Raw genomic sequence first — 71,723 nt, forward strand, 5'->3', positions numbered from 1 at the left:
CAGATGCAGAAAAGGAAGGGAAAAGGAGGAGTTTTCCCCCACTGTGATCCAGATTTAATTAGTCAAGCAGACAGGAAGAGAAGCAGTTAAAGGCAAGAGAAAAAAATACTGACAGAAATAAAGACAGTATAAGAGAAGTGCTAAAATAGACCTTCATTTATGCATTTGTAAGAGTAAGTAGGTGTTTAGTGGACTGTAATTGCTGAAGAATAAAAAGCTGGCCAAATGTTGTGCCAGGTTTGACTTTAGTGATTGTTTGGCCAGCTGTTCTTGCTTAATCATCTGCAGGCTTAGGCAATGTGAAACTGGAAATTTTGTTCAGCCAGACATGTCTTAATGGTTGATCTCAGTGGATCTGAACCCACAAAAGTTTTATGTCCTGTGACAAATCTGAGTTTAAATAACTCCAAAATGAAACTTGGCTGCCAAGTTGTACCTGACTGTGCATCAGAACTATAGAAGTTAAGAAAATTGTCAAGCTTTAGTCAACATCACTTGAATCCTTCTTGAAACATACCCAGTTATTTCCCATCTATGTGTTGGATGAAGACACTTCCCTGGTTGCAGGGCTCACTTCAAATTCCCCTCATGGATTTACAAGGAATCTGCCCCCTCTGTCCTACAAAATCCTGTATCACTCACAGGCAGCACTGCATCTGGGCTATACAGTACATCCTATGTAATATTTGCAGCAGTTTTTACATGCTGAAGGCAGAATTCTTGCTTTCTGAAAGGCTCCCTCTGCAAGTCCAATCCCTGCTGACTTCAGCAGTAGTGGAGTCATCATGAAGAAGTTTTCTGCTCTCAGATACACCCCTTTATATGCAAGGTGATAATGAGAATCAGTGGTTTTGTGGCTTCAACAGTGGGGAATTTAATCAGCAGAAAACCTCAGTAAAGTTATAAAGGGTAAGAGAAGTTTGGTTCACAGACAGCATGCTCGTTTCAGGCATTTTAGACAGATTTCTCCACAGTGTTTAAAAATTCTAGGTTTGGCTTTCTTTTCTGGGGAATCTTTCAGATCCCAAGGAGTCCTGATTTCATTAGTAATAACAGTAATTACTGGCAATAGCTGTAATTTGGTAATGACACAAAATAATGGCCATTTTTCACCGTTAAGTAACACAGGTCTGAAGTGTTTGTGTGCATCTGACCCACCCAGTGTACTGCAAACCTGCCACATAATCTTTCTAAAGCTAAAGCATTCTGTAGATTTACCTTTTACCACAGAAATTACAAAAAAATATAGGCTGGTTCCTTCTGGATTGAGCTCCAGTAATTAAGAAATGACTGATTTATGCAGATTTTGGAGTTTCCCATGAGGTGCTCATACACAGAGGTTTTCTCAGAAATAAATTATGTGCTTACATGTGTTACGGATTTCTTTTTCTCTTCACTCCTCATCACTTTGCCTTAGGTTCAGTAACCTAAAGCAGTGAATGACAGACAGATGAGACCTATGGAACTACAATGTTTTGGAAAAAATTCAGGGAGAAATGGATTCATCTCACCGTAGAGATGGGCCCCAAGCTTGCAGCTGCTGACCCTCACGAAGACAACTTGAACTTCTGAAAAGTGCCCAATTTTTATATGTTTTCAATCAACAGGTAAGCTTTTGGGACCTAAAGATTTTTCCATTTGATATTTATTTTCATTTCTGACGTTATATTGTAATGTCTGTGATTTTGTAAAAAATACACCATTTATATTTATATTCATGGATTAGACACTAATGCCAAGCATTGAAAGAACAACAACAAAGAAGTGGTTTACCCCCAAAAGTTTAGAAACAGAGTGAACATAATAACTACTTTTAATGATTCAAGAATGAACAAATGTAACATCCTCATAGTAAACATCCTTTGTTTTCTATCAGTCATAATAATTAGTTATTTTGTGAATTTAACTTCTTGAGCAAACACAGTGATAGGAATTTTTCAGGATACTTGTCCCATGTTTCATTTTAGGAGATATATGACACATTTTAACATCCTGAATCAGCACAAAGGTTCCTATCAGCTTCAGTGGGGCTTAAAGATGACTTTCAATCTTCTATGTTTCTGCAGTGATATGATAACCAGAGACTGTTTAAAAATATTAATCTGAAGTCTGAAACAATTGAATTATACTCTTTTTCTTTTTAATTAATTCTGCTACCACTTCCCTTCCTAAGTCTTATGAATTCTCCAGGTGATGATGAATACCTTAGAATTGAAATATTTGTCTTGAACTTCTGAAACATTACCAGTGTTTCTTCATAGATTATTTTTTTCTCCAACTGTGCAGCCTGGGAATGCCTCAAATTTTATAGGTAATTCTTTTCTCTGATACAAACCTGTAAAAATGCATAGGTAGGGATTTGTCTAATGAACATTTTGGGCTGTATCTGTGGTTTTTCATTGACTGATCATTGCATATAGCCATGTAACACTAAAAAATTACATTAAATATTTTTAAGAACCCTTTATATGGAAGAAAAGCCATCAGCAGCCAATGAAACTCCATGGCCCTGAGTACTTCCACAATTACAAGATCTAAGAATTGGACAGACAACATTATTTCAGAGTAGCCTAAAATCTGTTCCTCGCTAATTACCCCTGTAACTCGTAGCTGGTTTAAAAGTCAAAGCAAGTTTTGCACAGCAGGCAGCTGCAAGTTGGGTCCAGCTTAAAAAATAAAAAAAAATCAATCTGATGTGTTTTTGCTTCATAAATCCCCATCAGCTGATATGCACTGGAAAATCAGAACACTGCAAGCAGATAACTGCAGCAAGACAAACTGTGTTTAATTTCTAACCAGCATTGTTTATTAGCTCTGCTGGTAACACTTGAGTGATTCCAAACATAATAGAAACCTGTGAGAAAACTCCCTTTTGCTGCAGCAGGACAGTAGCAAAGTCAGAGAAGCTGAAGGATCCTGTGAGCAACTAGACAGTGGAAGGGGGCTGGAACAAGAGGGTCTTTAATGTCCTTCCAAGCCAAATCACTCTGTTATCCTAAGATCCATAGGCTAAGACAACACAGCTGACAAGATATATGCAATTCCAGGACAAAAAATGAAAAGGTGAGAAGAGGTGTAAGTGGTAACTGTTTCCCCAGATGGTCAAGCAGAGCAAACACTCTGTCCCCACTTCTGTCCCCTGTGTTTGTGTCCCCCCCAGTTTAGTGGACCTGGGAACTGCAGTGCAGACTGAGATCGTTATCTGACAGTCTTTGCAACTCCTTGTTTCATGGCTGGCTTGATTAACACAACTTGTGAGGCTGTTTCTGTAAGGAAGGACTGTTAATGAAAACAAAGATTATTCGTGTGCACACCTGGCAACAATGTCGTTGGGGGCACAAGTGAGAGGAAGCACAAATATTTGACAACAGATGACAAACCAGCTGAGTGTCCTCAAATGTAGGTGACTTGTCCTTTATCAACACCGCCAGTTTAGGATGGAGATTTCACCATGAAGCTTTGTTTCCTGGAAGAGTCACCTTTTTTAAAACCCAGAATATAAGTAGTTGACTAACCTTTGTCCTGAAAATTAGTGCAATCAGGCGTACAAGGGAGGTAGATCTTATTTAAGTAACACTAACACTTTGAAAGCTCTCTCCAATGCCAGTCACACACCTGTGTTTCCTGGGCTTCAGTCATACTCCTTGCAACACATCTAGCACTGGTGTATTTATCTGCAGCTGAGGTTAAGATGGAAGCTTATGCCTCTGTTCTTCCACAAACATGGACAATAAAAGTTTAATTCAGAGTTCAGAGCTTCCATTTTATGCATAGTGCATGTATTAAGGAGATAGGTTTAATAAAGCCTCTCTGGCATTAATTCTCCAGCAATAATCATGTAGTAAAGTGAATTGGATCCCCACTGCAATCCTGATGGTTGTTTTGTAACTATGTGCAGTATTAATAGCTATGAACACTTTCCTGAAGGACATGCCTTCAAAGGCCCCATGAAAGCAGATAATGAAATACATTTAAATGTGAATTAGTTTGCTGCATTTCATGACTTAAGGCTGAAACTCTCTTACACTAAAGATGTTCAGGATCCAGTCTCTCCATGCAGAGGAAGTTAAACGAACTCTGTGCAAAAGCAGGCTGAGGCAATGCAAGGATTAGGGTGGTTCAGAGCCTGTCACTGGGAGGAAGGGAGGATGGATTGGAGGAAACACAGGAGTAAACTGATGCCATGATTATTTTGCTGCCTCTCTCCCATCACAGCCATTTGAGGTTGTAACTACAACCTCTGCCCATCTGTTGAGCTGGACCCAGCTCTGGGAATGGACAGTGAACTATTGACACAGTTAGGCTATAATATCACATATTGGGAGGAATCTGACCAAGTGACACAGGATTGACATGCTGGGTTATCTGCATTACTAATGAGGAGTAGGGGTTAAAAAGGCACGGATGTCTGAACGGGCGGACAGCCTATTATAGGAATACATCATGTAGAATGTGTTCAAACGTTGTTAATCCTTTGTGCAAAGATAAAGTAAATGGTCTGAGCTCAGTGCCAGCACTGAGGAGCCCTGGTGTGTAATCGCCCAGTGCACGGCAATGTAAGTCTTTATGAGCACCTGAGATCACCTGTGCGCGGGGTGCTCCCTCCCCCCAGCCCCACTTAATTTTTATTTCTCCATCTTTTCGGAGCGCAGGGCTTCAGTAGGAGTCCGTGATGACCAGCGGAACGCCTGCCCAGCCCGCGATCGGAGCTGTGCCATCCCCGGGAGGGCTGAAACCCGGCTGTGCCGTGGCAGGCGATGGGGACGGATGGGCGATGGGCTAATGGCTCTCCAGCTAAGGACGGGGGAGCGCTGCGCTAAATGGGGCAGGGAAGAGCGCTCCCTACGCCCCACCGAGCTGCTTCCCAGCGTTAGGCGGGGACGGACCCGCAGCGCCCCCGCCGAGGGCACCGCGAAGCCGCCCCGAGGGGCGGCCGGGACGGCGCGGCTGCAGCTCCGGCTCCGGTTCCAGCTCCAGCTCCGGGCTCGGCAGCGCCGCGGGGGCGGGGAAGGGGAGGAGGGGAGGGGAAATCCCCAGGATCCCCGGCCCCCGCCAGGGGGGACACCGCGTTAGTCGGCGGGACCCTCCCCCGGCGCTCGGCAGCGCCGCGCCCCGCAGCCCGCCCCGCACAGCGCGGCAGCCGAGCCATGGCGGGGCCGGGGCTGCGCCCGGCGGGGCTCGGGCTCTGCCGCCGGCTCTGCGCGGCCCCGCGGGGCCCCGGGCGGGCGGCGTGAGGCGGCACAGCTGCCCCGGTGCCCCCCTCGCCGGGCGGGGGATGAGAGGCGGCGCTGCGGGGGCTGCGGGAGCGCGCCGGGACCCACCATGCGGGAGCTGGCGATCGAGATCGGCATACGGGTGCTGCTCTTCGGCGTCTTCGTGTGAGTACCCGCGGGAACTTCGCTCCGGTGCCGCGCGGTGCCCCGGCTCCCTCCTCGCACCGGTGCCGGGGCGGGATGTGGGGCTCGCCGTCCCGTATCCCTTGCATCCCGTATCCCTTGCATCCCGTATCCCTTGCATCCCGTATCCCTTGCATCCCGTATCCCTTGCATCCCGCGTCTCGCATCCCTTGCACCCCGCATCCCCTGCCTCCCTTCCCGGGGGGCTCTGATGCTCGGGCGGACCCCGCGGGGGATGCCCGAGCGAGGCGCCGCTGCCGCCGTTCCCCTCCCTGCGGAGGTGCGGGGGCTTTGGGATCTCGCAGCCGGGAGCCCTCTCCGCCCCTCGGGGTTTTGCCGAAGACCTGCGGGAAATTCCTTCTCGGGTAAACTACTGTTTGTGAGAGAAGCGTGCAAAAAGCTACCAACCGAAAAAAAAAAACCCAAAACACCGCGACCCCCAAACGTGCTGCTGGTTTGGTCCGGGCGGCTCTGGTTTGTGCTGTGAGGTCTCAGCCGGCTCGGCGGTCAATGCGCCTCATCAGCGGGCTGGGAACCCTGTGCCGGGGAGCTGCAGCCCCGGTGCCGGAGCTGAGCACGGAGCTCGGGCTGAGCGGGAGATGGAACGTGGCTGAGTGGGTCTGGGAAGCTCATCCGCTCGCTGGTGTGTGGGGAGCAAAGTCAGGGAAATGTGGTTGCTGAATGATGTGCAGCTATCGCTGCAGGAGCACTCTTTGCCTTTTTTGGGAGAAAGCAGTTAGGTGTTATTTTGCTCGGTGTGCTTAAGACAGGCTTCCCCCTTGCTTTTCAGAGCGGTGCCCGTTTCTTTCTTTCAGGCAGGTTGTGTTCTGCATGCGTTTGAACAAAGAAAAGTTCCACTCTGTGTAAGTTTGCGTGTCCATTGCTTAATGTTTAAAGACGAGTGTTCTCGGTCTTTGTGGTCTCTCGGAAGTATCGCGGAAATCAGTTTTTGCTGTTTGCTTGTTTGTTTTCTTAACGCTGGGGGCTGTTGGTCACAGCTGCAGGCGGTATATCTGCTATGCTGTGCTACTGACTTACAGCTGGTGAATATGAACGCTTTGATGAGAGTCCTTTCTGAACATCTCATGGTTAATTAAGAACTTGCCCAATTTACTGGTGCTTGATTTGTTTTTTTTTTCCTCAGTGCTCATCTCTCTGGACTATTGATGCTAATCTTTAGATTTGCAACTTGTTAAGTGTAATCATCTTCATTTTAGGGAAAACTTTGATACCTTCAAAAACCTGTAAGGTACCTTTGATATCTGTCAGTTTTGGTGCATTTTACTTTGAGAGTAGACCTGACCTCCTTTCTGGAATACTTGGACTTACAGGGTGAGCCAAGACCTCGGAATCTGATGCTACATCAGAACCTTTCTCTTCATTATGATTGTGTTCATCACCTGCTCCATCATAATCGCCTATTACTCTGATACGTAAATCATGCCCCATTCTAAGTAGTCATTTCTTGGTTATACTTGTCTTCTGTCTTTATTTCCTCTCTAAAAGATCCTGTACTTTTCACTGGCCTTTATGCTGTGGTTCTAATATCCATTGAGTGGTAGCTCATGGAAAAGCTTTTGGTAGAGTCACCAATAATGGCAAATGCCTATGGAAGAACCTCCAACATTTTCATGTAGCTCAGCTCCTGCCTCCTTGGAATGCTGGAATGATTCTGATATTTCCTTAGGCCATTCAGAGCATTCATTAAAACTACTGAGCACTATAGTATTCTAAATTCAGGTTGGTGTTTAGGTTCGTGAAGAACTGCACTTTATCTGCTTGTAATGGTTCCAAGAATATAATCTCTAGTAGACCAAAAGAACAGATTTATAATTCAGATAATCTTAACACCCAAGTAATCTTTTGCTATTGAAATAGTATTCAATAGTTCTCTCAGCTTTCTTAAGTGGCAATTACTCATGTTTTGTAACTGTTATGTTACAGAGGTTTAAAAACTGTGTTTCCCGTGGTTTTATACAGAGCCAGAGCAAGGATTTTTATGGAGCATTGAGTTCAGTGAAATATCTTTTCAAGAATGAACTTTTACTGGTGAATTTGGAAGCGCTGGGACTGGAATCCAGGCAGCAGCAATCTGAGCTCTACTGCAGAAGAGATTTCTAGGAATGAGAAGGCTGCACATTTTCCCCCTCTCTCGGAAAGGAATGCCATTAACAGAAATGAGTTGAGGCTGGGTCTGAGCTCATCCCTGTTGTGAGTGCCAGCTGGGACACAGATATTTGTGCACGAGGAACCAGACAGAAGAGAATTAGCTCATTCTGATAAGGTGTTGATGACTTTGGTCATTACCAACCTTCGTGGTGTTAGAAGGCTGACCTTGAAGGTAAATGGTTCCACATCTATTGGACAGTCGTGAACCATCTGTGCCTCCCAGATGTCTTTTAGCTTCAGCCTAACAGTTCCTATAACTCATGAGTAGGATACTGGCGTATTTTGTACCATAGAATGCGAAAGGAAAGGGTGCATATTCCGTGTTGTAGCCTTGCTGGGTAATAAATGTCATTTCATAAAAATGGAGGTGTGGAAGCTTCTGTTGATGATTGCTGAAACTGAATGTATTGCCAGTTGGGGTGTGTTTTACAGCAACAACCACCATGTTTCCTGTACTCAAGACTGGTATTTTTTTCCCTCCCAGTTGCCATAATTACCAACTTCAGTCATTCCACCAAAGGCAGAAACCTGTACTTATCGTTTAAGATACATTCCATCGTGCAAATGGACGGCCTTAGAAGCCCTACACCCTTTTGATGGCTGTGTATTGATTTGGCTGAATTCCACAGACATTTAGGGAGGATAATGATAACAACTGACTCGGTTCTAGACGTTGTGTTCCTGGCACTTGCTAAGTGTTCACTAAAGACAAGATTAGGTATTGAAATTTAGCAACTCAAGCTTCTGTGCATTTAGAGATCTGTGCTGAAGGGCATTTTAGCCCCCAGGATTTACTGGTGTTGAAGGAGGGATTAGTTAGGAGAGATTAATTAGAAGAACTACAGCTGCCTAAAAATTGAGAAGCAGGAGTTAAACAAACTCCAAACCCCAAACAACAAACACCCCAAACCCAAACACAAGTGGTTGCAGTCAAAAACATGCTTAAGGCACACTTACTTGACTGGGAAGGTGAATAGCTATTCGTTGAGTACCTTCAGCAAAATAACTCTCAAGCTACATGTTATGAAGTGCAAGGAGGACAGTGGGATTTCTCTTCTGCCCCACAGTTTTCCCCAGTTCCTTAACATTAAAAAAATAATTTTAAGCTTTCAAAATATGTAGCTTTGCGCCTTTTGACTGGGCTGAAGTGATTCGATGGAAGGTAGATGGGCTGCTACCTCCTAGGTGAAGAAAATTCTCATCCCATACTTTGGCCATTACATTGTTATTCCGTTATGGAGTTTGAAATATTTTTCAATTAAACCTTGACTTCAGTCGATTCTCACTTCATGTTTTTGTTTAGATTTTTGTTTGTTAAGAAACATATGTGAGTGCAGAACTGATTTTTTTTTAAAGTGAAATTTTTCATGTAAAGTTTCAGAAGTAGAAATGGTCTATTGTTTAATATAACAACGATGAGGATGTACTCTGTTTACAGAAAATATCCAATGCTAATTTGAAGAATGATTGAATTAGAGTCTTGCATCTCTGTTTTCATAATTTTTGTACTTATTCCTATGACTTGGAGCATCTTAAGATGCCTGATTAATGCTAAAACATGTTAAATGTGGCCAGTCTTTCATCTGATCCACATGCCCAGTGGCATTTGTCACTTAGAGGATGACTGAGGAAAGCAAATTGTTTTGACTGCCTTGGGTTGTTGGGTTTTTTTTAAGATAAACCAGTCGTAAAAGGATTTGTGAGCGAGTCTGATATTTTTACACAGGAGTGATGCCCTTAAAACAATGTTTTTCATCTGTCCTGAAAAGAATTCAATGAGTGGTGGCTCAGAGTGAGCCTGAGGGGTGTCTTTGTTTCTTAGCAAAGTACCTAAAAGAGAACATCGTGTATCTCTTACAAGGAAAACTTTGTGCATCTGTTTCAGAAGTTTTAGCAGGCCACACCATCGTCTCTCGGTAGGAAGCTGGAATCTGGGTGTGCTGTAGTGTATTTAACCCAGTGACTCGTCAACAGCACATTGCTGATGTTTTGAGAGCTAATTGATTAAAAGAGAGTGTTTCAGGGATTGCTTGGTCAAACCTCGAGCTCTTCAGTGCGTGTGATGTGATTAAAATATGAATGTCATTTGGAGTAATTGGATATCTTCCCTGCAGCACAGTCTCATTAGCAGCCCCCCTTGGGAATAAATGTTTATCTGCAGGCAGACACATACATACATTGCACACGTGTGAGTTTGCAGCATTGACCAGTGCTGACATCTTTTGTGTGTGTGCCATTTTCAGATTCTGGTGTAAGTAAACAAAAGCTGTTTCTCTGCATGTTGTGTTTCTCACAAGTTTCCAACATTGAGATATGAATCAGGTCATGAATATGCATGAGGTAGTTTAGCATGGAAGGTTCTTTCAGGTAGATCTCTTTGTCGTGGGGTGGTGATCTGGATATTGTGCATGTGTTGCCTTTGTAAATGACACCGAGTATTGGCTTGTTAACAAAGAAAGAAAATCATTTACCTGAGGAAATTCTACAGTGCTGCAGTTTTGCTTTGCTCTTCTCACAGATTGTGCTTGCCTTTTCTCTGTCATATCGACTGGATTTTTGGAGGTTAGACTGAGCTGAGAATCATGGGGAGCTGGAGATCTGTAGGGAACACACACAAATAGATTGAGAAGAAATCACCAATCTGAGACATTAAGATTTATTTCTTCACTCTGACTCAAACACAAATCAGTTGGACTAAGAATTGAAAGCCCCTTTTAAACCTGGGCTCTGTACCTGAAGGTTTCAAATGAAGTAGGTGTTTTGCCACCTGAGCTTCTTGGTATTTTTGTGTCCTACCTTCTCAATTTGAATTTCTGATAATTCTGACTTTGTTTGGAACCTGAGTTTTGACTTCTGATCCAAACAGTTTTGGACTTCATTTCTGTGTACCCTAATTTCTCACCAAGAAAGAGAGAGCAATACTTCTTTTACTCACCCTTCCTTTATTTAATTGATAAATTCTGTGTTGTGAGGAAGCGAACCCTCTTGAAAAACTCAGGAGCCCTTTCAGTGTTAGCTTCACAGCTGGTAATGATAATAAGAAATGAGAATGTTAAGATGTTTGCTAACCTGTTTAAAAATAGGTGCATTGTTGTAAACCATCATTTACAGGTTAAAATGAGGGAAAGATTCAGTTTTGTGGCACGGATTGAAGGCTAGTTCAGGGACTAGGGCTAACAAAGAGTTAAGGGAAAGACCTGCTATGAAAAAGACAGCCTCTTTGGTGCTGAGGATCTGAGAACACCTATCAAAGGTTGCATGTTGAGCTCCAGTGGCAAGCGACAGACTTGTTCCAGTGCTCAGCAGAGTCTGTGGCACCTTTGAAGTGATGGCAGAGTCAGAATGACACGGAGCTTCTGCAACTCCCCGAATGCAGCTGATACATCACAAAGCAACCTGGATTTTAACTTTGCTCAGCACTGTGCCCTTGACAGGTTACTGTCAAAGCAAGAGGCCCTAAATATTTATTATACCTGGTGTAATACATGAAGCACAGGACAGAACAACCCTGTGCCTGTCCTAAGGTGTGAGGAGGGTTTGCTGGCAGGACTTGGGACCCTCACTGGAGCAGTTCATGAAGAACTGCAGCCCAGGGGAGGGATTCCTGAAGGACTGGGAGAGGGACCCCACGCTGGAGCAGGGGAAGAGTGTGAGGAGTCCTCCCCTGAGGGGGAAGGAACTGCTGAGGCCACAGTGTGATGATCAGATCACAGCCCTCGTTCCCCACCTGCCTGGGCCACCGGAGAGGAGGAGGGACAGAAAATCAGAGTAAAGGTGTTCTGAGATTTAGGTTTTATTTTCTCATTCTCCTACTGTGGTTAGACTGGTTTCCCCCACTCAAGTCTCTTTGGCCTGTGGTGGTAACTGTGGAGTGATCTCCATCTGTTCTTATCTCCACCCAAGAGCCTGTCAATGTGTTTTCTCTCCCCCATCCAGCTGAGGAGGGGAGGGATGAAGTGGCTCTGGTGGGTACTTGGCATCCACTCAGGGTCAACCTGGTGTTCAGCTTTGTTGAAGCTTCTGTTTCCATCCTTTTGGTATTGTATTTATCGAAACTAGGGGGGATTTTACTGACTTTGATAACAGTTATTCGGATGAAAGCGAGCCTGTCTTTTTGTGCAGACTTTGGTCAGTGCAGAAGATGATAAACTGTTTTTACAGACTGTTGTATCAATACTTCTAGATTGTGGAACAAATTTATTTCATTTGTCTTCCCCGAGTCCCGGGGAGGGAGGGCAGGGAAGCTGGAAGGGGATTTAATGGCAGGAATTCTAATTGTCCTGCTAATAGGATGGGATCTCCTGGCCAGTTGATCTCCATGGCTAAACTCACAGCTGAACACATGCTCAAAAAGGATGTTATTGTAAATGCCAAAGCACCTGCTGTAGATTTTTTGAGGAGTAAATGGTGACTTTGTGTCTCTTCTTGTTGAATCCTATTTACTCCCAGACTTTGACATTTGTATTTATTTGCTTCTAGCCTGATTGAGGGTGTTTTATAGTGAGAAGGCTACTGAGACTGATGAGGTTCTCATAGGGGAAATTTTTCTTTAATTAATTGATTTTTATACTTTGACCTAAGCACAGTCAAGATATGACACAACTGTGTTACTGATGGGAAAGACTTTTAATGAAAAGTACGATCTTACTGCTGAGAATGCACTCATCTGGCACAGTAAATCAGGATCTTTATGGTCTCCCAATCTGTCACTGACTTTGAAAAGTGAGTGCTTGGAAATAGCTGGCAGAATTATCGATGCTAAAAGTGGATTAAGGATTATATTTAGCGTGTCTTGTAACTTTTTTTTTGCATAGTAAGGACCGTGCTGACACCGAGCAGGGGAGGCTTGAGTGCCACATCCATACGGGCAAGGATTAATGGACAAAGTCTGACAGCTGAAGGCACTGCTCATGTCCCCAGTTAAAGTATTGCTTGTGACCCACCAATGAACAGCAGAGGCTTATGCTTAAATGGCTAAGGAAAGCTCCCCTGGTTTCTGAATCAGAATAGCTGCTTTGCAGAAGATCCAATTACATTGTCTGCTTAAAAGAGACCTTAAGTTGTCATCAGATGTGGCACTTCAACCGAGCTTTTGTGGGTTTTAAGGCACTTTGCATCCACCTTTTCCCCTTGCCTTTTAAGTGGTGAATTTGTCATCACTGGACCACAAGAAACTCTGTGACTGATTGAGATGATTCTGTAAAAAAAAAAAAAAAAAATTAGGGTTGTTTCTCTGTTGCAAATCAGATTGCCACCATCCCTGGGTGTTGTATTTGTTTGTTTCTCGGAATTACAAAACAATTTTACCATCCAAATGGCTAAATATTTTCCTTGTTAAAATAACACTGAATTCTAATTAGAAGTGCATATAGATAAAGTGCATAAGTGGAAACTGTTTTATTGTAGGGCAGAGTAAGAGGGTTGACAACTGGTGTTTTCACAGTAAGTGGATGATTAAGATTAATTATGTAGGTGAATTCCAGAGAGCTGGGGAGGAGTGAGGGAGATGGTGAGAGTGGTATAGAAAACATGTTTTTCTGAGTAAATGTAGAAATAATTGAGCTGATTAATCTAGAAATCTGAGGAGACATGGCAGTAATTTTCACATGTAAGCAGCTCCACAAAGATGTGTGAAGAAGGCAAGCTGCTCCTCGTGTCCTTTGGGAATTGCACAGAAAGAAAAGATTTTTATAATAGTAACAAGGGAAACTTCGGGTTCTGAATGTGGGGAAATACCAACTAAATTGTAAGGACTTGAGTGCTGTGATGGATTGCCTGAGGCACAGGTAGAGTCCTCCACCAATGGAAATTGGAATCAGCAAGTTTCCAGTGTGCAGGGAAGAGTTTAAAGATGTTATAGCAAAATGTCTTGCAAGAGGTTTTTGACTCACCTTGTTGGGCAGAAGAGGAAAGAGCAGCACCAGTTGGAGGTTACTTGGAGAGGATTTCAGCAAACTCTGAGCAGAAGCTGAGTGATGCCTTCTGGAGGGCAGAGCCGTGCCAGAGTCTGTGTGCTAAATATTCTGCCTTGATGAGCCTTGGAGGGGGGAAATGAGACCCTGGGTTAGGTGAAATGTTCTGCTCTGCAGTCTGGCAGCTCAGCGTTTCACCCTGTTCCGAGTGCAGAGTTTTAGTGCTGCTTTAGGTGGTGTAAGGGAGGTGTAAATGAAGGATTCGTGGCCCCCTGCCAGGTGTTGTGAGAGCCTTGCAAGTGGCAAACACCAGAGGAGAGCATCATTTGATATAAAGTGTTATATTGTCATTAGCTGCCAATTGTCACTAATGGGAGAGCAGAGCTAATGGCCTGTCTGTACTCTCACAGCCTGCAGAGAGAGCATTAACAATTGCCTTCATCTGCTGTCCAAGGTGCTTTCCAGGACTGTAACTATTGCTGTTGGACTTCAATGAATGTTACAAAAGTGCAAAAAGGGATGTTCTTATTCCCCATTATTGTAACTTACTAATTTTTTAAAAATAATTACTAATACTCTGCAACATTTAGTACTCACACAAGTTTTTTGGGGGCTGAGTGATTTTAATATAGTTGGATTTGATTGTGAATATCATTAAGCAGGTAGTGGGTGTTTTTTCCCCAAGAGAAAAAGGAAGTCATTGCCTACAGCAACTGTGAAGGAAAAACTGGAACAAACTCGTAAATTTGTATTACATTTACTAAATAACTTGGCAAAAAAAAAAAAAAAGGTGTCTTGTAATTAATACCAAAGTGTTTCATTTTAAAATGCATTTTTTATTGAAGCAAGTTGAATGGATGCCCAAACAAAATACTTCATTTCAGTTTGGGTTAGGATAATATGCTTATGTTTGAACAAAAACAAATGTTTTAATTTCACCCAGAGAAACTCTTGCTGGAGCCTTCTAGACTGGGCCACAATATTTCTCCTCTCTCCTGCTTCCTTATCAGCTCCTGAGTTTTTAGTCCAAAAAAAAAATGGTCTGAGAATGTGTTTTGAGGTAAAGTACAGTTGCCAGCTTTGACACTTCTGAGAGCTACATCAGAGTCCACATACCGAGGATTTCCTTTCCTTCTGCTTTCTCCTGCCCAAACACACATTAAAATGGCTTTTGTGAAATATTTCGTAGAGTATATATTTAATAAAAACAGGGCATCGAGGCAACAATTAATACCCTAAATCATGGTTTTTATTAACTAAAACGAGAGATAATGCAATGAAAGCAGGGACCAAGAGCCTTCACGTTGTTGGTATCTGTTATTTTGTGACACTCTCTCTGTCACAGCACTGCAGCTGCACTGGACTGCCTGATGTGTTGCACATTGGCACAGTAAGCAGCAGCTCTGACCTGTTTGCCTTGAGCTTGAAGTGCCCCGCTGCTCCCTGTGAGCAGGGATCACGAGGACAGGGCTGCCTTTTCACCTCAGGAGCAGCCAAATGCCAAAACAAAGATGTTTTGGCTCCAGAAGGGTTTATTTTGTATTCTGCCCACCAGAAAGCAAAGATCACTCTCAATATTAGGTCACAGAAAGTTTTAAAAACTAAAACCAAGCCAAAAAATGTGACTTGGAGTCATTTTGCAGTGATTTTTTTTAGCCACCCTTATTTCCTGCACCTCTATTCAAAGCTGCAGTGCAGCAGGACCAGCTATCCCTTCTTTCTTCCTTTCACTGTGCTCATTTCCAAATATTCCACTTCTTTCAGGAGTATAAGATGGTGAAAAGGTGTATCTAAACTAGTTCAGTAGGTTACTGCCTGGAAAGCCATTTTTATTCCCACTGAATGTGAGTTTGCCACCTCAGAGTGGCAATAAGGATGCTCAGTGGTATTTAGTGCCCCTTGCTTTCAAAGTGCTCAGCCCCTAAGCAAGGAGAACATGTGGATTGGAAGTGCAGGGATTCTGATAGTCCTTTCCCTTTCCTTTTAGCTTTAAGTATTGTCACAGGAAGGAAATTGTTTACTTAGAGCGAGTTCAAATGCCAGGGATTGAGAAAACAGTAGAAATGTAATTTAAGTACTAAGAAAACCAACATTAGGTTCTAAAATTCCAGGCTGTTCTTTCTTTTTTGGCTTTTCAAAAAGATTGTTCGTTCACTATTTCATACCAGGTATTCTGAGGACATATATATCTCATTTATGTGTTATTTCATAAGCTGCAGGGCTCCTGGTGTGAATCTGTATTGTTTTTAGTTCCAGATCTGAGCTTTTAGCTGAGCCAGGGCTCCTCAGCTGTTGCCTCCTTGCTGATTCTTTTAACTCATATTGTTTCTTGAATTCAGAAGGAACAAGAAGGAAGATTAAAATCTGAGCAGCAGTTTTGGGTCAGGTTTTAACCCGTTTCTGTTCATGTATGGATTCAGTGTGGGTACCTGTGGCATGAGTCACATGTGCTGTAGCAAATTTATGGATAGCAATTCAGAGACCCTGACTGGCCCAGGCTCCATCCTCTGGTTAAACACATCCTGTGTGAAAAACCTACCTTGCATCATGGTTGGTTCTGTTGGAGCAGTAATAGCAGAGGTCACCCTGACTGGGGTGAGAGCAAAGAGAGTGGCCATCCATCTTTGGGGAACTCATTCCCTGATATTTATCTGTAAAATCAGTGGGGATGTGAGGCAAATCTGGGAAACCTGCTAGTAAAGCTGAAGAAAAGTGCTAGAAACTCCTTTCTGAGCACACCTGGGAAATAGGACTGCTGTGGTGATCTCTACATTTGTAAAACTGCATCAGAATTTATTTTCAATGCCTTCTTCATCAAAATGATTTCTCATATATCTGAAGGGCTAATGTGGGCATATGTGCTAATTAAATGTCACACTGCAATTGGCAGCTAATTTAAAATATTCAGATATATTTTCCATCAAGTCACAGTGACTCATCTGAAGCCAAACCTGCCCTCAAGAACCAGTTATCTACTTACCAGTGACCTTAATTAAAAAAAACCCAAAACCACTGTTCTTCCTCTTTGTCTTTATCAGCCCCAGGATTTAATTCCATTGATGTTTGGCTCCTCTCTAGATAAAAGTGCACCCCCTGAATTAAAAGTGTGGGGAAAGCTGTGTACTTTCAGATCAGAGTATCAAATGTTACCAGGAAGTGGTATGAAGACTTTGTTTCTGGCTTCTCAAAAGTACAGGAATTAAAGAAGATCTGTCAGCTTGCTGTGTTCCCACAGGTGTGTTGGGCACTGAATAGGGACTGAACGAAAAATCCCTCCTGCAGCCTCTTCCTTAGCCCTGCTGTCTGCCAGGACTCCTCCCAGCCTTTGTAAATACTTGTACCTGCAGACAGAAGGTTGCTGCAAATTCTCATCATCAGATCTCATTTCTGTGGCAATGCAAAACACTCCTGAATTATCTGTGTTGGGTGTTCCTGCTGAATATGAACGACTCTGTCTCCTGGAGGACGCTCATGCCCAATAAAGCTCTATATTGGCACTGCACATTGTTAATCAGAAGCAGTAGGTGCATGCACTGCACGGCATTGTACTGGGAAACAGAAGTTTTTAGCTGTTAAGAAGGTAGAGATAATTTATTGATACAGCTGCTTCCGTGTCAGTGTGAGTGTACAATATTTAATTGATTTTACTGCAGCTCAAAAGGATGTTTGCAATAACACATTTCCATAAAAGCCTGTGAAGAATAAAACTAATAAAACCTTACTTTCTGTTCTGATGAACGCGCTTCTTCTGCATTCAGTATCTATGGCAGTATAAATTCCAATATACTTTTAAAATAACTTTTTTCTTTGATTTCTGTGGAGAAGTTAAAGCTCTTCCTTTCCTAACTGAATGCTTGCCAGCAGAGTATACTTGGCATCTGCAATTACCAGTCTAGTTAATGAGCAAACTGCAGCGTTAGGAGCCTTGCTTTGATACTGGTACTGACACTTCTTGCTGGAATATTTTTTTTTTTTTGTGAAACAGTGGCAGAAAACATCAAATCTCTTGATACTCAGTGTTGTGCCTTAACCACAGGGAAAGTTTCTTTTTCTATCCAACTAAAGTTTATGTTATTGAAGTTATATTTTTAATTCCTAGCAGCTTCTTCCTTGATGAAACTGCATTCTTCATTAATAATTGAGTCTTGGCGTGTTTATGCACCCCTTTTCGTGGCTGGGGAGCTGTGGATTTCCCAGATTACTTTAAATGTCTCAGATCTCTTTCCTTAAGGTAACCTCTGAGCTGACACCAAGCTGTCTCGTCGTGCTAATGTGCACAGACAGCAGCATTTCAGAACCTGAACTCCTCCAGCTCCGTGGGGAGCAGGATGATAAACCACAGGCATTGTTTCTTATCTCACCTCATCACTGTCCTCTGCTTCAGTTCTGTTAGTTCTGCATTCCAGCCACACACCGTTTCAAGCTTTTCATATTTTGTCTGTCTTTGCAGGAGTTGGTAAAATAAACACCAAGAAGTTTGGTTTGTTTTTTTTCTTTTCCTTTAATGTTACCTATAGGGAATAAACAAGGTTTTCTTACGATGTAGAAATAAGTTATTCTCTCCAGGTGTATCAGATAACGTGACATGAAGGCATTTCCCTCTATAAGCATGTTTCAGAATGGGTAAGCTGAAGTCTTGGGTTCAAATGTGAGCACAGAGGATGTGGATAAGCAGTGTTCAATGTGCAGAGCTGATGTAAACTGGGCTGTGTTAACCCTGTATCACTTGTGGGAAAGCCCTAAAGCAAATTCTGTCTTTCAGGATATAATTTTCTTATCTTCTCATCTGCTTTATGGCTCTGTGGTGTGAGAACCCCTCACTGAGTTGTGTGTTGTGTAAATGCACTGTAAATAGGCCAGCCTATACAGAGCCCTGCTACCAACCTCAGCACCCCTGGCACTGCTCACAGCCACGCAGTGTTGGTGTCAGAGCAACCCACTGCACGATTTACCGTGGCAGGTACACCCCAGAAGCTTTTACTGCTGGATTTGAGACCTGGTTTGGGGAATACTCAAGGAAATGCCCATGTAAGAAAGTGCAAAACAGCGTTCCAGTAGCACAGTCACAGCTGAGCAGTGTCACCCAGAGTTCTGCAGTCAGGGAATGCTGGTCAGAGCCCAACTCTTTGTTCCACAAGCCCTCAGAGGTGCTTTACAAGAGAGGTCCATCACCAGCTGCTCTATCTTCATTACATGCTCCAATAAGGACTTGCATGTAAAGGCACTGGAGGATCAGACCTGCTTATCAATAGCTGGAGCTTGGAGAAGAGGAGAGGTGATCACTGGGTATCACAATCACAAGTTCATGTTTCTTTCTTCTTGTCATCCCATATGCACTGTTCTGTCCTCTCAGTCACTGTCACTCGTTATTTGGGAAAAGCTTTGTCTGCAAGAGACAAAATAAGAGGCAAAACCCCCAGTTCCCACTCTCCCCCTGCCAACCATCTGAGGGTTGTGCTGCTGAGGGCCAGGCAGTGGCATCTGAAACTAAGGGGAGGTGCTAAACAATACCCCAAACATACCCTGCTGCTGCTTCAGAGGGATGAAAACCATCGTGGAAGCTCAGGGCAAAAACCCTGTCAAGATATTTATGCAATGTTTGATTCATTCACTACCAGGGAAGGGTTTCATAAAAATCCCCCAAAACATCATAAGTCTCCATATTATCACAAAACTTCTGTTCACTTTTACCTGGGTCTGGCTGTGGATGTGGTGCTTGAATGAAATGATCCTAAAGGGCTACATGCTGTTAAATGGAAATGAAGCTAATGAACCTTGGAAGTGTGAGCAGGAATGTTGGGATGTCCGAAGCAAACGCAGGGACTTGGGCACCTGTTGCTCAGGGGTGTTTTTAATGGAATTAGGGCTCCTTTTTCCCTTGGGTTCCTTTGAAAGTCGCAGTTAAAGGCTCTTGAAGTGCATGGAAGTCCTTTTATGCCTGAAAAATCATGTCATCAGGCTGAAGTGTTCAAAGTCTTACTTGTTAGGCTGTTAAAAATGTTGACAAATATTTAAATCTGAAGAAAATCTCAGGCCAAAAACCCAAGACTAAATGTTTATGTACTAATACAAAGTAAGGGGTTTTTTTTAAGGTAGTGCTGGCTTAGGAGTAGTGATAAACTGTACTTTTGGTTGGGATGAAGGGACATAAATCACCAAGTGTCAGGCAGCTTAGAAACCAGTATGTCCCCATGACTGTTTAACAGAGCACAAGGGAATTGCCTTCAAGCTGCTGAAATCTCATATCCAGTCACCCATTGGTGATGCTTTAAAAAAGAATTGTTCTCTTATGAGTCTTGGCATAAAAATTTAATTAGCAGTTGAGCTCTTTCAGAAGATTAAAAAAAAAAAAAAGTGATGTCTTTTTATACAGCCACTTTCTTTTAACTGTTTACTTTCTCTTTCTGTGTTGTTCACACAGAGATCTGCAGCCTTCTGCATCTATTTTTTTTTTCTCCTTCAGTAGTGATTTTGAAATTATTTTTCCAGTTTCAGGAATTTGTTCATTTTTCATTTGTTTCAGCGTATTTGAACACTGTTCTTGGAAGACATTCAGAACAAAAGTCAAAGAAATAAATGAATACATAATCAGATCTCCATATGTAGTGGATACAAAACTGCTGCTGTTAAATAATAATAATGATTATGTCATTGATAGATTTGTTGAAATTACTAATTCTTTACATGAGTACAGATGAGTATATATTAATCAGAAAATCAGTCCTCAACTGAAATCAGATATTATTTATATTATTTATTATAGTTTCATCTCATTAACAAGTCTGTTATTTTGCTCTCAAAGGCATTAAATCTTCTGACAGTGCATCATGCCCAGGCCTGTGACCCTACTCAGCAAGTGAACCCTTTCAAGCAGCAGTTAATTGCTTCTCTATATTGCCATCAATATCTTTAAAGACTGAAACCAAAGATAAGATACTTTAGGACTCAGTTTAAATTTAGAACCAAAGTTGCTTGCATGGTCTAGGATTTGACCTTTATTTTTCTGGTTGAAGAGAGAAGTGTAAAATGAACTTTTCATCCATGAAGTGGTTTATTTCCTGGAACTGTCCTTTAGAACTGTCTTACACTTTCATGTCTTGCACAAACCATTGTTTTTTAAACTTGAAACATTCAAGTTTTAAACTTAAAAAATTCAGGTTTTCTTTTTGAGAAACACTGAAACAAAGTGTTTTGACACTTCTGAAGCTCACCCTGCACCTTCTTTGGAGAGCAGGGTCAGACTCTGGATTTGAAGAAGCTGAGTATAATAGCAAATACTCTCCTTGCAATACCAGACTCCTTAAGCTTCCAGAATAATCTTGTTGTCCATGTAGGTCACTGAAGGAAAAACAACTATTATTACAAGTGACAAGACTCTGCTTGACTTGTTTGGTCCTCAGATTTTGTTGTTTTCCTTTAGGAAAGGAAAGGAGGAAGGGGCCGGTTGGGGCTCTTTTGGTACACTCTGTCTGGTGGGAGTCTGACTGTCCTCAGGTAAAGGGGGTCAGAAAATCACAGAAAATGTTGAGTTAGACCTCTCAAGATGATCTAGTTCCAACCCCCATGGGCAGTGGTGTGGCTGGGAGACTGGAGCTGGTGCAGAGATCTTAGAGTACAGCAGGAAAAAAAGAGCAGCAGGTCAGCCCTCAGAAGGGATGAAAAGAAGGATTTCCCAGTACCCAGAGGAGTGGGTAAGACTTGCTGTTTTTTAGGAAATAGCTGACCTAGCTGGATTTGAGGACTCATCTTCACTGGGGAGAGTTGCATATATAAGTATGGTTTAATTTTACTCCGCTTTTAAAAACTGCTTTGAGCTTTTTCTCTTTGCAAAGCCAGTTGATGTGCCTGATACCGGTATAAAACCTGGTACAGGAGAGGTTTTTAAAGCCCTTGGGCTTCAGAAAATTTATACTAAGAATAGCTTTGGGCTGCTGCACTTCTGTGTTCTGGCTGGGCTTATTATCCTGCAGAAAAGTGGTCCCTGTGTCTGCTTTCACCAGCCTTTCTCTGAGTCCCAATAAACCAGACCTGAAGTGACCAATGCAAAGCCAAGGCCAAACCTCCCAGCAAGTCTGATGGGGCTGAAAACTTAAAGAAAAACTTAAAGAATAGTGAAAGAACCAGGAAAAGGAGTGTGGTTTAAAAGAAGTGAGACAAATTATGTAGCCATAAAAGGCTTTTGAGTCTTCTTAGCAGAGTCAAAGATCACAATTCCTGCTTTCCCTTTCAGTGCATGATGAAAGGTGCCCACACAAATAATTTACTTTCTATAGAGCAGTCTCAACATTTTATTTTCATGCTCTTCGTTTCAAAATAATAAAATTATAAAACCATGAGGGGTTTTGGCTTGTTTGGATGGGGTTTTTTGTGTGCTTTGTAAGAGAGCTAAAAGACATAATAATGAAATCAAAACGAGTCCGTTTTGGTGGAATGAGACTTTTCTGGTATAGCTAGATTCTTCTTAAACCTGACAGCCCATCCTGTTTTAGGAGTAAGTCTCTTTGGGAGATATGTTTTAAAGTTATCTGTTCTCTCCATCAGTAGAAGGAATTGTCTGGGCTGCTTCTTTCTCCCTGCTTTGTGATCCTGCAAATAAGACAGTCATGCTTCAGAGTCTGAATCTTGGCATTTGAAAGACATTTTGGATTTGATATCTGGTATAAAATTTCTTCGGGGTAAAAGACCTGCTACGTGATTTATCTAATCCCACAATATTATTTGCACACTTTTCCTGCAAAAAAACAAAAAAGCAACAAAGAAGGCAATTTATTCTCCACAGTAGTGTTTATGGAACTTTTATAAAGGTGTGGAATGTAGACTTTTAAAAACCATTTTCTGAAGGGTGTGTTTGTGAAGGTTGTATTACTAAAAATCCATGAGGTAGGATAGCAATGTAATAATAAGGACAATTCTACCTATTTAACTTTGGGGAAAGTTTTAAATCAGCAGAACTCTTTTTGTGGGGGGGTGTCATAATTTCCAAGCGTGAAAAACTCGTATCTTTCCTTGTTGTTTTCAGTTTTACAGAATTTTTGGATCCATTCCAGCGGGTGATCCAGCCAGAAGAGATCTGGCTGTATAAAAATCCCTTGGTGCAGTCAGACAACATCCCTACACGTCTCATGTTTGTAAGTACCGAAGGCTCGTTGGTCGTTTGGTGGCTGTAAGCTAAGTACACTTTCCTTTGTTAAGCACTAGGAAATCTTTTGGAAGTGGAGGATGTTCCTTTATCTCTAAAGACAAAGGTTTTCCCAACCAGGGATGTCCAAAATGACAAAATGTGGCGAATCACGGGGAGTTTGTAAAAAGCGGCATTAGCAGGTGGCTGAATTTATAAATGTTGATTTTTCAGTAGATTTAAGGTAGTTTTAGCTTAGAGGAGTGCTAGAGAAATGAGTGGAGAGGCTCTTTCAATTAGCTGGTTGGGTGACCTGACAAAACCTCGCCATGCTTTTATTAGGTTAAGTGCTTAAATTCTGCAATCCAGTTTGGTTTAGGCGTGTTAGACACTGAGATACTTGACTCCAAAGAGTCTTTTTTCCTTCCCAAAGGCAAAAACTTTGTGGAGATTTTTCAGGAATGGGCATGGCAGGTGGCATCAAATCCTGGTTCCCTCACCATTTCCTTGAGTCTTCAGTGAAGCCAAGATTTTACTTTTCAGACTGGAATAAATGCAAATCAGCTATATAATTTCTCTCTCTCTCTCTCTCTTTTTTTTTTTTAAGGCTTAGGCCTTCAGTTATGAAAAAAATTTAATTAATTAAGGAATAACTCGAAGGTTCTTCCTGTTTATGAGGTGCCCAATATCCCAGCCTTCTAAGGCAGAGGCTGAAGGCCTGGTTTTAAATTTGCCAACATGTTGTTTGTACTGAATTAAGAAGCAGCTCTATTATGGACTTTTTCAGCCTGCATGAATGAAAATATATGGTTTTCATGAAGTGGAAGATAGCTGTGTAAAAAAAAAACAACAAACAAATGAAAAACAAACAAGCAAAACCAACCCCCAAACCAAACATTTAATTGTTGTGCTAGGAAAGGCTGAATTGAATTCTGCTGTTTTTCCTTGTGCTGAGCATTACTTTGCCACGTGATTTCTCTGATCCAATAGTGAATCATTGTACAGGGTTTGCTGCAAATGGTGGAACTATTTTTCAAACCAGTTGTGATAATCATTAGTCCATCCTCTTGTTCTCCAGGCAGTAGCCACCAGCAAGCACAATTTTGGGATATAACTGTAATACATTTCCCTGTTGAGCACTTCCCATAGCCAGCTTTTATAAACTTCATGGTGGGTGGAACTTCCAGGCAGCTCTGTCAGTAACTTTTGCATGGTCTGTGTTCTGTTCTCAGGCTTCAAACATGTCAGTACCTCAGTGAACAGCTTCTGAAATTAAGAAATGGAGATAATTTCTAGATTATTTTTTTTCTAATTTATGTAATTAAAAAGAAGAAAAATCAAAAGCATTGATCACAAGCTTTCATTATCTAGAGAATTTCTTGCCACTAGTGGTGTCCTCAGATATTGAAATGTATGGCTGTGGCTCACCAGAAAGCAATGGCTGGGAACTGCAGGATTAATTTATATGGTGAGAGATTTGAACTGAGGAGAAATGCTGGGAATACTCCAAACCCAAATCCAGATGAGACAACGCTGATTTCTGCCTGGGGTAGCCAGGGATGGATAGACCTGAGCCTCGTGCTGTCTAGCAGTGGATATCCCTTGTCTTGGAAAGTGGAAGGCACTGCCAGCTTCCCTCGAATGCCTGGAAGGGTGTGGGAGTCCCTGTAACTCCAGCATATCTCTGACTTGCCAGGATTTATAATGGATGAGAGAGATTTTTTTTGCCCATGTTTCACAAAAGCCAGGCAATGTTGGAACATTTCACTGCTGGAAAAGAACACGCTGCTGAAATGCAGCTGAGGAGAGCGTTGCTCATTAGGATGTTGCCAAATCTGTGGTAGGGATGAGCCATTCAGAATCTTTCTGCAAAATAAATAAATAAAAAGGAGGCTTTAGCAAGCCAGGATTTCTTGGTATGTGCATTTTGCTGCAGAATAAAAAGCACCTTCCAGGCACTGCTTTTGTGTAAGGACCAGTAATGTGCTGCAAACATGAATAGGGTTCATTTCTCTCGAAAATTCACGTCTGTGAAATATGAGGAAATCTGCAGCTTTACCAGATGCCTGAAGATTGACTGGGAAGTGGTTTGGAACAAGCTGCCACTTGAATGCTGTTCTTTGCTGATATTTGCTGCTGCTCCTGCATGTTCAGAAGATTTCTAACTCCATTAAACCACCACTCTCAGCCTGTCAGCCTTGGCTGTATTTCTACATGTTTTTCAACAGATATCTTTCAGCAGATACCTTTCTCCTTTTCTTTCCTGATGGCAATCCTTACTTTTTAGAACGAAATTAGTAATTCCAGGTTTTGCTTTCACTTTTTTTTTTATATTTCACTCTCTGTCTCTGAAAGCAGAAATTAAATTAATTAAATTGCTGAGGATAGAGAGAAGTGAATGTTTCTGGAGCAGTAACACAGCATTGGCCTCTGAACCTGAATCTCACACACACCGTAGGCAGAAGGGAATTTTAAGTAGAAATGGTGCATCTTTTTGCACAAAACTTGGTGCCTGCCTTTCTAAATGTAGATAAGGGGAACAGACTCCAGGCTGTGTTTTAATCTGTGTGGCTCACAGGGTTAGATAATATTTTGCTGATATAGGTGAGGGGCAGCTGGTGCAAGATGCACAGCCAAAATAGCAAATGTAGTGCCCTCTCATGTTGTTTCCTACTCAGATATTCTAGAAGTCCTCATAAAATGAGGGCTGGGATTAATCTGTGTTATGAAGATTGAGTCACACCTCTTTTGTCATATCTGTCCTCTCTGTTTTTTATTTCAGTGGGGGCTCTTTAAGAACTAAGGCAGTGTTCAGCCTCAATAAAAATAACAGAATCTTAATAAGCCCTGGCACCCCATGTGCCATTTACAGCTTAATTTTGACCTTGTTTTAAAAAACAAACCAACCAGTAAACTTGAAAACAGTCATTCCCATCTTCTTTAAGAGAATAAATGCTTTTGAAAGACTTGGATTTGTTTTTGAACAGGTGTGGTTGTGAAGAGGTTTGTAGGGTCAAGAAAGGAATCAGTCAATTTAGGCTGGAGCCAGCAAGAAGCACAAATACAAGTTGCCTTTAACCTCTGCAGCTGAAAGTCTGAGCCAGAAGGGACGATGGAAGGACCAGTTGGGAACAAAATCCTAGTTCCCATGGCAAGCTGGTAATGGAAAACTCCCTGGTACTGAGCTTGGGACAAACTGCTATGTCTCTGGAGAAAGACAGTAAATACCTGCTCTGGGAGGCCAGACTGCAGCATGCAGACACTGCACCAAGATGACTTTTGGCTCACATTTACAGTGAATCATCACAGTCCAGGCTGCTCTGTGATAATAGAGGTGCTGTTCCTGGAAACCAGGATGCACTGATGCCATCTCAGGTTCCTTGTAGGAGGAATCCTGTCCTACAGCACTGACAATAAAAGAATAAGGTTCTGCTTAACCAGTGACTGTGCTCGTAGGTGCTCAGGTGTTGTTTTTCTGCTTTTGAACAAAGTCAAGCAGTTTGCTCCACATCCAGCACTTGTGAACAAAAGAATCACAAAGACACGACCTTCCTGATGCATTCAAGAAAAAGAAAACAAAAAGTAAGATAAAGAGCACTTTAAAATGCTAGGAAGTTGGTGCTGAAGTCTGGTATGTTGAGTTGGGTCTGGTTGAGCACACAGCCTGCATGGGCTGCCTCCCAAAGCAGTGCTCAGGCTGGAAAAAGTGTACCAGGTCTGTGTATGAATTTTGTGGGCCTTATAGAGTGTTACTTTCTCATTTGAGCAGCTGACATTTTTAACCCAGCTCTAGGCAATTACAAGTCAATTATAACCCCCGGCTATATTAGAATTTTAATGTGTTCGTTGCTCTTGTGGTTGCAAAGACAAATCATCCCATTTTACTGAAGGTCAGGAGCTGGATAAAGATCACTCGGCCTCCCCAGTTTAAAAGTGGAGCTAACTGAAGCTAATTATTAATCAGCTGGGCTGACAGGGCATTGATGCTCTCACACGTGGTGTTTGTTATCTCTTACAGGCAATTTCGTTCCTCACCCCACTCGCAGTCATCTTTGTGGTGAAAATAATCCGTCGAACAGACAAGACTGAAATTAAAGAGGCTTTCTTAGGTAATGTATGTCACACTTCAAAGATGGCAAATGTGGGATAGCTCTTGGAGATTGATGCCAACTGTGGTCCAAGCCTTGAAGAAAACCTGTCTCTGTTCCAGCCCATTACAGCAGTTTTCTGAGCAGTTATAGTTACAAGCCAGCTCACAAAAGCCGTTGGTTTTGGGTATGTTTGTAGATGTACAAATTCTGTGCCTTAATTCCACAATCCAAATTCTGTGCCTTAATTCCACGATACAGCTAGCAAGGGCTGGAGTTTGATCAGCAAAGACAAGTCCATCTGAGAGACTGTTCAGATGCATATTTTTCTGTCACACCCCATCTATTACTTACCTCTTATTTATACTTGCAGCTCTTGTAAATTAAGGGTTTGCCTGGAAAGTCCTGTGGGAGTCAGCTGTTTAATGTAGGAAATTGCTCCTCTCATTGTTTTCTCTGAGCTTCCCAGTGAATTTACTGTTACCCATTGCAAAATCCGTGATCTTGGCTCAGCGTTTCTAATTAACAGCTGATGTCTCATCTTAAACTACCCATGGAATTAGGTATGTTCTTTATCCTGGACTGTGAACTGCAGTGTTTTGGGTGAGGTCTAATTACAGCTGTGGGCAGAAAATTTGAGCACTGAACAGGTAAGCAGTGGGGAGGGTAAGTGTTAAGCTGTTCCAGCTAATTCTGCCTCTGCCTATCTCTTGAAATCTTGCAGTGATACATGCCCAGATCCTTTTTACATAGATATTGCCAGAGACCAGTGTTGACTAAAGCACTTCCACTGCCTGAAGATACTTTGAAGCACTAAGAGCTGCCAATGTTTTTGTTGGCATTACGTTTGAAATATGCATAATTCCGAAATTCTGTTTTTACTGGCCAATTTACACTTTAATTTATTGGCCCTTACATAGTAAACCCAAAGCAACACTCAGCCTTGCCTTAGCTAGATAGGATGTAAATGGCATTATGTATCTGCCTGTGAAAATAATCTTTCTACGTAAGGCTGCCTTCCCTTAGCTCCTTCTTTCTCCAGCTGCTCTAGCACAAGTGTGAAATGATCCTAGCTTTGTTTTGGCTGCTGCCAGTCATTTGCAGTAAGTTCTGAAGTGTCTCACAGTGATATTTCACTGACAAGTCCCTTCAGTAGAAAAAACCATTCATTAAATGCATACAGTCACAGTTCTGAGCTTCACTTTCCCTTGTGTAATAAGAATGAAGGGACCTTAGGGTGATTTCTCCATCACTTATTCTCACCTTTTTGTTCTGAAAACCACTTTTTTTTTTCCTGCTGTTTTGCCTTCTGTTCTGATACCCTCTATAATGCCTAGGAGAAAACTCCCCAGCTTCCCCAGTATTCCTCTTGCTACACAGACTCTGAGGAAACACCAGCCTTGATGTTGTGTTCAGTTTATGCCATAAGTGTGGAACTTCTCATGGCTGATTTCTGTTCAAGTGCACTCCACATGAATATGAGTCCTTAATTAATATTAATGTGCCTGGTGGTGGCACATAATGTTCATAATGAGTGATCAGGAAGTTCCCCCCAAAGGAATTTCTCTGGGTGTGACACGTAGAAGAAAGGAAAAAGTTAAAAGCATGTGAAAATTCTTTGCCCCTCATGCAACCATTAATACAAAGAGGGGGGTTCAGTGCACCCAGGGGGAGGAGGAGTTAAATTCCTGCATGTAGATGCCCTTCAGCCTTCCCCTGGAAGTGCCTGAATCTCTTACTGGCTGGATTATACAAGTTTCAGTGGGCAATAGGAATATTTCCTGAAGGGAACAAAATGAGAACAAATGGAATTTATCACCTTGACAGTCACACTGTCATCTGATCCCTCGATTGTCATTGTAAGGAGTATGCAGCAGTGAAAGTGTGGTTCTGTCAGGTGTACAATGAACAATCAAGACAAAGCTCAACAAAAAGAGTAAATTATACTGCTTGTCTTCCAAAATACGTTTTAAAAAGGGGAATTTAGTGCTGTGACCTTGCTGGTCATATGCATTTGGCTTCGTGGAAAATTTCCCCATGCAATTACCATCTAAAACTGAGACAAAACAACTGAGGGGGGCAAAAAAGAGCATGGAATTGAGTGGTCACTGTGAACAGAGGCTGAAAGAGGAAGACTTTTTTTGACAAGACGAGTGTCTCTAGGATTGTGTTGTTCTTTTATTTTTGCTGGCAGCTATTGCTATAATCTGAGAAAACCCTTATTTTTCCTTTGATGAAGGACCTACCTTTTTTTTTTTTTTAACTTTAAAAATAGATCCTATAACACACATTTTTATGATTTATAGCATCCTCAGGCAAAGGTTTTCTGGGTGAGTGCTGCTGAAGTGCAGCATCTGGGGCAGCAGCCCAACGAGGACATAGCTCATGGAGCTGTCAGAATCAACAGTTATATTACTGTAAATGTTCTCCTGGAAATCAGAGATTTACCTGATAACTTCTTTCTAATGGGAGATAAAATTCAGTGGCTCTTGTTTTGTAACAGAGAGCTACGGTGTGGACTGCAGAATTAAACCAGTTTTAACCCAAAAGGAGTCTTTATGTTAGATCCAAGTGCCCCTGGAATCAAGGCAGAGATCTCCACAGGCTTGAGATGAGGTTCTTCACAAAGTCTAGGGACTTGGCATGCAACTACAAATTAAAAAAGATGATTCAGTCCTACCTAGTAGGTAGGTCCCTGTTTATTACTCCCAATTTTATTAGAAAAATTGGTTAACCCTGGGAGCAAAATGTAAGGGGAAAACATTGAGGTTTTTATTCCAAACATCCACATCCTTTTGCAAGGAAAATAAAAAAGCCATCCAACTGTAGTTTTAGCCATAAGGCAATTCTTTAGCTTGAAATTGGACTGTAGTAAATCTAGTAAATTACAAAACTAGAAAATTTCTAACCCACAGTGCTTCATTCTCTGATTTTTTCCCATTTGATGATTTATGCCTGTGCAAATGGCATGACAGGAAAGCTGGCTTTGTTTAGGGAAATAAGATTTCTCAAGAGGAAAAGCAGAACAAAGTAAGTCATGATTATTGTGATGCTTTGGGGTCTGTTTTTAGTCTGGGTAGTCAGGAAAACAGAAGGCTGCAAAGATCATCCAGTTTTCAGTCCAGTAAAGGTTTCACTCTGGGAATGAAATGCTGTAATGCTGCAATTTACTGCTTGGTATTTAGGTTGTTATTGTTCTGTTTGTTCATTCTGTTTTGTAGCTGTTTCCCTGGCTCTAGCTCTGAATGGTGTCTGCACAAACACAATTAAATTAATAGTGGGAAGGTAAGTCTTGTCATGTTCTAAATGATAGCTTTAAATATTAAGATAAATGGAGACAGATTGACAGCTGCAATACATCTCAGTAAATAGATGGCTGCTGTTGCAAAGCTCGTGGAGACAGAACAGGCCCCGGAGAAGTTGTTTTTGCCTGGTGCAGGTGTTGGACAACTTCATTATGTGGCATCCCACTGGGGCAGGAATCTCTGCCCTTGTGCTTTGTTATTTGTTGGAGGAGCTGGCAGATCCAGACAAGTGAGGGGTCTGAGAGGAGCGGTGTGAGCTGAAATGGCTTCGTTAAATTGGCAGCACAGACGGGAAGAGTCGCAGCGTGGGGGAGTTCAGTGCCCCTGGTCTGATTAAGTGGGAAACTCTGTATAACCCAGTGCCTGCATTCTGTGAGCAGCACATTACTGAGTGCTGTGTTTCCAGGAGACACCCACACCCATGGCAGAGCAAACCTTGGACTTAGGCAATAAATGAACTCCTAGGCAGGGCAATTTTTTTTTTAAGCATAAATTTGAAGGAAGGGTTCAGAAAAATATAGCAAACAAAACTCCCTGAAAAGTATTTTATTTAGGTATTTTTTGGCTGTTTATCAAAACTTTGAATAATTTCAGCTGAAAAATACATATTTTACTTCAATTTATAGCCTATTTAATAGAGCCCAATGCTGCTTTGGTTGTTGACCTCTTTTGCAGCATTGAGGGAGCAGTATTTGGTTTCTGATGAACCCTCAGAACCTTTGGTACTGATGCCCTTTCAGTAATGGTATTTGGTACTTTTATTATAAGAATGTTTTTGAAATAATTCAGAATTTTGCCTGCACTCCAAGCCAGCTGGAGGCTCTCTCATCTTGTCTCTGAACCTGTGATCCTTCCCCTTGCTTCTCTGGGGGCTTCATTAGCTCAGGGTCAGGATGACACCAGCCAAGCCAGCTCAGGGCTGGGTCACAAGAAACTCAGAGGTCTGTTTAATGCACTTAGACAGTCAGCACCAAGGCTGGCATTAGAATTTGGTGGTTGTTTTGGTGCCAGCCTTGTAGCCTAAGTTGTATCCTGGGTGTATTGGCAAGACTTGGGAAAATTTGTGGGTCATGACCTTGCCTTGCTCTGTCACTGAGGTGCAAGAATAACCCTGTATGTGTGCTTTTAGAGACAGTTCCCACTCTCATGCTGTGCTGGAAGCTTCCCTGCCTGCAAAAAATGTGGCCTTGCATTGACAGGCACGGTTTAGAGGTGGATTTGGCAGGGTTAGCTCTGCTGTTGGAGTCTTAAGGGTCTTTTCCAACCCAAATGACTCCGTGACTTCTGTTGCTCTGTTAAAGCTGAAGGGAATGAGCTCTGTGTGTGTAATGAACAGTAAATGTAATAATCACTTTGAGGTTTATCTGGTACTACAGCTTTTATATTTTTAATATCCATGGTGTTTTTTGTAGACCGCGTCCCGATTTCTTTTACCGCTGCTTTCCAGATGGAGTAATGAACTCTGAAATGCACTGCACAGGTGATCCAGATCTGGTGTCTGAAGGCAGAAAAAGCTTTCCCAGTATCCACTCTTCCTGTAAGTTCATTTAAATACAGTGCCTCTATTTATTTTGTTATATTCCACTGGAGTATGAAGTAGGACAGTACAGTCACTTGTCAATTCTTTTGGCTTTGAGGTGGTTTTTCATCAGTAAAATAACTTGATTACTGTGAGCTTGTTTGGGTTCTTTGGCCGGGATTGTTTGTTGCCTTCTGGGGTTCTGTTGCTGAGAACTGCCAGTTGAGTACCAGTACCTATGGAATTTGTTTTTCTGATCTTTTTTCAAAGTAGTAACTTCAAATTGCCTAATTGTGCAGAACTGTGTTAGAAACAAGTTGGGTAATGAGATGAAGGAAATTGTTGTGAGTTAATCTTGCCTCCTTTTTCTTGTTTGAGTGCTAGAAATGGATAAGAGAGTAATAAATGTTTGTGTATTAGCTCTATAGTTCTAAACCACAATCCAACTTAGCTGTCTCAAATTTTGTTTGTCAGCTTTGATTACATTAAAGAGACAATATCAGTTACTGTTTAAAACAAACAGTGTTTTTCTGTTTGTAGTCTGCCTTCAATATAATACCTAAGTCTCTGACAAGCCTTAAAATCCACATGTATTTGAGTCTCATAATGGAGAAGGAAACCTTTAATTTATCTTTAATTTGACAGTCTCACAATGCTAACCCCTGCTCCTTCCGTGCAGCAAAATTATTTAGATAACCAGGATTGTCAGTATTATCAAGAATAGCTTAGATTTGTGATCATATGTTTAATTTCTTCCTATTTCCTCATCCCCACTGGATTAAAGGTTGAAAAGCAAAAAAAAATATGATGGAAAGCATACAATTATACTACCTTCCTGGACCTATGAGGCAATGAGGGTGTTTGGGATATAATAGTTCATGTTTGTAAATTTTTCCATAATTCTGCATTTTCTTATCTCAGTTTTAAAAAGCTGTCCTTCCTGTCTTCTTAACATGTAGGTACTTGTAAACTTTCCCATCAGAAACTCACTCCAGAATTTTTCCATGGCTCCTTTCTCCTCCCTTCAGCATAAGATTGCTACTCCATAAAGTGAAGGAGTTTGGTTCTTCAGATTTGTCACCTTTTCTCTGTGTGTGGTGGAATTCACGAAACAGCATCAACAAATATTTTTTGTTTGTTTGTTTCTGTTACTGTTTGAGTGATTTTTATTTTATTTTTCTTTTCCTATTTTCATGAGTGCAGGAATGTAATGGGGAGGATGAGAGTTGACATAAACTGTAATCCCTCTCTTGGAATGATGGTTACAAGTAGCCCACTACAGTTTGGCATTTCCTGCTTGAACACAGGAGGAAAATAAATCCCAAGTAAAAGCTGCCGGGGCAGCTCCTAAAGCGAGGTCAGAAGCTTCAGTCAAGGGCCATTTTCATCTCCCCATGCCAAGGAGTGCACAAAATACAAATGAGAAAAGTGTGTGGAGCACTCCTGTTTTGGTGCCAGCTGCAGTTCCCTAAGCTTTTAACTGGGATGATTTTGGCTTAGGTTATGAACCCAGATCATCTTTCCACGTTGGTGACACCAGGTTTTGGGTGCAGAGCTCTAGCTCAGAGGAGCAAAGACCTGATCTGTCTCATTTTAACTGAAACTTTGACCTGCATTTCACCTGCATAAATGGGGACAGACCACCAACAGCAAGCAAAAATGTTCTGCTAAAGTACTGTGTGTTTATGTTATAGTCTAGTGAATGAGTCTTGACTTATTGCCAAAACCAGGACATTGTCATGGTTAGATCAAACCTTAAATAGTTGTTTATGTTCACGTGTTTCTAGCACAGTAAGGAGACAAAAAATTAAAAGAACTAGACACCACCTTGTGAACAGAGGAAGGGTGTATCCAGAGACCTGTTTCATACCTCAGCTCAGCGAGGGAGAGACCATTCTGATGTAAATATAGATTTGCCAGGGCTGCAAACGCCACAGTGTTGTTTTCTGATCTGCTTACCATGTAAACAGTCTCTGAGTGGCTTCTCTCCTGAAGTTTTTTTAGAAAAAATGTAGCAACTCAGCAATACAGGCTTGGTTCAAATATTGTTCAGTAAAATGGGCTGTTTAGGTTAAAAGAAAAACCAAACTCCTAGACAGGCAGATGTCTTCTATCTGCCATATCTGTAGTAATGAAGTCCTTGTACAAGCAACTGTGGGTAAATAATAGTAGCACAACATTTTTATTTAGAAACACCGAAAATCCCGTGTGAATGAAATGCCAAATTCTTGACCCTGTTTGCTGTCTTAGGGGAAGTGATTCATTTATCATGATAAGACACCCTTTAGGCTCTTATTCCTCTCAAAACATTCGCACACAGATCGCAATTGCCAGTCTTGGCTTCGGCTTTATTTAGTGACTATTTTTAAATGTGTTAATTTCTGAGTTGGTCAGGACTATTTTAAGCTGTATTTTTGCAGTGAAGGGATTGCTGCCTTAGATTAGAGGAAGCTGCATGAAGCTGGTTTTGGTACCTTTGTACTGAAGATAAAACACTGGCTTGGTGAGAGTTTAGTTTACCCTAGACTAGTTTGTATCAGCTTATGGTTTGATTGGCAGAACTGTAGATGGAGATGCCTCTGGAAACCCTGCATTTCCAGCTGCTGCTCCAAGCAGGGTCAGTGGGAAGAGGTTCCTGAGGGCAATGTCCAGCTGAGTTTTGAATGGAATTTAATATGGAGATTCCACAGCCTGTCTCACAGGGAAACCTGGTCCAGTTGTTTCTTGTGTTTAAATGCCATTTCCTGTGGTTCAGTGTTTGTCTCCTCTCCTTTTACTGGCTGCCACTGGGAGGAGTTGGGATGTTCTTCCCCCAGTAAAGGACTTTGCAGTTCCCTGGGTTGAATTTCAGGAGATTCCTGCTGGCTGTTGATCCCAGACAGAAAGATCCCAGTTGATACGAGTGGATTTCACATCAAATGACTGGGAACCAAACTCGATTAAAGTTAATCACTTGAAAAACACAGTGGCTGCAGAGGTAATTGAACTTACAATTTCCTGTTGGGATTGGATAGATTTATGGGGGAAAAAAATCAACTAAAAATTAGCATTTTCTGTATAAAAGTGCTAGCAGCGAAATAAATAAAATACTTGTGATTTTATTTTTGTAGCTGCAATTTAGTCACTTAAATTATTTGAAAAGTTTGCTTTTCACTAAATTGTGCCATTGATTTTAATTTTTTTAAGAGAAATCTTTATTGATTCTAGAGGGTTCTTTTTACATGGAAAAAAGTAGAGTTTTGAAGAAATTATTTTGTGGTAACATCTCAATTTTGTTTGTACAGTTCCAGAGTGAATGTTAACACAGAGCTACACAAGAGCTCTTATTTCTTATGTGGGTGTTTCTTCTTTGTATTATTGGCTCAAAGAGGTTTGTAGGGATCACTGTTTAATATAGCTGAAAAAAAAATCAGAGAATTTAATCAGAAATCTGAAATGAAGAATGTAATCAGTGTGGGGGCAATAACAGTGATGTGTTATGTCATATGTTTTTTAATTACCTCCTTGATGAATTAAGGTGTCCTGATCCGTTTCAGAAAATAATGACCTTTTAAAAGCAAAGAAGAAAATTATTTTCTCTGCCTTTTGAGTATAGTTTAGCCTTATCTCACAGTCCTCACAGACAAGATGGTAAATAGTATCTAAAAACCCAACTATTATCTATTGTTGACCCCATTTTCATAAGGAATTTTTGTTTTCCAAAGAAACAGTTCCTGTCACTGTGTATTTTTTTAATAAATGGCACTTCTTATGCAATTAAAATCTAGGTAGTAACAGGTCACTGCCAGTGCAGCTGAAGCTTGCAGTGGCCAGATGTGCAAGGTTGGATGTGGCTGTACCATCCCAGAGAATGGATTTTTTCCCAGTTTCGTGGTTCGGGATGAGCCTTTGCAGGTGTAAACTCATCACAGATCGAAGTAAACATCCATTTCCAACACAGGGCATGATCTTGCTCTGAGCAAAAACTGTGCCAGAACTGCACTGCCTGAAGAATTCTGATCTATTGACAGTCAGCATTACGACATCAAAGAAGGCTCCAGCAAACAGGGTTAATGGGAGCAGTGCTCTGGGAATTAGGCTCTCAATACCTACTGAGCACTTTAATGGGGTTTTTTTGTAAGGAAACGCTGCCAGTGGAGCGTGTTACACACTGCAGGTTGTGTTTCTATTAAAAGGAGGATATGCACTTTATCAGAGTGCTGATGGCCTAAGAAAGGAGGTACAAACAGCAGTAGGAAAAAAAGTAATTGGTTATACCCTTTTCTTCTGGCATAATAGATGGGATTAGATCTTCAGCCCAGTCCTGAATGGTAATTTCCTGCTTTGAGTAGTCAGATTCAACAGCAAGCATTGCTCATTCTGTTGTAGCAAGCTTAAATGTACATAAGGAAATTTTTTCTTTAGAGTTCCCTGGTCTTTTTTTTGAATAAAGAGAGAGGAATCCCAGGTGACTTTTTTCAGTTTTTTCTTTGTGAGCAGGGCCCACTCCCAAATCCTGCAGATATTCCTACCATGCCTTTCCCCTCAACACTGACATATTTCCCAGAAGTGGAGTTTCTAAGTCAGCTTCTCAGGACTGCTGTTTCTTAGGGCTCCTCACAGGATGGAAGTCCCTGCTAGAACAGTACTGTTGGAGTTTGGATTTGATGGCTGTCACTGAAAGCAGGTGGCAGTGGGGAAATGACCGTGTACATCATCAGCCTCAATCCTTGCCTTGTCCAGGAATGGCAGTTTACCCCACTTTAGAGCCAGTACTCAGGAGATAGTTCCTTTATCCAGAATAGAGAATCATCTTAAATCCTGAGTCATTAATGAGGAGTGCAATGAATGACTCTGTGGGTCAGCATGGTTCTGCTTCAAATTCTGGAGAGCTCAAGTTAAAAAAAGTAAATCTCCAAGTTTAACTTCAATAAACCAGTTTTTCCAGCAGTTACTGCTGTTCCTTGGTTATTGTAGCTGTTCAAATTCCTTTCATCTGCGTAGGGAAGAAGCTTAATTCTCTTACAGTCTAGTTTTTTCCTTGTCTTTTTGCCTATCTTCAACTTTTAAAGCTAAGTTTAAGGTATCTGCTTGATTTCAGACTTTGTTGTGATGCTGTGGACTTTCAGCTGTACCTACAGATAAGATCACTGTTCTTCTGCCTGACCTTTTCAGTTAAAAGGACTTTGAGTCACACTAGAGATCTAAAGATCAATTTTCATCTGTGAGCAGTAGTGACAGCTCTTCTCTGGAGTGAAATGGGTCAGAAAGCTCAAGTCTAATTTGAAAATGGATGGCTGTTAACTCAAGAGGAGGCTGGGACATCATTTCTGACCATCTGTGGGGAAGAAGCCTCACTAGAACACTGGCAAATATTGAGATGCCTTGAGATTGCCATTGCACTGACACACATCACGCTCCAGAATCCTTTCTATATGGGTTTGGGCAGCATTTCTGTATAAAAACAACCCAAATATAGAGATGATTCTAAATCAGAGGTGGTTTTAGCTCTTCCTTAGTGATACATCTTTCAGGCTGGAGTTTTCTTGAAGATAGGTAAGCTCAACAGTGGGCTGATTTAGGCAGCACTTGGGAGGTAAGAGAGGTTTGGCTGCTGCACTGGGGATGAGGAGCAGGTAAATGACCCAAGGAAAACCTTGCCTGGGCTGCATGTTCGTCGTATTCACTGCATCAACATGTTTCTTTGCTCTCTTCTAACTTTAATTTCAGGTCAAGGAGGGATATCCCTTTATCTTTCTCTGCAAAGAGGAAATCAGAGAATGGTAGGACTAGTCAGAATTCCTGTTTTGAGAACTAGAAGCTGATATTTGTGGGTGAATTTGCCCCCAGTCCCTTCAGCTGCGAAACATTTTGATCAGTGAGGACTCCCAAAAGCAGTCCTTGCTCTTCATCTTGGGTGATCAGTCTCCAAATGCTTCTTGCTGCCTCTACACCCTTTGGAGTGATAGAGCTGACTCATGTGAGATCATCTTCTCATGCAAATAACCCTGAGCCAATCCAGAATTACTTCAATAAAAGCAAAACTACCAACTGCAATTCTGCTGTAAGCCCAAGAAAAACAGGTCAATGAAAGCCTTGAAATGGAATGGTGAGGTTAAAATGCTGGGCACCTCTCTTTAGAGGTGGCTGGCTGGTTTATCAAATTGCAGAAATCTCAGTCATAACGTTTTCTGAAAACGTTAATTTAAGTCTCTCGAAATCAAGGGGATATTAAAAGTGTCTTGAGATAAAAGGTGTGAGATAAATACAGGAAATCAAGTGTGCTGTTTATGCCAGAAAGAAAAAAAAATCTGCAGAAAGCCTCATTTGGATTTTGCTATTACTGTCAGTTCTACATAGAAATCACAATCTATTATATCTATTACCTAAATAGGTAATTTTTTTCCCACTTCCTTCTGCAGAGGACTGAGCAAATTATGTTCAGTGTTTTACCTAATGAAACCTACAGGAAAAATATTTATGCAAAATATTTTTAATAACTGATACAGCTTTGTTGCAATCAACTGATTTGTCTGGGGATTTTCTCTTGAGACTTTTGGTTTGTCTTTGTTTCAGTCTGAACTAAGTGGGTTTAGAAGTCTTTCAGTCTGGGGTTCTTACACGTTGTTTAAGGAACTAGAAGCTTTTTGGGAATGATTATGTTGGAAGTTTCTGATTGGGTTGAAAGGCAATACAAGTTGGATTTGTGGATGGAACTGCCAGTGGATAAGAGCATGGGAGGTCTTAAAAAAATTACTTGCAGGGGAAGTGGGGGAAAGGAGAAAACCTTTGGATGAGTCTACTGAGGGAATTAATCAGAAAATAGAAATCAGAATGGTTGACCAGATGTTTATGTTATCATAGCATTTCCATAGACACTTGGGACTAAGTATGATTTAATACAACCGGTGAGTCATATTAAATCATAGTTTAAAAAATATCTAAATATCACTGAATATTTAATACATCACTTGCTCAGTCATGCAAGAAGTTCTCTATCATAGGATAAGCCATTTTATTCTTCATTGTGTTAGCCTGTCTTTGCTGACCTCCCTGGGATCCAGTGACAGGACACGTGGGAATTACTCAAAGCTGTGCCAGGGAAGGTTCAGAGTGGGAGCAGGTCATTATCAAAGAGGGTGGTCTGACACTGGGAGAGGCTTCCCAGAGACGTGGTCAGTGTTTCCCAACTCTGTTTTAGTCTTTAAGAGGCTTTTGGACACCACCCTTAATAATTTGCATTAACTTTTGGTCAGCCCTGCAGTGGTCAGGCAGTTGGACCAGATGATGATTGTAGGTTCCTTCTAACTGAAATATTCTCTTCTATTCTGTTCTCCATGTTCCCTGCTCTGGGAATGTTCTTGCTTGAAATCAGTAAGTTGGTGTGGGTGAACACAGCAAGATCCTGTCCAGAAAAATGGAACTCCTGGTTGATGACAAAAAGGTCAATGGGTAAAGGTTAAAATATATTTATTTATGTTATCAAGCAATAGAATATAAAATCACTTTCTGGTGGTGTTTAGTGTGGCAGGGAGGCTGGAATGTGGATGAAAATAGAGTATCACTGTATTCAGGGAATGCCTCTTTGCAGCAGGGGAGGTGATGGGTAGGAGTGAAATATGAGAAGCAGGATTACAATTTGGATGTGAATATTCATGAGTCTGGCCTTGATTCTGTTACCAAAAAATGTTCTGTGGTATAACCTTGCAAATGTGTATTTATCTCTAACAATGTTAGTCCTGATAACTGGTTCACATCCCAGTGTCTGCAATTATTTTGAATGTGTCCCATTCCTCCTAGAAAAACTCTGCTTATTTGGGCAGAAAGAATTCTGAAGATTACTCCTAGATTAGGTTTCTCTCTAATCCACTCCTTGGTTTTGGGAGCAGAAGAGAAATCTCTTGATTTTATTTTTTTTAATATTTTTTTTTTCCTTCTCTAAACCAGTTTTAAAGTCCCTGACAGGCAGCCCAGGAGTCTGCTTGGTGTGAGTTGTCATCTTAGGCAGGTAAAAACCACTACAACAATTCTTAAAACAACCCAGCCCCTTTGCTGTTGACTGCCTGGTTGGTTAATATTTTATTTTCTCTTTATCTTGCCAGTTGATTGTTCCACTCAGTGTTGTTTGTCACTGTGTAGTGCACTGTTGTTGTGTTCCCCCTGAGGAGTTGCCTCCTCTGATGATATAAAAGCTGATTATGCAGTTCATGCTTGCACCAGCTTTGCTTGATGAAGCACTAATTAAATGAGTGCAGTATTTGTGGTGTTTCTTGCTGTGCCACTAAAAAGAAGAAAGGTGACTGGGAAATACGGTGTCATCAGAGTGAGAGGACAGGTAGTTCCTCCTCCCCTTTTCCACTCAATAATTAAAATTAGTCAGCTGTAAAAATGAAAACCTTTTTACCTTTTAAAAGCCATCCATTTGTTTGAAAAAAATTAAAATTGTTTATGTGCTTCGGAGTGAAGAAATTATTGAATTTCAGTATAATTGTTTCCTATCCTGTGATAATTCATATAAAATATTACTTCAGTACATGTAATTATAGTTGGCTATCTAAATTTGAACTGTTAATTATCTTTAGCTAGCAATTTCATGCAGGATAATCATATTTCCTTCCGTTGAAAGTGAGCATTTTAAGTAACAAATGAGCTACAAGCCACAGGTTTTTGGCAGTAATTGCTGCTACTCCCCTATTTTCAAGATAAATCTCTTAATTAACAGCTGTATGGCACCATCTCACTGAAATGTTTCATCCTTTTATAAAAGAATCCAGGGAAATAAGAAACTGATTTCTTAGAGATGCAAAGAAAAAAAATAGAATAAAATCTCCTGTGGGGTTTATTGGCTTCTTAATTCAAACTCTGAGTATACTCAGGAAAGGTTGTGTTTAATGCTTTTACCCCCTCTGTGACGTATTTACCTCTCAGTACTCGATAACAAGGGCTGTTTGAATTTATTTTACGTTTATTTTACACTGTAGCTCACGGAATCTCTGTGCTCCATGGGCAGGGACACCTTCCACTATCCCAGGCTGCTCTGAGCCCCTTTCCAACCTGGCCTTGGACACTTCCAGGGATGGAAGTGCCACAGCTTCTCTGGGCACCCTGTGCCAGGGCCTGCCCACCCTCCCAGGGCAGGATTTCCTCCAAATCTAAACACACCAAATCTAAACCTGGCCTCTCTCCCTCCTTTTTAGAAGCTCCCTGAAGATACTGGAAGGCTGTAATGAAATCTCCCCAGAGCCTTCCCTTCGTGCTGAACAACCCCAATTATTCAACACAACAACTTTTTTTTTTTTATGGTATTATGTGCCAATATATTCTCCTCTTTTTTTCTTTGCATGATTGAAGAGATTAATCCCAGATGTGCTGTGTACTCCAGAATGGAGAGCAACTTTAGTTTTGCTGCCTTCAGGGGATTTGAACTGAATTGGAAATGCCCAACTTTCCAGTCCCTGATTCTCTCAAGAGTTATTAAAAGTTTCTCTCAAGAGTGTTTTAGAAGTTTGGAGCCCAGCATTGAGTTCAGTGCCAGTGTAATGTCACTGTGCAGCCACTCCCCCCTTGGTGTCCTGGTTTACTTGGATACCCAAGCTGTGCTTGAAGAAGACTTCACATCATTTACCTTTTTTTTCCATCCCCAGGCTCTTCTTCTGTACATAAAACCCCCAGTGATAAGTTCCTCTTGCAGAGGGTGGATGGATCAGGGTTTGCATTTTGCAGTGTTGCAGGAATAAATAACACTTTCCTATTCCTGCTGTGTCTCAGAGCATGAAAAGAGAAGCAGGGATCTTCTGTATAACCCTTTCTGCTCTGGCTGGGCATGGTCTTGGGGTTTCCCTGCTTTATTTTGGAAGTGTTCAGTGGGGTTATTTGCAGGCAGTACTAACACTGGTGTAATCCAGAAAAATCCCTGCACCTCGTTGAGATCCTGATCCTCCACTATAAACAGTTTCCATCCATCAAGATGTGCTTCAGGTTGTCTTCTAACTGTGTTTTCTGTGCTAGTCTGTGTGACTGTGCCAGTTTCCTTCTAGCAAATATGAAGTTCCATGCACATCCCTGAACGACTGATGCAAATGCTGGGCCTGGTGAATGGAATGATGAGTAGTTGTGCAGGATGTGATCCATTATCAAGGATGCTGCTGATGGCATATGTACAGCAAAGGAAGCAAGAAGTTACCCTGACCCCGTGGGTGGGACTTGGTATGTTCCAAGGTTGGACTGGAAAAGAAAAAATTGCTCTTGGCAGGGATTATTTGTAGTTAGGGATCTCGTAAATGCCCCCTGACCATAATTTGGGTTGGAGTTGGAGGCACAATGACCTAAAGCTGGTGGTTGGATGCTGTGTTTAGGCTGAGTTCTAGCAGAAAGAGAAATGTGTTCTCTGGTTACTGATCACTGACAGGTTGCAGCTGTTTAATTAGCACTGACCTGTTTGAATTAACCTGGCAACTCTTATCTGTTTTAATTTTTTTTTCTCAAGAAACTGGAGGTGCAGTATCAGGACCCCATTTCATAAAGGGATGCATGTTTGGTCTAACAAACAAATTCAGCCAGCACTTGATACTGCTGATGTCTGTAAGGAGAACAGTGTGTCAGCCAGGGACCACACTGGAGCAGCACCAGCATGGCTGTGTTCAAGGATCAGTTCCATCCTGATGTCATTCTTCATTAAATCTGGTGTAAATTCATTAGTTGGACCTGATTTCACCAAGAGTATTTGAGAAGCACTGAGATATTGGCAGTGAGTGAAGAGTTAAAAAAGTACTGAGCACAGAAAGGGCTTTTTCTAGTGTGATACCCTTGTGTGATTAGGGCTGCATTAACAAGGCAGTCTGATATATGTTATATTAATAATAAGGCCTCTTCAGTTGCTGCTCTGAGCATTGACCCCTTCTCTTCAAAGTAGTTCCAGAATCTTGAACTGGTTTGGGCTTCTCTGAACTGTGTTCTCAGGGAAAGGGTATTTGTTTGAGGTTTCTGCCAACAGAAATGGCAAAGTAGGCTGTGGAGCAGGTTCACCTTTAGGACTTTTTGTGAATAACTTTGTTAACTGAACACATCAAAACTCAGTTCTCACTGGAAGCAATGAGATGTACCCCGAGACCACTTCAGGTATTTCAGGTAAAATGAAGTATCTGGAAAAGTGTATAAAAAATATATCAGAAAATAACCTAAAAAATGTTCACAAGAACTCGCTGTGACAGTCCTGCAAAAACAACCTAATGACTAACAGTCTTGCTTTGCAGATAATATACATCTGTTTTTGTTCTGACACATCTCTGTCTCCAATAACTCCTTTTTGTTTCCCAAGTCCCTGCACAGATTTGTATTTTGTGATGTGCTTTTCATGTTGCTTCTGCTGAACTGTCTTTCTTTGTGAAGAGAAATTAATAAAGCTAAGCCAAAGGGAAGGTGATTGACTGTCCCACTTGATAAAAAAAGAAAATAAAAGTATTTTGCCTGTGATAATAAACTCAAAACATTCTTTGGGAATTGTACATGTATAAAATGCTCTTTGAGTTGAAATTCAGCATTAAAATTTATGCACTCCTTTGGTATCACACTTTTTCTTTCAAGAAAGATAAATAGTTTTTGAATAGTCTTTGAACAGTGTGAAACCGAAAACATTTGCCAGTAGCCCCAGCTACAGGAATTACACAGCAGGCTGCTGTGCCATTCCAGAGATGAATAGCATGTGTCTGCACTTGGAAAATATAGAGTAATCACTGCAAGTACAAAGCACTGCAGACAAAGAGATGGATCATTTTCTCTCATTCTTATACAGGCCATTGGAATGGCTGCTTTGCAGTTTTATAATTTGATGCCACTTAAGTAAGTTGGGGATTTTTTTTTTTCCCCCCTTCGGCTCAAAAACTGCTTAGTGTGAAAAAAAAAAAAGGCATTTATTGTGTGCTTAGCAAAGCATCCATTAAAACCTGAGAAGCTGAAGATCCTCGTGGGGTAGTTTAATTTTCAGAAAACACTCACAAAAAGCAATTGTATTTTTGTAATGAATAATTTACTCGGGGTGCTTTAGCTCAGATCCTTGTTTACAGTTTCTCCCTTTCTGCCTTTTAGCTTGGTATCTGTTTGGTCGGCACAGATCTCACCCAGACCCCTTGTCTGGAGAGAATCAGTGTCAGGAGGGGGCCTGCAGTGCCTGCAGATGCTGTCAATTTTTTTTTTTTTTAAAGAATATGATAAAACAGACTGAAGAATTGATTCTGATGTAGTTTTATTTACTCCAGTAATGATAATGCCCACAAGGGAGCAGTTTTGTACATGCTACAGGTAGCAACATGTATGGTCTTTTATCTCTTTGAATTTACCTCATAGCACCTGTCCCTGGAAGACTTAAATTTTTCCTTTTCATTCCCAAATTCCCTTCATCTCTTAATTTCTTAAGAAACCACAGCTGGCTTATTTAAAAAGGACAGTTCACAAAATAGGCAGCATTTTGGCAAGCCCTGATAGAACCTGTGGCTTGTCTTAGGTTTTCCTCTGATCAGCAACTTGAGGTGTCAGGACTTTGATTTTGAGCTAGCTACACCAATGGTTTAAAATATCTCATTTCCCCTTACTGTATGTTTGATTTGTTTCCTTTCTCCTCTTTCACCACTTCAAATAATTCAAATATTTGTGTCTGGAATTTGCACCAACGTCTGTGTTGCGTTAAAATTGTTTGAAACTAAATCAGAGTGATTTTCTTACTTCCTTCTGTGGCAATGTCTCCAAAGAGACCTGCTTGGCATTTCATGTTGTGGCCTTGCCTCCTTTCCATAAATTAATTAATTTCTTTCTGGAAGAAACCAGAAATTCCCCTAGAGGAGTGGTTGTGAGTCTGTTCCTGACTTTTGGTTTAGAGGAACACGTCAGCCATCTGAGACAAAATCCTCCTTTTTTGTCTTGTGCAAATCTCCTGAACTTCCACGTTCGTTCATGAGCACCTCCTCCTGGAAATGCAGCAGATCCTGACCAAAAAAAGCCACTAATTCTGGGGAAATATTTTGTTTTTTTTTTTCAAAATATCACCAGATTTTCTCGTAAGTCCATTTAGTTAAATCTGCTGCTATTGACAGTTGCTAGTAAAATTGCCTGGTAAATGTTAGTAACCCTGAATATGGGTCTGTGTGAACTGAACACCTATTTTATACTTTGGGCAGTATTTCTTTAAGCCTTCTAAACTGCAGGGCACTGTAGGCTGCCTGAAAATGAAACCACAAAGCAGTTGATTCTTCTGCCTGGGATTACTATCTTCAGATTTTAATTCTGAAGATCTCAAAAATAACAACCCGAGATGAAAAATGGAAATACAAAGACGAAAGTGATTCTGGAGAGGAAGTGTTTGAAAGTATTCATTCCAGGACTGCATTTGGTGTTGCATATCCAAGACAGATTTCACTTGGCTCGCTCCATTTACTCAACTGGAAGATGGAATGATGCAAAAAATCCTGTCCTTACCGTCTCAGGTGAGTTTAGATGTGTTTTTAGTTCCAAATTCTGCAGAATGGGCACCCCTGTGACTGTTCCCACAGGTGTGACTGTGTTTTATTAGCCATGAAGAAAGAAACCCACCCCAAAACCAACCCTATGAAGAACTGCAGATCTTTGATACAAAAGCCCACGCCACAAAAATTTCCTGGTGCAAGGGGAAGAGCACAGGCAAGAGCAGTGCTGCCTTTTGTCAGGGCAAATTTTAAAAATGTAAGAGGCACAAGAAGAAATGTTAATTTGTTGGTTTAGGTCTGTCAGTCTAAGCACTGAGAGTTGGAGAGGATGTTTGAAGAAGGAGAGGGCTATTCCAATTTTCTGAGCTATGTTAGCAGTATCAGAGGTTTATTTTTCTTCCTGGTGGGTATAGCCTGGAGCTTGGACTGTGCATCTCACAGCCTTTTTTCTGTGCAAGACATGCTACTCTTTAGGAAAACACATTCATTTCAAGAATTCCCTGAAATGTCAGAAGAAATTATTTCTCCTTGTTCAGTAGTCTGAAAGGCAAAGTTTGCACAGCTCTCAAAGGTCTGGGCATGGGAAGGTAGCCCAGTCTGCAAGACATCTTTATTTATTCAGGATTGTTAACATTTCAGAGTCTGCCTCCCACTGTCTGCTGACAAATCTGGAATCAGCACTGGCTGGAAAAGCATCTAGAAAGCAGCATATCTGGTGTACTGGTTTGATGATTAATCTGCATTCTGTCTGGCTCCACCCCAGCCATGCAGAGGAGTGATTTGTTTGGGTGTTTGAAGATGAAATGCAGATCTTTAGCAATTGTGGAATCACTCTGTTGTACTGGCAGCTAAAACTGAGCAGCCCCGTGGATTTATCAGCAGAACACAAAGGGATTGCTTCACCACACCTGACATTTGGGAACCCGAGGTGGGGGGCATTTGAAAAGCCCTATCAGGAGACTGGAAAGAAAGATAAACATCTGACCCAGCACTGGTAGTGGTTTTACCATTAGCTTGGCTGATAGCAGAACCAGAACAGAATTATATATTAAGTATTATGAATGTCACCTATTACCCCTTATACAGTTCCTCAGATATAAAAAAGATAAAAAGTATAAAGGTATTCAGAAAAAAAAAAGATTTCAGATGGTTGGATAAGTATGCCACCTGTTACACCTTATAGAGTTGCTTAGATATCACAAAGATTAAAAGCATAATCAGAAAAAAAAATTTCAAATTCTTTGATAAATGTGTCTAATTTTGCTCCCTGTGGTTTGTGCGCTCGTGTTCTAATTTTTGATCTCTGCAGGCAAAACCAAAATTGAGTATGAAATTTGTCATTTGTTGTTGAAGAAAGATTTGTTTCACAGAGCTACATTTTCAGCTGCAGCACTGATTTTCCTACTGAAAAGAAATATTCAGATGTTTGGTTCTTTCAAAAAATATAAATACATGTTAAAAAATAATAATAATTTGAAAAAATCTCTCTAGTATCTCTCTGGAAGGTGAGGAACCACAGCAAGGAAGAAGTTCAGTACAGAAACTTGGGGCTTGACTTCTCTCACCACTGCCAGTTGTGCATGTTCTATAGAAACTGGTTAATGGAACCTAAAAATCTCATTTGAATGTAATTCAATTACAGTACAAACTGTCTGAATCCTTTTCTGCTTTGAGCCTTGACTTTTTCTGAATAGGTCTAAAATCAGGAAAGATGTGCTGAAGGTTGAAGCATGAAAAAGCTTTTGTGACTCCAGTTAAAAAATTTGCTTAAATGTTTAATTTAGTGTGCAAGTAAAATCAGGCATTCTGTTCACAGCTGATGTCTCCCCCAGAGGAAAAAGGTAAATTGCTGAAGGGGAAAAAAAAAAATTAAATTTCTCTTTCACAGGTGAACGTCTAAAGGTACCACAGTGTTTGCAGACATGTCAGATTATGTGAAAGCTGAGTATGTATGAGAAGAAAGTCAATTTGCTTTGCAGTGCTCACTTGCCTGGGTGCTTGCATTGCCATGCTGATAACACCGCTGCTGTGGAGAATATAAGGATGTCATGGAGCTTGAGGAAAATTGTCTTTCCCCATTCAGCCCCTCAAAAATGAGGGTTTCTTAAAGTTCCTAAGCTCGTGATTGCTTTGTTAAAAATCCAAACAAAGCAAGAAGGCAATTTGCTGCATTCTCTTAAAATGCTGTGTTATAACAGCATTTATATATAACCATATATATAACCATATAACCACTGATGTGGTTCCACAGGAATCACCATTTAAATGATGAAGCTCCCCCAGTTTTTTGCAGATGGGTCTTCCCAATGCTGCTGTCAGACCTTGAGGGATAGCAGTGATGAAAATAAAACACCCTGGTGACGTGTTTGTCTTTATCAGTTGCATTTTCAGGCCTTGGCTTTACCACCTTCTACCTGGCTGGGAAGCTGCACTGCTTCACCGAGAGCGGCCGGGGCAAGAGCTGGAGGCTCTGTGCAGCCATCCTGCCCCTCTACTGTGCCATGATGATTGCCCTGTCACGGATGTGTGACTACAAACATCACTGGCAAGGTGAGCCAGCTTTATTCCTGCTTTTTTTTTTTTTTTTCCAAATTATCTGACAGTTAAAACACCGTGGTGTGCTATTGATTTTCCTTGCTCCTGGATGGAGGCTGAGGTTTCCCAGTGAGGCTGAGTTAACCAGCACTGACTGAACTTCACAGCTTCAGGGCTCTGCCACAGCACTGTCTCTCTCCCCACAGCAGGCACTTCTGGACTGCAACACCAGGCAGATTAACTGTATTTGTCACAGAAAGAATGTTGTCTCAACCCTTTAAAATTCAGGTGTAAGATGTAACTGATGTAGAAGACTATCCCATTTATTAATTACACATATTACTGAGGTACAATTCAGAAAACACCACCATCTATTCTTTCTTCTGCCATTTCTTGACCCTCTTTCTTGCCATCTTTGTACCTTCCCTGCTTCGCTCATCCCTCCTACTAAATAATTAGGTAATTATTTAGTAATTATATAAAGCCTGTAATTACTTTTGCCCTATTTGTCCCTATATTCCTATTGGAACTGCCATCCTTGGAATGCATTTCTGATTCTCTTATGTAGGTCCTCTTGGCTTTATGTGGCACTGCTGGCCTTGTAAATCATACTCCCCTCGAGGTCGTGAGTGCTCCTTCCCATGATGTGGTTAATGCTAGTTACATATTGTTTCCTGTTTCCCAAAACAAGCTGGAAATTGGTTCCCACCAAAGCCCCTCTGTCACTCCCTTCCTCACCTGGACAGGACAGAAAAAGTACAGTGGAAGGTCCATGGGTTCAGACAGTTCAGGGACAGATCACTCAGCCGTTACCAGCATGGGCAAAACACTTGACCTGGGGAAACTAGTTTAATTTGTTACCAATCAAACCAGGAGAATGAGAAATCAAAGAAAATCTTAAAAACACCTTCCCACTCTCCCTTTTTCCTGGGCTCCACTTCACTCCCAGTTTCTCTCCCTCATCCCCTCCAGATCCAGACCCATCCACCAGATCCAGACCCGTCCATGCCTTTTCTCTCCCTGTCGTGTTCTTGCTGCTCTGCCTTAGCTACTTAATCACCAGCCATCAGCCTTGGCATGTTCTTGAAGGAGTCTCCTGGTTTCCAGCAGGTCCCCTGTGTTGTTCCAGGGCTCATTACTCTTTGCTCAGCAGCACTGAAGTCGGGCAGAGCCTCCAGCACAAAGCTGAGAGCTCGAGGTGGTGCCTCGGCAGGAGGGGCGGGCAGCAGATGTGTGTGTGTGACACTGGGCTCCCTGTTCAGGAGCAAGGGAGCAGTGTGAATGAATGTGAACAGGATGTACAGGTTCACTCTCAAGCTCTGGACACGTGTTTGCAGTGTGTGCTATCCCTTGCCAAGAGCAGGAATTATTTACGTGGTGAAACGGGTGCCGTGGGGAAGGTTCTTACGGCGTGTTTTATTCACCACGGAGGAGAACTGCACCCCGGGGGTTGTGTGGCTGTGCTCATCACAGCTGATCCTGTTTTGCCTTGGAATTTTAAGGAGGTGGAGCTGGAAACTCAGCTCTTCCCAAAGAGCAGTGCTGGCAGGCGTTATCCCGCAGCTGACCTGGGTTTTTCCCTGGAAGAACTCTCTTCTCAGGGGAGGGAATTGTTCACTCTGGAATACACAGCACAGAACCTCAGGCCTTGACTTTTATGCTCAGCAGAGTCAGCCAATTGTGCTAAATTATTTATAGGGGCTTTGTGATGGAGCCTCCTCTGAGCTGTGGGGAATGAAAAAGGACCATCAGTTTAATGTCCAAGGCTGAGCACACTGTGGGTGAAAGATGGAGTGGAGTTTCCTTATATTAAAAAGCCATTGAGTGGGCTCAGAATGTTAATATTGTGAGAACTTTATGAGCTCCCTTCAGTTTGGCTGAAGAAAGTAATATTCAAGACCTTAGTGTTGGTTCTGGGGAATATTAGGATATTTCATTGTGAGTTCAGAATGTTTGTGGACAACTTTTTAGTCACCAAATCTCTCCGTAGACTTCTAATTCTGGAAATGTTAGTTTACTCATGGAATAAGCGGAAATAAAGTTAAATACTGAGACTGAATTTTTTTTTTTCCTTTATGGGAAAAACAAACAAACAAACCACCCCCCAGAACCAAAACAAAACCCCAAACAAACAAAACAAAACAAAAAGTAAATTATGGCTCCCATGAGCTCAAACAAAGACAGAATTGTTATCTTCAAAAACAGGAGTCAGAATAGCTGCCTGTGTGTTTGCTCCTTACCCCCAGTCAAGGTCAGTAAGCGAGAAATCTTTGGCATAACTCATGTAGTGAATCTTTATTACTGTGGTGCCCAGACTGAGGCCCAGAGTTGCATCATTTGCATGTAAATGTTTAGGCAAAGAAATAATCTGGGCAAGTTTACAGCAAGTCTTAAAATTCCAGGGAACTTGTAGAGGACTGGCAAAACTGTGGAGAAATGTGGGAAAAAAATGTGGAAAAATTATGGAGAAACTCAAAAATAGTAATCATAGGCTTGACTTTATTGCTAAGCAAAATAAAAAAACCAGCTGGAACAATATTCAGCCAGCCACAGTCAAAGCAGAGTAATCTGAGAATTGCACCCAACACAGGTTTATAGAAAATTAAGCTTGTCACAATAACTAAGTTTTTTACAAGTTGATTGATGCTGTACAGTGAAAATTGTTGCCCTTGGTACCTTTTGTACCATGACAGTTTGATAGGGACAGGCTGAATGGTCTAAAATCAGCTGCTGGGTGGATAGGGCAAGATTCCATCTGCTTCCAAATACTGTGCACACACAATCACCTTTTAAAATCTTGCTTGAACCTCTATTACATCTGTTTGTGATAGATTTGTTATGTCCTTTTGTGTGTAGAAAGGTAATATAGGATTAGAAGGGATCTCCTCTTCCTCAGCTGTGACTGGTAATCACATTTCTTAAATTTATTCATCTCAGCATTAAATATTTCAGGTTTTCTGGCCCTAGCTATTCCTGTTAAAAGAAATCTCGCTTCTCTGATGATTACAAACCATTTATTACCCACTGAAAATTGAACCTTGTTCTAATGCCTTTGTTCTAATATATATCAGGCTGACAAGCTAGGGAATTTAATCCTTATTTAAGGACTTTGGACCAAAATAATTTGTATTGATTTACCCTCCGTTGTCACTAAACTCAATGATTCACCGTTTTTATTGCACTGTGGTTTCTTTGTAATTGAAAGGATGGAAACACAGGTATACACAGATGATACAGTGCTTAATAAGTCTTGTTACAATAAAATGTGCTGCCAAGTCCTATCCCAGCCAGTGCCTTTTGTTCATTTCCATTATTTTTTTTGTGCTGAATCTGAGGCTTTCAAAGACAGGGTGTATTTCCAGTGAAATTTTCCTCTGGTTGTTTGGAAATGAAACACAAGATCAGAGGAGTGTTTTAGTAAGAGGCAGAACCTGACAGCAGAAGGAATCTTCTTACACTTCAGGTGCTATTCAGTTCCCATAGAAAACTTAAAATTGCCTGTGTGTGAGAGCTGCAAATCCCTCATGCAGTGGCCTTATTTTAGCTTATTTTATTTTGGGGTTTTTTTGGAAGGACTATGGGATGGTAAAAAGCATCAAAGAAAGATATTCAGAAGGCGTTAAGTCAGTTAACAGGCATGCCACTCTTTGACCTTTCAGGTGCTTTTGGTAAGAATTCACCCAGCCTGCCATGGTTGTTGACAGCTGTCTTTCTCAGGGGCCTTGCAGGAGCTGCAAGAGAAGTGAATTGCTGTAGCTGCAGTGGCCCACTGCCTGAAGGGAGATGATTTTCCACTTACATCCAACTGCTCCCTGTCCACAGTGGAGGATTCCTTCTGGAATACAAAGTCATGAGCAGATCTGGCACTTTAACTGCCTTTTTTTCCTGGGGGTGCTTGTGCAGGGAACAGACTGCAGTCAGTGCAATAGGCTGGGATGGAGCTGTCAGCAGGAGAGCTCTGGCTGCTGACAGCAGCACAGGTCAGCTAATAAACAGAAATCCTGGTGGTGATCACTCTGACTGATGGCAGACTGGATGAAGATCCATGGGTTTTAACCCACAAATGCTGGTCAGCAGCACTCTAGACCACCATGGGTGTTTAATGCCCCGTGGAGGCCATTCCCTTCCCTCTGCTCATCTCCCAAAGCACAGCCAGCCACCTACATTTGGGGAATTCAAAATGTTGGCCATGTCCCCTCAAAGTGCTGATTTTATGTGTCCTGTGTGGCTGTGGTGTTTGGCTCCAAATTCTTTGTGGAAATTCAGAGTTCACATTTTCTGGGTTGAACACATCCACGCCAAGCAAATGTTTTCTATTTACAGTTGTCCCTTCTGGCTGACCTTTCCCTGGTAACGTGCTTCTGCTTTTGTTGCTCCTCTTGTCTAGATGCTTTCGTTGGAGGGATCATTGGCCTCATTTTTGCTTATATTTGCTACAGACAGCACTACCCTCCTCTGGGCAACACAGCTTGTCACAAATCTTACGTCAGCCTGCTGGATCAGAACTCTGTGAAGAAGGAAGAGCGACCTACAGCAGATAATGCTACTGGGCTGCCTCTGGAGGGAATAACTGAAGGTCCCGTATGACTTTTGAGAAATGTGCAGAACGAACTTTTAAAGCCTTCTCACATTTCCTCCCAGCTGGTCTCTTAACAGTGTTTCTTACTGTGTTTTGGTTTTGGTTTTGGTTTTTCTTTTGTTTCTTTCCTTTTTATAAAGAGAAGTTAAATATTTTATTTTAATACCATAATATCTTCATACTTCTGAAGTTAATTTTTCAGTTCATATTGACTTGTTGTTGCATTACCTGTTTTCAGTCTACTGCAAACAGATCTATTGAGGGAAGGGGAAAGAATTACAAACAATCCCCTATGGAGAATGGCTAAGAGAGTAATTTTAAGGAGATGTGGTTGAGGATATAGTAGATCTGGAAACAGATTTTTCTGAGCTACTGACTTAACCTTCTACAAAGTTCTGGTCATCTTCAGCACTCATAGATTTTGCTGGGTGGTGAGTACACACAGCACTTTTCACCAGGTGTTCAGCATCTGTTGGGGCCAGCCATATAATTTGATAATTTAGGGCATCATCCTTATGTTTATCTTGTTGCATTCTAACATAAAAAAAAACCAAAACTCCATATGTCGGCAAAACTTTGCATTAATTGTCAGGCTTCGACAAGGTCATTCTGAGCTACTAATGATAAAGCAGATGGAAGGTATGAAGGGTTAAATGTTTGTAAGAGCCAAGCTTCATGCATTAGTAGTTCTTCAGGGTGACTCTCACATTCAAGAAACTCCATGCTGTTCAAATTACCAACTCACAATAACATAGATATTCACAGGACGGACTAAAAACTTGATATTACATCCTCAGCAATGTTTTGACAGCTCTTGCAGTAATTACCACCCAGACAAAGCGAAAGAAAAGAACACCCATGACATTCCACAAGCTGAAGTCTTTAAAAGAAATGTCATTTAAAAAAAAAATAAATCTTAAAACTGGGAGAATAAGGAAGCACAGAGTTTTGTGTGGCCCTGGTGTGCCACGTCCGTTCTCGTGTAGTGCCTCACCACGGCACTGGCCATCTACAGAAACGCAGAGATTTTCATTTGTGACTTCGAGTGCCTGTGGTGGTTCCAGCGCTGTAACGTGTCCAGAGCAAGGCTGCAGACAGTTTTCTGGGAAGGCTGGCTCGGTGCCTGACTTGAAACTCAACAAATCCGACCGCTGTTGGTGTGGGGAAGGTTCCCGAGCGTGGGACTTGGGTTAATTTATTAGCACTGGGACTCTGTTTTGTTGTGTGTATGCACTATGCAGTATACACCACATTCCTGTGAAATGATGTACCTTTGGATGGCAGGATGTCGGATTCCAGATGTTTTTTCCCTTAGGTATCCTGTGAAAAAGCAGGCAAGTGTTCCAGACCCCATCTTGGCACTCGGAGCTGCTGGTTAAAGAGATGAAGATAGCGCTGATCGACGACCATTATTACGGTGCTTTAGACTGGAGGAGACTGCTGCCATAACTATAATTTACGTGTTCCTGTTGGAATATGCATTGGCCTCGTAGGCATTTTGTGATTCAAACAGCTCAGTGTCTTCATGTAAGGCTTGTCATTTACTTTTCTCAAAGCTAAGCTTTGTAGGTTTGGTTTTTTTTGTTTTTTGTTTTGAGAAGAGCTACTTCCTGATTGGCAACACTTGAATTTTTATAGAAAGCAAGTAAATTTAGAGTCCCTTTAAAAATAAACATAATGATTGTGTACAAGAGGATGCAACCTTGCTATGTATAAACTTATATGATATTTGGAAATAACTACAAATAGGAAATGGCATTAGGGAACAGAATGTGCTAGGCATGAACCCAGAAGTGTTCTGGAGAAATCAGGCCTGATCTACTTTAAAACTGATACCAGTTGGACTCTGTCAGTGAGAGGTGGGATGTTTTCCTGGCAGTTACAGAATTCTGAACTCTACAGCGGAGACATTACCCAAACATTGCTGGTGAATATAAATTCACAAAACCAGCATCAGCAAAGCCAAGTTATTCAGCTTTTGCACTGGATTTGACAGAACACTCCTCTGGTGTAATTGAGGTCTAATTCTAGAAACCCACACAGTCTAGTGGAGGTTTAATCTTCCTATGAGGTTTTTAAACCATCCTACAGAATTCTGTAACAGATATAATTTTCTATTGCTTCACATGGGAGGATTAAAGAAAGCCCTAGAGGAGGGGGCAGGCTTAGCCATTAGCTTTTTCTTTCAGCAGGAACCCTAGTCTTCCAGGTTATATGCAAATGTTAAAAAGAAAAAATAAGTAAATCTTAAATCAAATTAGAAGTTTCATACTGATGCATAGAGCATTTTGCATGTTTTTATATAGATCTGGCTTATTCTCAAAACTGAGTGGGGCCTCCTAAGTGTGCTGTACACATTCCCAGTGTTTTAATGGCTTTTGATACAAACAAGCTGTCTGCTTTGGGCTGGGGGAAGCTTGTACAGCCCTCAGATGAGGAGTGGATGTTCAAAGGTTGGGTATGAAGTGTAACACGGCATAAAAACTTAAATGGCAGGAGTAATTGGTGAAGTTGGAAAAGCAGTAAGGAATAACACGTTTTAATGGGAATAATTAAATTGAGAGTCATAAAACAGGCAGTGTAAAAGCTTTGATTAAAATGTAATTAAAGTTATGAAGGACTTAATGGAATGAAACTCGTGGAGGGATCTGTAGGTGCCATAATCACCAGTGCAAAGTCAGCATAGGGAAGGCATTTTTGTGGATCAGTGTATTTTAATCTCATGCTTTCTCAGTGTGAAGGAAATGTAATGTTGTAATGCACCAATAAAGCAACACCTGAATGTGGGTTTGTACATCTGTGTGTTACCATTTTTTTTTTTTTGAGAAGAATAAAAGTTGGCAAGTTATTTTCATTAATAAACCATGGAGAGTATTACAAAAAAACACAAGCCCTAAAGTGACTGTGTTATTGATAAGCAGCAAACTGGTGGCATTAAAATGGGACAGCATTCCTCCTTTAACCAAAATATGCTCTTCAGCTTTCCTCCAGGAAAAGGTACAGTGTAAGTCTGTTGAAATTTTGGAATATTTAACCAGCTAAACTTTCATCAGTCACATTCCATAGTGCCATATTTAATAACAAATGTGGTTGGACTAGAACAGGATAACAATATCTAATCAAACACAGCAGGAATATCCTGAAACCAAGAGAATTTTGAGAGTGTGAGCCAGCAGAATGTCCCCACAGTGAATCAAATCTCAGGCACTGTGCTAGGAAAGAGTTGGAGCATTTGTACCGATTCATTCAGATCTTGTTGTGTGCAGTCTAGTCTGATTTGGCCCTCTATTTTTTTTCCCCAATGCACAGAGGAAGTTATTTCTGTTTAACATGAAATAGAACCTCGTTTTCTCTCTTCTCATGGCAAAAAATACTTTGCTATGGATTGTGGAAATAAAAATAGACGAAAAAGCCTCACTTTTGTTTTATGGTACTAAAATTTTAATGACTTCAGTGAACTGCTCTGGGTCACTAAGCATATCACATCCTGTGGGTGGAATAAAACCTTCACACAGTTTTTGCTCACACTCTTACATTATTAGGGGTATAATTAGCAAAATATTTCAAGTAATTTGTCTGCAGCTTTGTTTTCTTGTGACTGTCCCAAGACAGAAAACTGATGGGCTGCTCTGACCTAAGGGACAAGTCCTGAAGAGAGCAGTACTGGGGTGATGGGAGTGAAAAGGTTGGGCAGGTTCCTGTTGTTGTTGATGTTCAGAATGTGTTCAGAATTTGCCACGAGTAAGAGGTAACAAGAAATGTAAAATTTCTGTGCCACCTGCTCCCCAGTGTTAGTGCTCACAGTGGTGCTTTGCCAGCTGGGACAGGACAGTGAAAGCCAAATAATATCACATTGATCATGGGTAACTATGCATTCAACAGCATTGGTGATCTTTGGAGGATCTTTAGAGGATGAATAAATAAAATTCAAGGCCATGCTAATATGCTTTCATTTTTCAAATGCCTACAATGCATTCAAAATGAACAACATTGTATAAGAAACAGCAGTATAACTAGTGGATTGGACACAATGCAAAGATCAGTTAGAAATAGTTCCAAATGAGTTAATTTAATCGACTCTGCTTTAGATAGAAAGTTAAAGCACCTACTAAGGGTTTTATTCCCTTAAAGTGCATCTTAAAATTAATAACTACTATCTTAGACTCATCTGATAAGCAGAATGGCTACATGGCTGTCCTAAGAGGCTAAAACTAAATTAAAAGTTTCCACTAGGATGCCCCCAGTTTAATACTGTTTATTATATAGAGAACTCCTGTCCTACAGGTGTGCAAATCATTCCCTGCTCAGGAACTTGCTCTGAACAGAGAAAAAACATTATCATTTTGCCATTAAATTACAACTTAACACGTATAAAATTAAAATGACAAGACTGGGTGGATAACTGCTGATACACTGAATTGAACTGGGATTGCTTTTACAGATGCTTGGCATGTTGGCTGAATGCTACAGGATTTCTGCTTAAACTTGCAGAAATAGCCCAAGAATCAACATTGAGACCATTCAGACCAGACTTGGACTTTGTTTGAACCCAGAGAACTAAAAACACCTGAGCTGCAGTAGATGTAAGCTGAAGCTGCTGAAGCGAAGATCTGCTTATTGGCATTTTGCTGCCAGGTTCTGAGCAGACTTTCCAAGGGGAAAACCAGGAGGCATTTGGGATTTTAACGTGGGCTGAAACAGGTTTATTTCTAGGAGTAGATGGGGCTGGGCTCTGGTTTTTATATATGGTTTGCTTTTATTTGGCCTCTTGTTCACAGATGTGACTGTGCTTTTTGGATTCCATGCCCTCAGCACGTCCTCTGAGCACCTTCAGCTCCCTCGTTTTCATCTCCAGGGCAGCCTCTCTGCTGATGATGGGGAGAATTGATGGTGATTTATACACGTGCATCCCTTACACAGATATTTACACCAGAGAGGGAGCTTTGGTATTTGGGGTTAACAGAGCAGCAATATCTATAACTTTCCAATTAAGGTTCTTATAATCATCATTCAGCCACAGCACAGAATGCAGCTCTGAAGGGACTGGATGTCATTACAGAATTGCCCAACTGAATCCAGGCAAGATTCAACAGGAGAACTCTTGTTGCCACTGCCTGACACACAAAACTTCTCACTCCTAAACCAAAGGCACTTCTTAAGAATTTTAAGGCTTTTGCAATTCTTAGTGTTGCAGGGAGAGAGTAATAAGTAAAGAGAAATTTCCAAATTCCCTTTCGCTTTTATCTTCAAGGGATTTGTCACCCTAACTCACAGGTGGGCCAAGAGCAGATTTCTGCACTTCCAATTTCTGGTGTTAAAGGTTGAATAAACTCACCCCTGACCTGTGAGATGCTGTGAGGGACTGGTGAGCTCACTTTTACACTTGTGGTTTGGAGATGATCCAAAACATTCTCACTTGCTCCGTGATACCTTCAGAAAGCAGCCTGTCAGCACAGTTCCAGCAGGGTAACGTGTCACTTGTAACCTCCTGAGACACGAACACTTCTTAGTCTACCCTGGTGTCCTCAGCCTGGTGCAGGTGCCAGTTTGTCCTCCCTTTCAGACATGGTGAATCCTGATACTTGAGGAAGAGACTGAGCAAACCAAGCTCTCCTCCAGCCCCCTGCCTAAGGAAAGTGAACTGTTAGCACTGCTCAGGGAAATGCAAAGCTTTGTAAAATAATTTGTTCTGGTTCCCCTTGCTCTGCTTTTCCAGCACTGTGACACTGCTGCCTTTAGAAGCCCATTTGTGTCCTCTGGCTTTGTCATGTGTGGTCACTGCAGCAGAATGGAAACAATCTGTGAAATAAAGACAACTGCCAGCACGGGAAAAAATGATGCAAGAACCAGAGCTAAGGCCATTTTTGCCACTGTTCTTAGTTACCCTGGCTCTCAAAGTGACCTTCTGACACCAGTCAGAAGATTAAGAGAGAAGAGATGCTAATTAAGATCCATGCCCATGACATAATTGCTGGAAGAGATCTAAGCAAGGGAAGGTTGGACTAATTAACCCCAACAGCCGTTGCCTGTTGCTGGACACACAGAGAAGTGACTGTGAAGGCTCCCAGGAGTCATATCATTGTCAAAAATCTCCTTGAGCTTTTTATTCAATTCCTTGTATCAGGATCATTAGGAGAAAGGAGTCCTCTTTTTATTCAGGGTGAGGTTTACAAATCATTTATCAACAGACTGTTGAATAAGTATCTCCTTTACCAGACAGGCAGAATGCACAATACTTTTGGATTAGTCTGTATTCTGCTCACATCCTTATCAGCATTACAGAGCATTTGGGTACACAAAAATCCATTTCATCTTCATTTCCAATCCCACAGACTGAAGGCACAATGAAAGATTCAGATGCAGGTTGGCATCGAAACCAATATAACAGTGTGGAAAAGGAAGGGGAAAAGAACATTATGGCAATGTCACAATGTCACTCTAATTCAAAGAGGTGGAAGCTCGCCTAGGGAGTGATTGTGCTGGAATTCATATCTGCAGCATTGTCCAACAAAGATAAAGCAACTTGAAACATCCTCTGTATCAGTGAGTTGACTGGAGCTGGCCTCCTCAAACAAGTCATTGTACGAAGCAAAAGGCTGGAAATCACATTTCTGAGGCTTGTTTGGCGAACAAAAATTCCATTTCATAAGCATGTGATGGGTTAGGAAATAGTTTTAATTTAATGTGTTAATTAAACTCATAATTTTAGGCATATTTTAATGGAAAAAACACATGGTCTGTCACTACATCTCAGTGTGTGAAACCTTTTGCCAACATGTGGAGAGGATGATTTCCACCTTGCTCTTTCAAGGGTTCCAACCCTCTATATCAAGCAAATGCCCATAGTAACAGGGTTATTCTTGAGTGGGTGATTTGTTCCTTCCTAATTTGTTCCTATCCTGGGCTGAGAAACCTTCCCCAAAACTTCTGTGCAAGTCTTCTGTGCCTGTGGATTGTTCTGATGGGAAGTAGTTTCATTTGAATTCTGGACCGGTTTAATTTTACCATCAGCTGGAATCTCCTCTTTTTAAATACTGACAGAAAACACCTGTGCTGCTGACCCCAAAAGGGATGAGCACAGCTGATCCGAATATTGAGAGCAGGATAAAGGGAACAAGCCCAGACAAGCTCAGCTTTCTGTGCCAACATTTGGAGTAAGAGCTGGCAGGGAAGGACTGGAGAGTTGGCTGGTGGGGCAGGAAGAGGTGCTACAGGAACTCGTTATTAGTAAGTGGATTTACATTTTCCATGAAGAGATGAAAACAGCCTCAATATATTTGGGATTTCCCAAGGTAAGTGGAAATAAATCACTCTGAGTGCATTTCAGCTTGGAATTTGTGAAGTTTAAGCAGTGCATGGTTTAATGCAAGGAAACCAGAGAACAGCTTATGTGTTATGGCAAAAGGGTGTAGCACAAGTGTTGACCTTGTTTCTTGAGGGCCCTTAGTTTGTGGAAGGTTTCTGCTGCAGAGGGAACCAGAACTGATCACCTAGGGAGGTTTTTCATCTTCACATTTGGTTTTTGTGAGCTGCTAATAAATGGAGATACACCAGTGTTTGTGTTTTCCAATCTGCCAAACAAAGGGGAGCTTCTAACCCGAAGTGTACTGGCTTATAACCAATCAATACTATTAATCTCCTCCATCCTTACTGGTATGGGATAATTATGCTGAAGAAGTCAATTAATTTTTTTCTATGTGTATTTATTTAATGCTGGTAGTAATTTCTTAGAAGCTATACAGAATTATTAGGCAAGTAAATACTTATTTTGCCATTTTGTTGTCCTTGCAAAAATAAGAGGAAAAGTTAAGCTACTTCTACGATCTTCCTGTAGAATTATAGTCATGACAGGGTGGTTTGAGGAGTTTAATGGCACTGGTAATGGCTGTACAATAAAAACCATTTATAAGGCAGTAAATGCAGCTAGGAAGAAAGGTGCTTACAAGTTAAATCACGGAAAGAGTGCCTCGTTAGGTTGTGATAATCCACTAAATAGTGGAGTCAGTGCTTTAATTAGTGTTGCTGCTCAGGATTGCATGTGATGTGTGCAATACCCTCTGCAGCCAGAGAAGTGAGGGGGACATTAAGGGCTGTAATCTCGCTGTTCCTCTGCCAAGTCTTTGCTGATGTTGATCTGGGTACATCGAGGCTGTGAGGAATTTGTTTAAACACCAGAACTAACAGGTGCAATGTGATCCAAACCAATCCTGTGATGTGAATTTCAATGCTAGGAGAGACAGAGACAAAAATACATCTTGTTGTCAGCTGAAGCAGACTGAAAGCTTTTCTGCCATTTCCCCATTCTGGTGAATTTTCACTCTAGTTTCGAAGAAAGGCAAGAGGTATCATTTACTCTCTGGGTTTGTTAAAGGAATAAGGGTTAGGTTCAGAGGGGCTGGCTAATCATACAATGTTCAGGTAAATAGAGACTCACAGGCACTTTCCTCTTCTAGCCCTGCCCTCAGTGTAACATCACAACTTCCATTTTATGGTCCAGTGAGGAGCTCTCAGCAACACACCGTGCTTATCTTCAGGCCACATTGTTTTTTTATGTTTTGGGTCACTTCTAAACACTTCCATTAGTGCCCCAGCTAACTTGTGTGAGGTGATGCTCCTGCACAGGAAAATAATCTGCAAGCTGAGCTCTTAGGTGTGAGGGTTTTTTCAATGGACTCTCGATATCTTTAGTGTGCAGAGATTGCTCACTGTTATTAAAGAGTGATTCCCCAAGGTCTGAAAAAGTGAAATTCTCCTGCAAAGCACTGGTTCTGACTATTTCAGTTAAATTATGGTTTCTTTTTTGCTGTCAGCAGTGCAGGTTATGCAGCTGAACAGTCCAGATTTTACTTAGAGAAGGTGGAACTGGCTCATGGAAGTGGGGTCTGAGCCAGGTTTCACTCAGCATCAGGCCCTTAAATGAGGCTCAGTGGCTTTGGGCTTATTTTTACAGCCAACAGACAACTCTGTACTCTGGCTACTCTAAACCTCCAGCTGCAAGTGAATCCCTGACTGTCATTAAGGCAAATACAGATATCTACAAACCTGGTAATGAAAAGTTTATACTAAAATTCAAGTAGTTACTAGTGATTAAGAAACAGAACTTTCCTTTGATCACTGCTGAAATCAATGGAGACCAAATCAGGTTGGGCAATATTGGCACTAATCCTGGGCATTATTTTCTGTGAATTTGTCTGTGGTAAGGTGAGCTGGCAGGCATGACAGAGCTCCTAAAAAAAGTGCTTATGAACTCAAAATAGGTCTTTACGTGAAATTAAACTTCCCTGAAGTGTAAAACTGGGTCAGTCAAATTGTTCCATTTCAACAAATCTTAATATCAATTATTCAAACTGATCCTCGAGCTCTGATTCAGGCTTTCACTCTTTTTTCTACTACCCAGTAAATGCAGAGGGGGGATGGATAGTCAGGATAGTCATCTGTGCTGAACATGGCTTGGATCACTTCTAATGATCTGTGAGGGTTGTTTTTTGTTTTTGTTTTAATTCCTGATAACATCCAGTGAAGGACATGAAAGGGCTTGAGGGATGAAAGCAGCTCTCATATTTCCTTTTGCTCTTCTGGCATTAAACTCCAATAGGCAGGAGCTGTTTTTTCGTTCATCCTTTGGTTTTTTTTTTGGAACAGGGCAAATCAGAATGAAGGGTAAATTTAAAGAAATTTTAACACTACCACAACAATTAAAGTTACCCTGCAGCCTTGGAGAATGTGAAGCTTCTATGAGCAATATGCCTGGAACATTTAAAGCAATTAAGTATTAATGCTTAGTTCTAATTAGAAATATTCATGTTTTTATTAAGTGCTAGGTACTGAATACAGTTTTCTGGTAGTTAAAATCAAGTAGGTTAATTATTGAGCACACATATTATGCTTTCTTCCTCCTCATATTTTTTGCTAAGTGCAAATCTTGATCAGAACCTGGACATGAAACTGGGGTTGCTCCCTGCTTTGTTTGTGGATTTTTTTATTTATGGCTAAGAGTTTGGGGTTTTTTTTCTGCCTCTTGGTATTTTATTGGACAACTGAGGTCTTTTCATTATCAGATGACTGTGCTATGGCCCTTCTGTCCCCTGAGTGTGTCTGGCTTGAGGATCCCTTCTTATTTTATTGAGATGGGATCACAACAGAGGATTGAGCTCAAGGAACACTGAGATGCTCTCAGCTGAGCACTTTGCTTTTGTGCAGGCAGTGGCTGCCTTCATTTGGATTGCCTTATCCTCATGCACAGTCCAAAAGGGAGATTCAGGTCATCTTGGCAGTCTTTCAAGGCAAAGCTTTATCTTTTCCAAAGCTTGAACCTGGGGAATGCATGCTCCAACAGCACATCCCTGAACCAGAGGGAGATGAATACCCCTCACCTGACAGGCACAGGCAATTTATCCTGGATACAGCTGGGAATATAGCAGAAATGCTGTGCCTTCTGTTCATTTCAGTTCCTGTGACTGTAGGACGTAAGAAGGTCTGGTTTTCCTCCTAGATTTGAGTGACTTCACTTGCCACGTGGTTATTTGTCACAGATACTTTATGGCCACGTACAGTAACTGGAACATTTCCTCCACAGTGTAAGCAATCACTGATGACCTACTGAATCTCTGTCTGGTCCAAATGAATGTCAACTGGTTGTTTCACGACTTAGCAAGTGAGGGAATTCGTTAGCTGTGACAGAATGATAGGAGTGATTCTTCAGGATGCAACAATGCACTCCAGGGATCACTTGCTTGGATTGGCCAGTTCCGTAGGTGGGGTTTTAAATGTGAGACTAAATTAGATTGTTACATCTAGCCTTGTAAATCACCTGTGAAACACGTGGAAATGTGGCTTTCTGCCCGAAGATGGAGTATTGCCAGCCTTAGTGGCCCATAAAAGAGGTTGAGGTGGCATCTCCTGGGTGGGTTTTTGGGGAATGCCAGTTCATTACATGGGTGGAGGATGGCAGTGACAACGTGATTAGCCACCAGCAGCATTAAACAAAGTCCTGCTGTGAATGGAAGCCTGTGAGGCAATGTGTTACCATCATGTGGCTGAGAAACAGGTGTCTTCCCTGGAATGCTTCCTGGGCATTCGTGAATGTATCCCTCATCCCATGGGAAAGCTGCTGTAATTCCTCCACGTGCAAGAGTGATTAGGGATCTACTCTGCCTTGATAAAAGCAGCAAGGACTGTGGTGACATTTTTTTCCCTGCCTCTGGCCTTGATCTGAAGCCATTCATTAAATTAAGTCACTTTTGGAGAACACCTTTAATATTTCAAACTTCGTGCCTCCTAGCACAAAAACCTCTCTAAACTGCTTTAGTGACATTTTGGGATTTTTTCCTTTGTGGATGCTCCAGGACAAGAACACACCTGGAAAGCTGCGGACCATGATATTAATAAAATAATCCTGCAATTCTTTTTCCAACCCTCAAGCCATGCAGTCTGAATTTGGCCTTAAATGAACAGAAAACACAATAGCAGGGGTCAAGGAAGGGCAGTACCTCTACACTAGAAAAGTGGCAGTTTCTTTTGGAGCCCTGGTTTAATTTTCTGGAAGCAATAGAAAAAAATCATATCTTTTGTCTCCCTGTAAAAATAAAAAAAGCACATATAGAAAAAAATAAGCAGTTAAGATTTCCATCACATGTGATGTGGAAGCAAGTATTTCAGGACTTCCACTAAATACAGTTTGTAATTTTCAGCAAAATCAAGAAGAACACGTGGGATCAGTCCCATTTATTCTGAGCATAGCTTTTAGATCTGAAAGATAACGAAGATTCATCATAGAATACTTTATTTCTGAAACAGCCACATTCATTGCTGTTCTATGACCTTTAGATCCCTAAACAAGGCAGGGTTTTTTACCCCCAGCTTGTTGTACAAGCTCTTAAACAACGGGGGGACTACGAGTCCTGCAAGGAGCCAACTTCATTTGTTGTGCCTCGTTACAGCTTAGGAAAGCTGGTCTTTCCTTTTAGTTCTGTGTTCAGGGGATCAAAACAGCACCCAGGGCATTGAGAAAATGCCCTTGCATGTATTGAAACTGCAACAACAAAGTCCCCTCCAATTCCACAGGGAGATTGCCATCCTTAGGTGACCATCCAATTTGCTACTAATTGATTCTAGGAGGTTATAGATCAATCTGACCTCTATGAAATGCTTATCTACAATAACCTGATGTGATGTAGTATTATCCTACATCTATATCTTCTTTTGTCCTATTAAAAATAACATTGATCCATACTTTGTGTGTCAGAAAACACTGCATTGACTCATCAACTGCATGATTTCTCCACGTTGAACCACTTTCACCTTGTGTTTAAGGAGGATAAGATATTGCTGGTACAAAAGCAAATACCTATTTGCATAAGCAAATAACTGTGAAAGGGGGGGGGAATTTATCAGCTACCATTAGTCACAAAATAGGGATTGGATCTCCTGGAAATAAGTCTTTGCTTCCCCAGCTCAGTTAATTTAATATTTGATATTCTACTCAGGAAACTTCTGCCTTTCCCCTTTTTTTTTCTTTTTTATTAGCATAGCTACATTTATAAAGATTCATTATTTGTAATTTATGTATCTCTAATTCATTTTTATCTTGTATATTAAATTTCATAGAACCTAGCATATTCCATTTCTCCAGTTAACCCTCCCAGGCAACATCAGTACTTTGCACATGTCCATCAGAACAGAGTGTTTTAAACAGAATATTGCTTCATAAACCCAAAATTCATTGTTCAAATGCAGACACTTAGATGGCAGCATATCTTCCAGCCAACTCTGGCTACAATTCTTTCATTGTAGCTGAAGTTTGTGTCTCTTAGGGTCGAAAACCCCAATTTAGCATCTTCTACACCCTCCTTGGGGACTGCAAGTGACCTCACCTGATACACTGCACAGATATTAGGAGAAGCAGCTTTGTGTAGCCATCAGACAAGTTTGGATAACCTGTCCTGCTGCCATGGTGAGCACAGCTGCCTAGTTTTGAAGCATCCTGTGCTGCACTGTTAGAGCTGTGACCCCCAAAACAAGCAGTGCTTTGAATGATTGAGAGGGACTCTTTCTGAGGGCAAAGAGTGACAGGACAAGGGGGAATGGCTTTAAACTTAGACAGGAGGTTTAGAGCAGATAATGGGTAGAAACTCTTCCCAGTGAGGGTGGGGAGGCCCTGGCACAGGGTGCCCAGAGAAGCTGTGGCTGCCCCATCCCTGCAAGTGTCCAAGGCCAGGTTGGACGGGGCTTGGAGCGACCTGGGCTGGTGGAAGGTGTCCCTGCCCATGGCAGGGGGTGGAATGGGATGATCTTTAATGTCCCTTCCACCCCAAACCACTCTGTGATTCTGTGCTCCCCCTTTCAGCTCTCATTGCTCCCAACATCAGTTCTATGAGAGCTCCCCCATGACCCCTCCCAGCCCGGTCAGTGCCTGCAGGGCAGTGCTGCTGGCTCGGGGGTCTCCTGCAGGGCTCCCCCTCCCCAGATCTGCTGGGAGGGCTGTGCTGCTGGGGGACTGCCCTGACACTGCCTGGATTAGAGGTGACACTTGCATATGTCACTGCTGTGTGTGTAGGGCAGCGAGAGCAGCTCCTCACGGACACCCAGCTCATCACTGAGGGTGGGATCAGCTGTGGGGAGATGCTGCAGCGCTGCTTTAAAGGCATTTTGACAACTGTCAAGAAAATTCCCCATTGCTGCTGAAGCTTTAACAGCTCAGGCCTTTTCCAAAATTGCTCTTCCCAACTTTACATTGCTGGTGTATTTGCCTCATCCCTACTGTTGTCTTACTTGCTGTGCTGCTTTCTAGTGTGTCTGAGGTGCCAAGCACAGCTCAAAAGTAGCTGCTATGAATTTGATATTACTCTTTCAATGTTTTTAAGGGTACCATCCATAACCCCAGTGATGTGCAGCATTTAGATACTTTCATTCTCCCTCAGAATTTTTCCCTTTGTAGGCAGCAGGATGTGTTCCCTGGTTCTGATGAACAGATACAGCTGGGTCTGTAAGTCAAGGATTAGGTCCTCTTTCTTTATGACAGGGTAACACACTGCAGTAGGAGAGCCAAGGGCTGAACAGTTCTTGGACCACACAGATCCAAGATCTGACCTCTGCCTGCTCTTGGAATCCATCCTCACTCTCTGCATGGGATGTTTTAATCCCCTGCTTTTCTGAAGAACCCACCCTCTTCACCCCCGTGGCAGCCAACATATTTTACTCCACATCCCCCTCAATATGCCTTTAGGTCCCACGTTTAGTGAGAGCTCCCTGCTCCTGCTGGTGCCTTTCCACTGCCTGAGGCATCTGCCCCCATCCTGGGACACCCAACACCATCCCACAGGCAGGACACTGCTGTTCTCCAACTGATAACCACTTACATGAACCAGCTTGCTGCTTTTCATCAGACATGTCTCACTCCTCACAGAGCAGTACCTCTCTTTTATTGCTTCTCTCAAAACTAAGTGCTCCCAACCCCAACCTTGCTGTCTGCCATTTAGCCCTGTCTGCTGCTTCCCAGCACACTGCAGCAGATGCTTTTTTTGCCTTGCAGCCCTGCAAAAGCTGCTGGGAGAAATCAGTGTTGTCACTGACCCCTCTGATGGCCAACTGTGCTGCAGTTTGTCTGCTTTGGGGATCTGTGCTTTCCCTGACTCTTCTGTCAGATTCTTGGATTTCTACACTTACAGCACTGTCAATTGGTGCTTTTGTTTGGTTGGTTTTCCTTCTGCTGTTATTAATGGCTTTCCCCCTATGTTACTGTTCAGATTAGATCTCCTCACTGAGTAATTTTGATTTTTTTCTATTGTATTTTTAGTCCTCAGTCCGCAGAGACTGAGTGGGTCCTTTTGCCTTGCAGGTGCTAATTGCCTGGTCAGGAGCTAATTCTGGACCACATGCATTTCTAGGTGGCTTTTTCCATTTCTTGTCATAGCAAGGTCCCAGAAAGGACTCACCTAGCCAGTGTTGTAAATTTTTTTTCCATTCAGTTTGATTAGTGAAACTGATGACAATATCATCCACTCCATTTGAAGAATATCTTTTGTGTGCATCATGTGAGTGCACAGCAGGTTGGAACAATATGGTCTTTAAGGTGCCTTCCAACCCAAACCATTCTATGATTTTATTTACCTCCTCTTTTCTTCTATTCTTCCAAGGTATTGATCTGTTCTACAATCTTCTACTCAGTGTTTTTGTTAATGAGATTTGCTTCTGCTAGCTGTTAATTGGGAATCATCAAAGTACACTGAACAGAGGTTTCCATGTTAAAACCTGAATTCCAGCTGCTGGGTTGGGATGAGGTGAATAAAGTGTTCTGCACAAGGCACTTTCATTTCTAACTTTCCTCCTTGTCTGGTTTTTACCCTGAGGATTGACTGAGTTTTATATCATCAGCAATAGAAAGATGAAGTGTTAGATGAATCCCTGCAAAACAAGCCTTATGTGGTCACTTTACCTCAGGGAAGTTTACTGTAACAAGAGATAAATTGATCCTTTACTAGAGTCCTATTTCTGCCTGATTAATAGCAATTTGAGGCTGCTAATTGTATCAGAAAATATATGTACTGCAGCAATAGTGTGCCTGGCCTCTCTGGCTGCATCTGATGACACAAATATGTTTGTATTACCTGGTGGTTGAGTGAAGTTTAACAGATCTTATTACTGTGCCAGTCAATAAAGAAATGAGCAGAAAGGCTTACTGCAAATCATGTGTTTGAGGAGAGTCAACTAATTAATCCCATTATCTACAAGCTCTCTGAAAAAGTTTTATTGACTGTGGCTGGTTGAAGCATCAACTCAAATATAAGAATTGCACACGCTGAGCTGACAAACCCCCCTCCCTTGTTGATAATTTTCAACTAACACAGTCAGCTGTGGATCCCACACTGGCTGTCGAGCACTGCACGTGTGGCTTTAGCTCACCAAAATATAAAATGCTGGGTGAGAAAGCAAATTCCTGGGGTTTATTCTGCTTCACAGTGATGAAACTGTGGATGGGGCACTCTACAAGTCTATGAGCACAGCCTGCTGAAGCTCTCCATTCACCAGGCTCCCTCCACAGCTCATGTCACCCCTTTCCAGAGGAGCAACAGCATCTCTCAGGGCAGAGAAGTGGCCTTTAAATGAGGCCTGGAGAGGCTCTGTAGGACAAACCAATCAACACTTGATTTCAATCAGCTTAAGCCCTGAGGCTGCTTTGAGCTTGGAAAAAAAGGCATGGCAAATTTGGCTCTGTGTCCTGGCATAGCCAAGGAGCAAGAGGACAAACCCCACTGGGAGGTGTGTGGGATTCAGGGCCAGGCACTCTGATCATCCTGCACTTGGCAGGTTCCTTCAAAGCATGTTTTGCTCATGGTTTTGGAGGCAGAAGAGCTCAATAAGGAGTTGCCACAGAACAGACCTACAAAGCAATAGCCTTTCAGCATAAGAAGCAATTAATAATAATTGAAAAGTAACCCCAAGAAGGATGGATGGATGTTTCTTATCCAGAAGAGGGAACACACTAAAAGTTATTAGCTCACTGTGGACTTTATAAAGGAACTAAACACTGATGAACATGAAATTAAAATTTTATATAAATGCACTGGAAAATTAGTTTTATTAGCTTAGTTTTATGGCTTAATTGGAAGAAATCCTTTCCCCTTGCCAGTAATGCTAATCATAGAGATCTTGATATTTCAATAAATGCACTTGATAAGGAGATGTTGGACTTAAGGAATATTATCATAAAATCAGGAAAGAGTTGTGTGGGGAAAATGGTCTTAGGAAGAGCCCTAAACCATGATAATGTAGGTCATAGAGGTGGTATCAAGTGAGCTATGATGATTTGCCCAGCAAATCCAAGAATATCTCAAAGCTTACATGCTTAGCCCAAAATAAACACAGACATCTTTAATAATCTGCAAGAGCACATTTAAAATCAGAGAAGGGAGCTGACAAAGTGCTCAAAGCCAGTTTCTCAAGGGAGCTTTTAAAAGGCACCTGGAGCTCTTGTGAGTGCAAGATTGAGGCCCTTGGAACCCTCTGCCTACGTGTTCTAAATGGATAATTTTTCTTCTAATGACACAGTTGTATTTGAACAGGGAGTTAAATCCTCCTCAGCTCTTTTGGACTTGCAGACAGGGACTCCAGTACAAAACAAACTGAGGTACCTTCAATCTTCAGGCTATTGAAAATCTGAACTTATTACTCTCTCACACCTAATTTCTTACCAGTCATAAAAGGCCTGCATTAAGTAGTTAACTTGACTCTCTTATTTTCTTTTAAAAGTTTGCCAATCTGAGAGATATTTAAATTATTAATATTTTCTAATATTTTTTAAATTTACTACTTTAAAAAAATCCAGGGTTTAGTGTCATATTTTTTCAGTCTCATACTTTTTTACCTCAGCTCTCATTCTTTTTCTGTCTTGTATATACAAGTACAGTTGAAATTTGGAATTGTTCTACTCTCTCCTCATTACTTAGGAGAAGTGTTGCTCTTGTACAGTTAAATGTAACAACCTTTTTTTTAATCCATCACTCAGGAAATATTTGCCATTTGTGTCATCAGTTGTGTGATGTGAATTAGTGCAGTTGGATGTAAATGGTTTTAAACAGCTTCTACAGCGTATCCGTCAGGGCCCTCTCCTGATAACCCATGTTATACAGAACTATCAAACTTTAAACCACCTTTCTAATAAGGATCTCCCTCATGTGGCTCAAAGCCTTGCACCTACACATGTTTTATTTTGAAAGAAGTGATGAGGAACAGCCAAGTCCTGAAACTCCTGAAGTTGATGGGAAACTTGGACTGGCTCAGAATATCTGGGTGGAGGTGTTGGGATTTGTGTTGCAAATACAGATCTGATCTTCATTTGTGTTGGAAAAAAAAAACGAAGCAATTTTTCCTTCTGCCATCTTAAAATAAGCTGCAGCTTTGAATCAGGTGATCTGATCAAAAATTTCAGATTGAGATGGACAAAAGGTTACTTACAAAACTGAGCTCTGTGGCACACACAGCAGATTCACCAGCACATTTAAAATGGAAAAAGGCCTCGTGAATTTACTTAAATACTTTGAACAAATGGGAGCATCATTCTGATTTCTCCAACCTGTAGAGTCTGTGCTGCTTCTGTGTGAGGGAGGTAAGAGGGCAGAGCTCCAACCCAGCCCCCACTGCTGTCCCCAGGATCAAAGCACACCTTGCCTCTTTTTTCCCCATCCTTGCACCTTTGTGAAGCATAAAATGTTGTGGTTGTGGGCAGTTGCAGAGTGTAGCTCTGGAACTGATTTTCAAGGATGTGCCCGTTTCAGGTGCTTGCCGTGGTCCAGGCGCAAGTGAGATCTGTGTGTGCTGCCAGACCTGTTGCTGAGGGCAGCGAGACTTAAATCCCACTGGAGATTTGATTTGCAAGATCTAGGCTGTCCTAAAAGATGATAACAAGAAGCTCGAGAGCAGAACCTAATGGCCTCAAATTTAAACTGTCCTGAGCTTTTCAAAGATGAGTGGGTTCATCTTGCTTCCATCCAGCCCGTGGCAGTTCCTGCAAGTTTATCAACAGCAACATTCACCACCTCCAGCATGCATCACTCGGCAAATATCTTGCTTGAGATGAGAAAAAGATGGAGTTTTAGCAGTTGACAGAACAGATTAATTTGTGAGACTGAGGACTGTCGTAGCTGGGTACCACAGCACTGACCACAGGTTGTTCTGGCACCCCAGCAAGGCTGATGGGAGAATCCCTGGCCTGGCCCTTCTGCCAGGGTTAAATTTCTGCAGCAGATGGCCCTGCACAAACACTTCCTAACACTGGAAGACACTCAGGCACAGAAACACCCTTGTCTGCATGCTTGTACTTCTTTCTGAAAGCATGGATGTCATCTCTTTCCGAGTGATTGGAAAGGGTGCATTTCTGTCTGAGCAGTAAATCACATAAAGTGACTTAGCAGCAGTTTTGTATCACGGGAGGTTAATGAAAGGGAAAATGGAAAGCATTCAGATAATAGCACCACATCTTTCTCTCAAAGTGCTTCTGTTTATGCTTGTCATTAGCTTGGTCTTTAAGCAGACTAAGAAAAGTCTGAGTATTAAAACAAGTTCATGAAGTGGGAAGTCAACCAGTGAATGGGAAAGAGTTGTTAGGGATATGCATGTAATGGGTAACAAAGACCAAATACAAGAAAGGCCTTCTTTGATTTAGGCTGGGGAGGGGGAAGGACCTGTTGTTAACAGCAGCTTCAAAACAATGATTTTTAAAATTTTTTTAAATTATTTTTTTGTAATTGTTGGGCTGCATCTTCTGCGTATATGAAAAATATCTCACTCTATCCCTAAAATCTGAGTATCTGTGAATTTCAGACATTATTTAAACACGCTGTTAGCAGCAGCAGCTCTGTAATTACTGTCTAGCTTGGGGGGGACCTGACAGTGGTAGGTAGGCAGTTATCTCAGGTAAGTAAGAATTAGATTTTGATGTCTTTAGGGTTTGAACTCAATAACCCTTGTGGGTCCTTTACATCTGAGGACGTGCTATGATTAGCAGAGTACTCCTGGGTTTGGAGAGTATCTGTAGAGGTTATGTCAAATTTCCCTGCAAAAGAAAATTATAAAAATCTTGCAAATGGGTTTTGATCAGACTGGGTTTTGAGCAAAATGTTTTCTAACCCAAATGCTTATTTTTTCATTAAAATATCGCTAAAATATCCAAAAA

The 71,723-nt window shown here is 41.5% G+C and overlaps 1 protein-coding gene across 4 annotated transcripts; it reads left to right on the top strand.

Annotated features, from left to right (window-relative positions):
• Positions 1-5,028: 5,028 nt before the first annotated feature.
• PLPP4 (phospholipid phosphatase 4) lies at positions 5,029-54,848 on the top strand. 4 transcript variants are annotated; one of them, XR_007631859.1, is made up of 8 exons: positions 5,142-5,378; positions 22,497-22,605; positions 26,614-26,704; positions 29,905-29,968; positions 31,401-31,525; positions 47,320-47,490; positions 51,915-52,051; positions 53,370-54,848. XR_007631859.1 is itself a non-coding variant. In XM_050338542.1 (8 exons), exons 1-8 carry the CDS (start codon positions 5,323-5,325, stop codon positions 53,378-53,380), a joined length of 816 nt encoding a protein of 271 aa, XP_050194499.1. In that variant the 5' UTR covers positions 5,159-5,322; the 3' UTR covers positions 53,381-54,848. The 4 variants fall into 4 exon arrangements, 3 of the variants coding, with proteins under 3 accessions (XP_050194517.1, XP_050194507.1, XP_050194499.1); XM_050338542.1 differs by having other exon boundaries at positions 5,159-5,378; positions 51,863-52,051; XM_050338550.1 differs by having other exon boundaries at positions 51,915-54,848.
• The last annotated feature ends 16,875 nt before the right edge of the window (positions 54,849-71,723 follow it).

The sequence above is a fragment of the Myiozetetes cayanensis genome, unplaced genomic scaffold, assembly GCF_022539395.1.
Source record: "Myiozetetes cayanensis isolate MyiCay16 unplaced genomic scaffold, myiCay2020 scf10, whole genome shotgun sequence".
In the NCBI taxonomy this organism is placed as follows: domain Eukaryota; kingdom Metazoa; phylum Chordata; class Aves; order Passeriformes; family Tyrannidae; genus Myiozetetes; species Myiozetetes cayanensis.

Coding starts and splice junctions, on each gene's coding strand:
- PLPP4 (XM_050338542.1), top strand. CDS start 5,323: ATGCGGGAGCTGGCGATCGAGATCGGCATACGGGTGCTGCTCTTCGGC. Junction 22,606..26,613: donor TCCCTACACGTCTCATGTTT/GTAAGTACCGAA, acceptor TATCTCTTACAG/GCAATTTCGTTCCTCACCCC. Junction 31,526..47,319: donor TCCCAGTATCCACTCTTCCT/GTAAGTTCATTT, acceptor TGTCTTTATCAG/TTGCATTTTCAGGCCTTGGC.